The sequence below is a fragment of the Cherax quadricarinatus genome, chromosome 19 (genome assembly GCF_038502225.1).
Source record: "Cherax quadricarinatus isolate ZL_2023a chromosome 19, ASM3850222v1, whole genome shotgun sequence".
Classification (NCBI taxonomy): domain Eukaryota; kingdom Metazoa; phylum Arthropoda; class Malacostraca; order Decapoda; family Parastacidae; genus Cherax; species Cherax quadricarinatus.
In genome coordinates, this window is record NC_091310.1 from 41,344,911 (window position 1) to 41,416,999 (window position 72,089).

Sequence of the window (72,089 nt, forward strand, 5' to 3'; positions counted from 1 at the left end):
AAGCCTACTGTGTAGGCGAAACGTTTCATAATAAAGATACCTAACTGTTGCATATGTGTCTTACCTAACAACCTGTCGGTATTTTATACCATTTTAATGTTCTAGCTTTAATTAATCATTATTACTGTCTTCAGACACTAGAAAGTAGAACTCAGTAAGGCTGGGGCTTGGTGAGGGGGATGTCCATCTGCTCTATTTGGAAACTTCTATTTTTTTTTTCTATTTACAAAGGGATTCTTGTTCTCGCTTTCATTGCTCAGTTTCGGGCAGTATCTCTTACATCGGAAAACCCCTCGGGGAAGGTTCCTTGATGTTGGTGAGGGGCTCTTGATTTAGGGAATTGGATCTGTGCTCCAGTTCCCCGAATTAAGCCTGAATGCCTTCCGCATCCCCCCCCCCAGGCGCTGTATAATCCTACAGGTTTAGCGCTTCCCCCTTGATTATAATAATAATTACATAGGAAAGCAGGGCGCGATACGTTGTAAGCCGTCCATGGCCCTTACAAACTCGAGAAGTGTGGACTGCGCCAACCTTCATTTATTTTTATTTATTTTATTATTATTTGGACATGATACATAGTTGCACAAAAGAAATACAGTGGTTGAGTGTACATGCCAAAAGCCCCTTGTATGCAGAGCATTGTGGGCAGGCTTAAAATTAACTTAAGATTAACTAAGCAATGATACATTCAGTAAAATTACATGAAGTACAAATGAGTATTTCAAATAAGAAGCTTTATAGTTGTAAAAATTTGTAGCACAATTTATAATATGTGGACGTATTTCTCTTTCGCCTGATAAAGATTTATTTCTGCACGAATGATAAATTTTCCCTTTCCCTCTCTGGGACGCTTGTTCTCATTTAACTCTGCTTGTTGGGCACGTTACAGGTGGGGCACTTTTTCAAAGGACTCCGATGGAAGTAAGTCACTTTGACTTTTTTGGGGGTTGTCCTAGGTTCTCTACACATATGCTGCTATGTATGATAATCTATGTAACTTTATTTGTGTATACCTAAATAAACTTACTTATCGGCTAAATTTTAGCCAGCTACAATTTTCCCCTCTGGATAATTCTTCAACGGCTTTGATGGGAAGCTGGTTGCTGAACTCAGGTGCGGGTGTGGGCGTCCAGCTTTGTTGGAGCTTGGCTCTGGTCTATTTAGGAACTTCTAGTTGCATTTTCTATATTCAAAGGTACCTCTGTTCTCTTTTCTTTCATTGCCCAGGTTCGAGCAACATTTCTTCTCCGGACACCGGGAAGCAGAGCTCAACACGACGTAACCTGTCAGTGGCCCTTACAAACCCAACAAGAAGACCAACATGTCTGACATACGACGCTCTTTACTCAAGAGCAACTTGCCACCCATGGGTCCTCCTGGGGTGCCTGGGTAAGCCAGTCTTATTCTCCTGCTTTATTAACAACTATATAAAATAATATGGGAAAGCTCTAGTCTGGCAGTAGAGTTGATCACCAGAACACTTGCAAGCAGTGTCATTGGGGAGAACACTCGAGTAGCTTTGAAAATATGGCACTCAAATATGAGTGAAAGTAGCTGGGTGTTAGTAGGGCCTGTTTAGTATTGGCTTGTAGGACTACTTGCAGTGTGCTCTTATCTTATGTTTTTATGCTAAGAAGTTTAGCTGTGTGGAATAAGAGGGAATATTGCCACCTACAATTTTAACTTAATCCAAACGATTTAGGATGTAAATCCTTCTTTGTAGTATGAAGCGAGGTGGCCGAGGACGTGCAGGCATGAGTGGACGGAAGGACTACACTCCAGCATCTTGGAAGAAATATTGGGACAGCAGTGAAGACGTAACCCTGGAAGGTGGTGATGTTTTTCGCATATACAAACGTGGCTCAGCTGGCCCTCTGTTGCTCCTCTTGCATGGTGGAGGCTACTCAGCCCTCACTTGGTCTCTCTTTGCTGTGAGTTAAAACTGTTTATAGTACACCATGGTCAGTAGCTTTAATTAAACATAAGCGTGACGGGTTTATTTGTAGTACCCGTGGCTCAGTGGACAATGTTCTCACCTCACACACACTGTCCACGGTTCAGTTCCTGGTACAGGTAGAAACATTGGGCAAGCTTCCTTACACCTACTGGCCCTGTTCACCTAGCAGTAAGTAGGAACCTGGGTGTTAGTTGAGTGGTGTGGGTCGTACCCTGGGGGACCCCAATGGAAATAAGACAGACATTTCTTATTGATGTGCTGACTTTCTTGGGTTATCCTGGGTGGCTAACCTTCTGGGTTAAAAATCTAATTAACTTATATGATGAGTGAGTGAGAGTTGGACCTGAACAGCATGGACAGGTAGACCTCCTGCAGTAATTCTTCTTTCTTATGCTCTATACTAGATACAGCATTTCAAGATTATAAGAGGAATGAGTGCAGAATTAATTTATTTAAGTTAACATAGTATACATATACACTGTTAAATGATAATTGAATGATTCTTGAAAAAGATTAACAGAAAGAAAAATTAGCTTCACATGCAGAATGGGGTGCTAATGGCTCATTTGGTACTAGCCTGAGCTCACAACTGAAGGGCTGGGGTTTGGTTCCTGGGTGAGTGGAAATGGGCACATTTCTTGCACTTGTTACCCCTGTTCATCTTAGTAAGTAGGTACCTGGGTTTTAGTCCATTTTTATGGGAGTTGCATCCTGGGAGAGAGTTTGAAAAACAGTGGAAATAAGCTTAGACAGTCTGATGATAGTGACATTGTTGGGTTATTCTAGATTAAAAATCCTTTGGGTTAATAATCTGAATAAAATCTTATTCTACATTTTGGTGGAACAGATTTAGTGATATTTACAAGTTGTAGCTTGATAAAGGCAGTTGCCACAAGTAGCTTCTTCAATCCTAAGAAAAATCCACATGTGATGGAATGCTTCCTCAATAAATGTCTTGATCAATCATTGCTGATATATATTTTTTTTACTTCCTACTTCAACTGTCTTACTAAAGTACTGTATGCCAGCAATATTTTTGTTTTCCAATTTATTTTTCCAAGATTATGATTGCTTTTCAGATTTTTATTGTTTTTAATGTTTAACACTGTGTACAGTAGTTTCTTATTATATTAGATGCATTTCAAGGTGCTTTAGTATGTACTTCAAACATGTGGAAATGTTTTAGCCCAACATTGGTTCACTTGAAATGTCAATATAAACTGTCATGACTTGTTAGCCATGCTTTTGCAGAAGTGTTATTTTGTTATTATAAAGAAAGTACTACTGGTATGTATTGTTACCACCAAAAATACCAATTGTCAATAACTCAGAGTCTTCTCTTGACCCTGACCTTCAGCATAGAAGTTGCAGGGTGATTTTCTAAGACTTTTTGGGGGGGAAAAGTGTGCCTTTTATGGTGAAAAATATGGTAAATATATTTGAAAATGTGAATAGAAAAATGTAATGGTACAATGTAAATACAGTGGACCCCCAAGTTTCGTGATTAATCTGTTCCATAGAGCCCGCCGAAGGTCGAAATTCACGAAACTCGAAACCATTTTCCCCATAAGAAATATTTTTTTATTATCACACTGGCCGATTCCCACCAAGGCAGGGCGGCCCGAAAAAGAAAAACTTTCACCATCATTCATTCCATCACTGTCTTGCCAGAAGGGTGCTTTACACTACAGTTGCAACATTAACACCCCTCCTTCAGAGTGCAGGCACTGTACTTCCCATCTCCAGGACTCAAGTCCGGCCTGCCAGTTTCCCTGAACCCCTTCATAAATGTTACTTTGCTCACACTCCAACAGCACGTCAAGTATTAAAAACCACTTGTCTCCATTCACTCCTATCAAACACGCTCACGCATGCCTGCTGGAAGTCCAAGCCCCTCGCACACAAAACCTCATTTACCCCCTCCCTCCAACCTTTCCTAGGCCGACCCCTACCCCGCCTTCCTTCCACTACAGACTGATACACTCTTGAAGTCATTCTGTTTCGCTCCATTCTCTCTACATGTCCGAACCACCTCAACAACCCTTCCTCAGGGAAATGAAATTAATCCGTTCCAGACACCCAAAAAGATTAAAATAAAATATTTTTTTTTCAAATTAAATAAAGATTTACATAATGAAAACAATCAGAAATCAAGTACATGCATTTAAAATAAATAATAACAACATTACACTTACCTTTACTGAAGACTCCTGGGTGGATGGAAGATGGGAGGAGGTGATAGGAGGAAGGTGTACACTATTGTTTGGAAGGAGAATCTCCTTCCATTAGGACTTTAGGTAGCAAGTCCTTATCTGGGGTTACTTCCCTTCTTCTTTTAATGCCACTGGGAACAACTTGAGAGTCACTGGACCCCTGGCGCACAAAATATCTGTCCAGAGAGGTCTTTTTCTGGCGTTTCTTTAAGATTTCCCTGAAGTGGGACACAACACTGTCACTGTACATGTTGCACATATGGCTTGTTTCAGCTTGGTCAGGGTGATACTTTTCAACAAAATTTTGCAACTCATTCCACATTCCACACATGTCCTTAATCACTGAAGAAGGCACCTCATCCACTCCCTCTTCCTCCTCCTCTGAAGCAAGTTCCTCGGCTGTGGTCTGATGCTGTTCCAGTTGAAGCTCCTGCAGTTCGTCAGTGGTTAGCTCTTCCCTGTGGTCCTCCACCAACTCTTCCACGTCCCTGTCACTCACTTTATTTACCAAAGGGCTTGCACTAGCTTTCTTTGGGCCCATGATGACTTATTTAGCAGTTGCAAGCACAAAAAACAATGGATTATTGTGAAATGTATTGTATGAACCCACGGGGTGATGGTCACGTGTTGGTAAACAATGTTACACTGAGCGAGAATGGCGTGGGAGACTGGCTTTGTGTGCACGGTGATGGGCGGACGGGTACCGGACGGTCACCGAAACACGAGTTTTTTCACGAGACTCGAGGCCATATTTTTCCAAAGAAACTCGCTGAAGGTCGAATTTCACGAAAGTTGAGGCTGCCGAAACTTGAGGGTCCACTGTACTGTGTTCTAGATGCATATACAACTGAAAATAAAGAATTATGGTATGTCAGAAATGTTGTCTTTATGTGCTTATGTTGAGTACTTGATTCTGCCTCCTGATTTCACGTATTTCATTACCTCTTCGACTTCCTGTATCATTTTTTTTTATTTATGACCAAAAACCACATGTGTGCTTATTTATCCAGTGTTTCAAAGAACTCTGAATACTTTGCACTTTGTTGTAACAACTACATTTAAATATAAAGTAATCTATTTTATTTTTTTTTATTATCACACTGGCCGATTCCCACCAAGGCAGGGTAGCCCGAAAAAGAAAAACTTTCACCATCATTCACTCCATCACTGTCTTGCCAGAAGGGTGCTTTACTCTACAGTTTTTAAACTGCAACATTAACACCCCTCCTTCAGAGTGCAGGCACTGTACTTCCCATCTCCAGGACTCAAGTCCGGCCTGCCGGTTTCCCTGAACCCCTTCATAAATGTTACTTTGCTCACACTCCAACAGCACGTCAAGTATTGAAAACCATTTGTCTCCATTCACTCCTATCAAACACGCTCACGCATGCCTGCTGGAAGTCCAAGCCCCTCGCACACTAAACCTCCTTTACCCCCTCCCTCCAACCTTTCCTAGGCCGACCCCTACCCCGCCTTCCTTCCACTACAGACTGATACACTCTTGAAGTCACTCTGTTTTGCTCCATTCTCTCTACATGTCCAAACCACTTCAACAACCCTTCCTCAACCCTCTGGACAACAGTTTTGGTAATCCCGCACCTCCTCCTAACTTCCAAACTACGAATTCTCTGCATTATATTCACACCACACATTGCCCTCAGACATGACATCTCCACTGCCTCCAGCCTTCTCCTCGCTGCAACATTCATCACCCATGCTTCACACCCATATAAGAGCGCTGGTAAAACTATACTCTCATACATTCCCCTCTTTGCCTCCAAGGACTCCTAAGTGCACCACTCACCCTTTTCCCCTCATCAGTTCTATGATTCACCTCATCTTTCATAGACCCATCCGCTGACACGTCCACTCCCAAATATATGAATACATTCACCTCCTCCATACTCTCTCCCTCCAATCTGATATCCAATCTTTCATCACCTAATCTTTTTGTTATCCTCATAACCTTACTCTTTCCTGTATTCACTTTTAATTTTCTTCTTTTGCACACCCTACCAAATTCATCCACCAATCTCTGCAACTTCTCTTCAGAATCTCCCAAGAGCACAGTGTCATCAGCAAAGAGCAGCTGTGACAACTCCCACTTTGTGTGATTCTTTATCTTTTAACTCCACGCCTCTTGCCAAGACCCTTGCATTTACTTCTCTTACAACCCCATCTATAAATATATTAAAAAACCACGGTGACATCACACATCCTTGTCTAAGGCCTACTTTTACTGGGAAATAATTTCCCTCTTTCCTACATACTCTAACTTGAGCCTCACTATCCTTGTAAAAACTCTTCACTGCTTTCAGTAACCTACCTCCTACACCATACACTTGCAACATCTGCCACATTACCCCCCTATCCACCCTGTCATACACCTTTTCCAAATCCATAAATGCCACAAAGACCTCTTTAGCCTTATCTAAATACTGTTCACTTATATGTTTCACTGTAAACACCTGGTCCACACACCCTCTACCTTTCCTAAAGCCTCCTTGTTCATCTGCTATCCTATTCTCTGTCTTACTCTTAATTCTTTCAATAATAACTCTACCATACACTTTACCAGGTATACTCAACAGACTTATCCCCCTATAATTTTTGCACTCTCTTTTGTCCCCTCTGCCTTTATACAAAGGAACTATGCATGCTCTCTGCCAATCCCTAGGTACCTTACCCTCTTCCATACATTTATTAAATAATTGCACCAACCACTCCAAAACTATATCCCCACCTGCTTTTAACATTTCTATCTTTATCCCATCAATCCTGGCTGCCTTACCCCCTTTCATTTTACCTACTGCCTCACGAACTTCCCCCACACTCACAACTGGCTCTTCCTCACTCCTTCAAGATGTTATTCCTCCTTGCCCTATACACGAAATCACAGCTTCCCTGTCTTCATCAACATTTAACAATCCTCAAAATATTCCCTCCATCTTCCCAATACCTCTAACTCTCATTTAATAACTCTCCTCTCCTATTTTTAACTGACAAATCCATTTGTTCTCTAGGCTTCCTTAACTTGTTAATCTCACTCCAAAACTTTTTCTTATTTTCAAAAAAATTTGTTGATAACATCTCACCCACTCTCTCATTTGCTCTCTTTTTACATTGCTTCACCACTCTCTTAACCTCTCTCTTTTTCTCCATATACTCTTCCCTCCTTGCATCACTTCTACTTTGTAATAAATTCTTTGAAATTGCATGTTATGCATTGCAGGAAAATGTCAGTGAGATGGTAGAGTGCCAGCTGATAGCCATTGATCAACGAGGACATGGGGACACTCAGACCTCAGATAATGTGGATCTTTCTGCTGAAACTCTTGCTAGGTGTGTGTACTTGTATACTCTTCTCTTTAATAGAGAACAGTTAGTTGGTAATTACATATTTGAATGTATTGTAGTCACGTGAGTTTTATTGTCTTTAACCTTTTCACTGTTGTGACCCCTGAAATTAATAGCACTGTCAGTGTTGTGATTTTTAGGAAAAAAAAATCATAAAAAAGACCATAGTTTTCTGTGTTTAATGAAACCCCAAAAATATTCCCATCAGTACTTACTGATATATCAAGACATGAAGTTGAAGGCTGTTAACCAGTTGACAATAAACATTGGAGATTGACATTTTGTAATGTTTAATATGTTTTCAATTTCCTTGCATTTTCTAGTTTTTAACACTACATATACACATGTTATGGCTAAGTTCCCTGTTAATTGAGGGTAGGTATGCAATATCTCACAAACTATAGCCAGTTTGAAAAACCTACTGCCATTTTTGAATTCAACAATCCCCAAAATACTTTAAATGTCTTCAAACATCTTTGACAATAATTTTTTATTGTACTTATTTATTCTTTAACCCTTTCAGGGTTTTGGACGTACTAGTACGGCTTACGCACCAGGGTTTTTGACGTCCTAGTACGCCAAAATTCTAGCGCCCTCAACTCTAGTGAGAGAAAGCTGGTATGCCTACATATGAAAGAATGGGTCTGTGGTCAGTTGTGCAGTATAAAAAAAATCCTGCAGCACACAATACGTAATGAGAAAAAAATAACTTTGACAGTGTTTTTGGTTTAAAACAGCGAATTTGCACTGTATTTTCGTATGGTATTTATGATGGTATTCTAGTTTTCCTGGTCTCATTTTATAGAATGGAAGACATATTACAGAAATTGAGACGATTTTGATTGGTTTTACAATGAAAAGTACCTTGAAATTGAGCTCAGATTAGCAGAAATGTTTGATTTTTGCCAAAGTTCAAAAGTAAACAAATCATGCTATGCATCCAATACACGTCAACTGGTGAGTCTGATATTCTTTCACAAGTGCGCTGATATTATTTATACCATTTCTATACTAATGCAGTAGTCTGCATAACAGTAAATCTTCTATTTTTTGTGAGAATAAAAATTCAAAGTGGAAAGCAAAACAATGTAAGAGGGGCGTGGGGACGTGACTAATGAACAGAGGAAATGTTATTTTAGTGCCAGGAATGTCTTTCTTGTTTATTCTGGACCCTGTTTGGAAATTGGCATCTTTTGAAATTTGTGTGAAATTGGCAAAATTGCTAAATTCTGACCACTTTATTGGATAGTTGAAATTGGTAAATGGGTGGTTTCTTGTACTCATTCAATAGAAAAAATGGAGTTCTCGAGAAATAGTTATGATTTTTGTTGACTAGTACACTGGAATTGGCCAAAAATAGGGCTCAAAGTGGGCAAAATCGCCGATGCGTAAACATCGTCGAGACCACTAACTTCGCGAGAGCATAATTCCGTAAGTTTAACATCAAATGTCATACTTTTGGTGTCATTATGATCGGGAAAAGATTCTCTATCTTTTCATAATAAATTTTTTTTTTTTTTTTTTTTTTTAAAAATTTGGCGACCCTGAGAACAAGTCTCGGAGAGGGCCTGGCGACCCTGAAAGGGTTAATCATCACTATAGTTTCCTGTACTATCAAAGTTTTTTAGATAATCATTTTACAATTAATGTTTTTCTTTCATTATGTTAATGACTTTAATGTACATAATATTTTCTTATTGGCAGTGACATTGGTCGTGTAGTGGATGCTGTATATGGGTCCCAGCAGCCACCATGTGTGCTCATTGGCCACAGTATGGGTGGAGCAATTGCTGTCCACACTGCATACTACGGTTATGTTGCTGGTTGGTTTGAATTATAGCTTATAGTGTACATGTTCACTATTAATGTTTTTCTTTCAATAAAACTGACTTTAGGTACAAAAATTTTTATAGTAAAGTTCATTATTCTTTACTAAACTAGCAGAAGGCATTGAGAATATTTTAGCAGTAATGTGCCATACTGTATTACATACATCTTGTGTTGAATCAAAATGCAGTATTACAGTATAGTACTATTTTTTTTTTTTACACTTTAATCCTTTCACTGTCCAAATCCCCAAGATTAAAAGTGCCCGGTGTCCATGTTATTCCAGAAATAAAATATTTTCTCTTTTGAAATGATAGAGAATAATTTTTGAAGGTAATGACACCAAAATTATAAAATTTGATGGAAAACGTATGGAATTATGCAGGCAGAAAGTTAGTAGTCAAGGTGCAAATTTTGCATTGGCAATATTGCTGACATCGAGTCCTAGTTTAAGCCAATTCTGTTATGCAGTTTGATCAGATTCTTAGCTATTTCTCTTGTATGCCTTCCATTCTGTCAAATGAACACAGGCAACTGCCCAGTCAACTATCAAAACTGCCCTATGCAGTGCCTAGAAGTTGGGAATTTGGCCAGTTTTATGTGAAATTAAAAATTTAAATTTAAAGACTCTCCAAAATCAGCAATAAAAATAAGGCACTAAAACAAGTTCCTTTGTTTGTTAATCACATCCCCAGGCCTCTCCTATATAACATGTGCCTACCTTTTTTAATTCATCATCATTCAAAAGATCAAAAATTTATCTTATTTCTTGGATAATAAAATTATAACCAGCAATGACCAGTTATAGTTTATGATATCTCAATAATTGAATTAGACATAGTAAAATCTCGTAATACAGACCAAGGAGTGTGGGGGGGGGAGCCCTTACCCATCATGAATATTGACAAAACTAATATATGTTACTATGAGGCCAATTTCAAGCTACTTCTGGTCCTGGAACTAACTATGATGATCTCTTTCAGTAGTATGTCTTTCATTCTATCAAGTAATACCAAGAAACACCCAATAAAATTATAACAACCCTAGAAAACACCTCAAATTTGCTATATAAAAACGAACACAAGGTCAGAGTTATGCTTTTCTCATCATGCACTGTGCGAGGCAGAAATTTTTTATACACTGTGCAGATTCACCGCACAGACACATTTTCTCATATCTAGGCCAAACTTGACCACTCACAACTTATATACAAATGAGCTGAGCTTATGACGCAGATCTGCGTAATGAACTCTGGTGTCAATAATATAGTTTTACTTGATGGACAGTGAAAGGGGTTAACAGTGTTGATATCAATACAGTAGCAAATTCAAGGTATAATTGTTCATGTGATTGGAGAAGAGGATACAGTAATGCAGTAAAGGTTGGATAATAATGCTATACAGTTGAATTCTGCATTAGAGACCTATGGATTCTCTTTTACTGTTTTATATTCTCAGGATTTTAACTGTAATTATCTGGTGGTCATGCTTGATCCAGCACCTAAACAGACAATGGACAAAAAGGATGTGAAAAATGAAGTGATTGGATAATTGATGATTTGTATTGTAGTACTTAGGAATTTTCTGCATTACTTGTTTAAATATTGTGCTCTGAGGCAGTGGGAATACATGCAGCTCTATCTAGCAGCCCAGCAGTCGACTCCTGGCAAAACTGGAATGTTGGAGAACTGTGATTCTTTTGTCACAGTTTATAGAGGGTACATCATTCTTTTTCTAACCTGCATCACCCTGATTTTCTTAAGGTGTTTGAGTCAAGAGCATGTTTCTAGTGCCACTGCACTAATCCTTTCAAGGCACTGGTTTAAATTCAACTTATCCTCATGTTACCTTCGATATATTTTTGCAGGTCTTGCAGGTTTGGTGGTTATAGATGTTGTGGAAGGCACAGCCATGGATGCTCTCAGCTCCATGCAGAGTTTCCTGCGAGGCCGCCCACAGAATTTCAATTCACTTCAGAATGCCATTGAGTGGAGGTTTGTATTTTTTAAATTTCTTTTACCTTTTTATTTTTTTTTATACTTTTTACTTCTCCAAGTACAGCATCTCCTCACTTAACGACAGAGTTCTGTTTCTAAGACCACATCGGTAAACTAATTCATCGTTTAGCAAGGAGCCTACTATAATGGTAGTGGGTTTGTGTCAGCCATCTTTCATGTTGTTTTAATGTCACATTTGCACAATTTATAACATTTTCAGTATATTTTTAAATGTTTATACAGTAGTGTACTGTATATTGTAATAAACAGAATAGAGGAAATCAGCTCTAATATACATTATTTGGGTATGCATACTGGTCAGAGAGCCCATCATAAGTCTGAGTCGTTGGTAAATGAGTATGTCACTAAGTGAGGAGAGGCTGTACTAGAAACAAGTGCACACGTACATAAATTTACAGCCAATATTTAATAGCCAGGATAAACAATCGTATGAAAGAAAGGTTGGAGTATTGTTATTCACCTGTAGTATAGTGCTAGGGTTGGACTGGTAATCTGAGACCTTGGGTTTCAGGCCTGGCACCCCATTGAATTACTGTTAAGTTATTTTACCATGCAGACGAGCCTTGCCCATGGCCGGGCTCCAGGAGTAGACTCTTGAAACTCATCAAAGGTATAAGTATATCAAAGAAAAGAAAGAAGGAATGTTGCAGTACCACAATTGCTAAATGTATGTTTCTTCTGAATATTTCTAATTAAGAAGTCACCAGGGAAGCCTGGCCTTAAGTTAAGGTGGAAGAGCAGAACTGGTACAGTTACCTGTAGGTTTGTATTAGTACTGAATTCAGATATAGGGGGTGGTATGATAAATAACTAACCTTATTTCTAGCAAGTACGTACATTGGAACCTCGGTTTTTGTTTGCCCTGGTTTTCATTGAATTTGGTTTTCGATGACTCTTTTCATCAAAATTTTACCCCAGTTTTCGTTCATCACCTCAGTTTATCACTGCCGTACCGAACGTGTCTGCCCACCTGCGCCCACACACAGTATCCCACGTATGCGTTCTGAGTCAGTCTGGTCTTGTTTCTCATCAAGTGAACACTGCCCTGCGCGTTCATTGTTTTTTGTGCTTGTTTATTGAGTGCGACTGCTAAATAAGCCACCATGGAGCCAAAGAAAATTTCAAGTGCCAGCCCTTTGATAAAGAAGGCGAGAAACACGATAGAATTCAAAACACTTAGCAAAGTACAGTGGTCCCCCGCTTTTTGTAGTTCCCGGCAATCGTAAATTTCGCCAATCATAGGGGTATTTTCGTATAAACATGGACTCGCTTTTCGTAGGTTGACTCGCGAGTCGTAGTTCGTCCGGGACGCGTACCCACAGCGTGAGTCGGGGCGGCAGCCAGTCTGGCATTGTTTACCAGTGAGTGAAGGTCCCCTCACGTGCTCCAGCGAAATATTTCATAATATTCCATTTATTTTAGTGCTTGCAAGTACTAAATAAGCTACCATGGCTCCAAAGAAAGCTCCTAGTGCCAAGCCTGTGGTAAAGAAGGTGAGAAATACAATTGAATTTAAGAAAACCATCATTGAACAATATGAAAGTGGTACAAGTGTGGCCGAACTGTCCAGGATGTATAAGAAACCCTACACAACCTTACGTTCCATAGTGGCCAAGAAAAATGAAATAAAGGATGCTGTTGTTGCAAAGGGAGTAACTATGCTGACAAAAATGAGATCACCAGTACTGGAAGAGGTTGAGAAGTTATTATTGGTGTGGATAAATGAGAAACAATTAGCAGGAGATACTCTTATGACTTCGATTATTTGTGAAAAGGCTAGGCAGTTGCATGAAGATTTGGTAAAGAAATTGCCTGCAAAAAGTGGTGATGTGAGTGAATTTAAGGCCAACAAAGGCTGGTTTGAGAGATTTAAGAACCGTACTGGCATACACAGTGTGGTAAGGCATGATGAGGCTGCCAGTTCGGACCACAAGGCGGCTGAAAAATATGTGCATGAATTCCAGGAGTACATAGAGGCTGAAGGACTGAAACCTGAACAAGTGTTCAATTGTAATGAAACAGGCCTCTTTTGGAAGAAAATGCCAAAGAGGACCTTCATTACACAAGAGGAAAAGGCAATGCCAGGACACAAGCCTATGAAAGACAGGCTGATGCTAATGTTCTGTGCTAATGGTAGTGGGGATTTCAAAGTGAAGCCATTACTAATGTACCATTCTGAAAATCCCAGAGTGTTCAGGAAAAAAATGTTATGAAGAGTAAATTGTGTGTGTTTTGGAAATCTAATAGTAAGGCATGGGTCACGAGGGAAATTTTCGTCGAGTGGTTCAATGAAGTGTTTGGCCCTAGTGTGAAGGAGTATCTCCTGGAAAAGAAATTGGATCTCAAGTGCCTGCTTGTAATGGACAATGCACCTGCTCATCCTCCAAACTTGGATGACCTAATTTTCGAGGAGTTTGGGTTCATCACAGTGAAGTTCTTGCCCCCGAATACCACTCCTCTCCTCCAACCCATGGACCAGCAGGTTATTGCAAACTTTAAAAAACTCTACACAAAAGCAATGTTTCACAGGTGCTTGATTGTGACTACAGACACTCACTTGACCCTAAGGGAATTTTGGAGAGAACACTTCAGCATCCTCCATTGCATAACCCTTATAGGTATGGCTTGGGAGGGAGTGACTACCTGGACTTTGAACTCTGCCTGGAGAAAATTGTGGCCAGATTGTGTCGACAAGAGGGATTTTGAAGGATTTGGGACTGACCCTAATGAGCCTATGTCTGTTGTAAAATCAATTGTGGCACTGGGGAGTTCCATGGGGTTGGATGCGAGTTTGGAGGATGTGGAAGAATTGGTGCAAGACCACAATGAAGAGCTCACCACTGAGGAGCTGCAAGAGCTTCAGCAGGAAGAGCAACACATCGCAGCTCAGAATCTTGCTGCAGAGGAGGAGGAAGAGAGATGGAAGAAGGTGCCTTCTTCAGAAATTAAAGAGATTTTTACTATGTGGGGTAAGATGGAAAGCTTTATGGAGAAACATCACCCTAACAAGGTTGTTGCAAGCCAGGTTGGCAACATTTACAGTGACAAAGTCTTGGGCCATTTTAGGGAAGTATTAAAGAGACGCCAGAAACAGAGCTCTCTCCACAGTTATTTTGTGAGACAGAACTCCAGTGACTCTCAAGGTGGTCCTAGTGGCATTAAGAAACAGAGAAGAGAAGCAACCCCAGAAAAACAAATGGTACCTGAGGTGTTGATGGAAGGGGATTCCCCTTCCAAACTATAAACAATCCACTCTCTCTCTCCTCCTCCAGTCTCCCATACACTAAGAAGAATCTCCAATAAAGGTAAGTGTTATGCTGTTAATGTTTCATTCATCATTTCCCATTGTATTGTTTATCTACTACATGTATATTTCATGTTAAAAAATTTTTTGTTTTAATACTTCTGGGTGTCAGGAACGGATTAATTGTATTTACATTATTTCTTATGGGGAAAATTGATTCGTAAATCGTGAATTTTGTTTATAGTAACGGCTCCGGGAACGGATTAATTACGAAAAACGAGGGACCACTGTACTGGGTTGGATGTGAGTGACTGGGATGTGGAAGAGTTGGTGGATGACCACAGGGAAGACCTAACCACTGAAGAGCTGCAACACCTTCATCTGGAACAGCAATAGATCACAGCTGAGGAAATTGCTTCAGAGAAGGAGGAAGAGAGAGGGGAGAATGTGCTTTCTTCAGTGATTAAGGACATGTGTGCAAAGTGAAGCGAGTTGCAAAGTTTTGTGGAGAAATATCACCTTAACAAAGCTGTTGCAAGCGATGTCTACAACACGTTCAATGACAATGCCGTGTCCCATTTTAGGCAAATCTTAAAGAGACACCAGACACAGACCTCTTTGGACAGATTTTTTGTGACAGGGGTCCAGTGACTCTCAAGCTGCTCCTAGTGGCAGTAAAACACAAAGAAGGTAAGTTACCCTGGATAGGGATTTGATACCTGAAGTCCTTATGGAAGGGGATTCCCCCTTTCAAACAATACCCTCTCCTCCCTCTCCTCTCCTCGCTGTCTTCCAATGCCAACAAGAGTTGCCAGTAAAGGTAAAAGTTATATTAAATGTTCATTTATCCATTTTATTAGTCCTTTATATTTATTTCTCATTGTTTTCTGTATGTAAAACTATAGTTATTGCCTACAAAATGTATTTTTTGTTAATACTTTTGGGTGTGTGGAACGGATTAATTAGATTTACATTATTTCTCATGGGAAATATTGCCTCAGTTTTCGTCAAATTCGGTTTTCGTCAGACTTTCTGGAACGAATTGAAGATGAAAACTGAGCTTCTACTGTATAATTTACTGTTGATTCAGGAATAGAAAGCACCTGGTTATGCAAAGTATTTCAGGTAGCCTTAAAATAAAATTACAACTTCTGGACTTTTTTGCAAAACAGTTTATTAGAAGTTTTAGTAAAATAATTTGTTATAACATTCATAGCAGTTATTGCAATAGTTGGGAAAATACAAATATTAATTTATAGTTCAGTATTACAGCCCAGGACATACAATAACCAGAAAGAACATAGAATGCATAGCATCAAAGGTAAAAGTCAGACTATACTGTTCTGAAAAAATTTACTCAGTTTTATGTTGTACAGTAGGGCTCTACTTACATCACAGGTTAGGTTCCAGGTTACTGCCGGAAAGTGGACCTCACCAGGAAAGCAGAACACCATTTTGTCCACTTATAAATGCATACAGAAGCCAGATAACAAGTTTATACCAACATATATTAAACTAACAGTAGAACTAGGCATTAAAAACAATAAAGCGTTGAATACATACACAGTACATTCATTACTTACCTTAAAATATTTGTAATCTTAATGTAGGGTGAGAGATGAGTAGTACAGTGGAACCTCGGTTAACGATATTTTTTCATTCCAGAAGTTAGGAGGAGGTGCGGGATTACCAAAACTGTTGTCCAGAGGGCTGAGGAAGGGTTGTTGAGGTGGTTCGGACATGTAGAGAGAATGGAGTGAAACAGAATGACTTCAAGAGTGTATCAGTCTGTAGTGGAAGGAAGGCGGGGTAGGGGTCGGCCTAGGAAAGGTTGGAGAGAGGGGGTAAAGGAGGTTTTGTGTGCGAGGGGCTTGGACTTCCAGCAGGCATGCGTGAGCGTGTTTGATAGGAGTGAATGGAGACAAATGGTTTTTAATACTTGACGTGCTGTTGGAGTGTGAGCAAAGTAACATTTATGAAGGGGTTCAGGGAAACCAGCAGGCCGGACTTGAGTCCTGGAGATGGGAAGTACAGTGCCTGCACTCTGAAGGAGGGGTGTTAATGTTGCAGTTTAAAAACTGTAGTGTAAAGCACCCTTCTGGCAAGACAGTGATGGAGTGAATGATGGTGAAAGTTTTTCTTTTTCGGGCCACCCTGCCTTGGTGGGAATCGGCCACTGTGATAATAAATATAATAAAAAAATATAAAATACGTACGCAATAACTAACCCTTTCACTGTCAGTCCCATAATATTACGGTTTTGAAGCCAGTGTCGGTCTCATAATACTACGCCAAAATTCTAGTGGCTTCCAATCTTGCAGGAGAAAGCTGCTAGGCCTACATATGAGAGAATGGGTCTGAGTGGTCAGTATGCACAGTATGAAAAAAGTCCTGCAGCACACAGTGCATAATGAGAAAAGAAAAAACTGTGACCATGGTTTTGGTTTAAAACAGTGACTCTGTGGTGTATTTTTGTGTGGTATTTATGGGTGTATTCTCGTTTTCTTGGTCTCAATTGATAGAATGGGAGATATACTACAGAAATAGAGATAATTTTGAATGGTTTACAGAGTAAAAGTAGCTGAAATGTTCAATTTTTGACAGTGTTCAAGAGTAAACAAAGGACGTCACACATCCAATACACATTAACTGGTGGGTCAGATATGCTTTCAAAAATGCAATGATAATACTTATACCATTTTTACAATAATGCAGTAGTCTGCATAACAGTAAATCTTCTATTTTTTTGTGTATGCCTGGAGTATACCTGAAGAGGGTTTCAGGGGTCAATGTCCCCCGTGGCCTGGTCTGACCAGGCATTATGGTGGATCAGGGCCTGATCAACCAGGCTGTGACTGTTGGCCTCACGCAAACCGACGTATGAACCACAGCCTGGCTGGTCGGGTACTGACTTTAGGTGCCTGTCCAAAGCCTTCTTGAAAACAGCCAGGGGTCTATTTTTAATCCCCCTTATGTATGCTGGAAGGCAATTGAGCAGTCTTGGGCTCCTGACACTTATTGTGTTGTCTCTTATCATGCTAGAGGCACCCCTGCTTTTCATTGGGGGATGTTCCATCGTCTGCCGAGTCTTTTGCTTTCATAGGGAGTGATTTTCGTGTGCAAATTTGGTACTAATCCCTCTAGGATTTTCCAAGTGTATGAATAAAAATTCAAATGGAAAGCAAGCATAATATAAGAGGGGCCTAGAGATGTGACTAATGAACAGAGAAAATGTTAGTGCTAGGAATGTTTGCATTATTTATTCTGGACCATATTTTGAAATTGGCCTGTCTTGAATTTTGTATGAAATTGGCCTGTCTTGAATTTTGTACGAAATTGGCCAAATTACGAATTTCTGATCACTTTATCGGGTAGTTGAAATAGGGAAATAGGCTGTTTCTTGTACTCACTTGATAGAACAAAAGGAGTGCTAGAGAAATAGCTATGAATGTAGTTGACTGTATCAATGGAATTGGCCCAAAATAGGGCTCAAAATGGACAAAATCGCCTATGCGTAAATATCGCTGAAACCTCAAAATTTGTGAGAGTGTAATTCCGTAAGTTTTCCATTAAATTTCGTGCTTTTGGTTTCATTATCTATGGAAAAGTATTCTCAATCATTTCATGAGATTTTTTTTTTTTTTTTTTTTTTTTTTGAAAAATTGTTCGACAATGAAAGCAAGTTTGTTAGCAAGGGTCTCGACAGTGCAAGGGTTAAAACACTTGAAATTTTGGAAAATTTCCAGACATAATGGAGAGATGGGTGGTGCACGGTGACCATATTAGAGTCAGGTTGAGGGGAGCAGTATAGCGAGTTTTGATTATAATTTGAAATGTCCATATTAGTGAAACACCATAAAGCTGGGCCCTACTGTATTTAATTTTTCATTAATATTTTTTCTCTAAGGGCCTAATGCACAGTATTAGTATGAACTTAAATACTGGTACAAGTTACAAGCTAATTCATAAAAGAATCACATTATGAAAATATAATTGTTAGTTTAACAGGGTGAGTGGTACTAGTTACTTGAATTACAGTCCAAAATATGAGATAGAATATGCCTATCTAACAATATATGAGTGTTGAAGGAAAATTTAAAGAAAGAACAAGGATAAGATTGGATAAAAACAGGTTGTTTCAGGATTTGGTTGAGTAAGTGTATTGCTGACAACATCACATTATGGCAAGGAAGTTTTTTTTAAGCTTTGTAGCAGTTGGCAGATAAGAAACTTTTGGAGTCTGCAAGGAGAGAGTTTCAGATTTTAGGACCTTTCACAGAAGGGAAAGAAAACACTTCAACTACTCCGGGAAGAAATCTTCAGTTTTTTTTTTTTTTAACCTGAAGTATGTTTGTTCTCCAATCCCTAGGGGTCCCAGGTTAGCACTAGGGGTGATATACTTCCAGTATGATTAAAGTTTGAAGATTAAATGAAACTAGATATATATATTTTTAGTATTTTATAAAAATATATTTGCATTTTCAGTGTGCGTTCTGGACAGACTAGAAACACTGAAGCAGCCAGGGTTTCCATGCCAGGACAGGTGAAGAAGTAAGTGGCAGGGTACCATTTTGTCTAGAATTAATTAAATGTAAACTGTTAAAAGTACCAGTACTTACATAATTACCATATATTACCAGCCATAATTTGCAGTTTTTACAAAATAAATATGCCCAGTTATACTTCCTGTCTTATAAGCACTTGGTACCCAATTTATTTATTTTTTAACATAATGGCTATCTCCCACAGAGGCCTACCAGGCCTCTTTCACTAAATTTAAAGTTACTAAACATCTAGGTGTAGATCTTTGTCAGAAACCATGATTTCAGTGACCTATTTCTATGCATCAGCCACTGAAAGGGTTAAGAGTGGGAGGAAAGGAAGGCAGTACCCACGTGAAAACAAAGTGATGGGCCGCTTCTCTCCCTGCATCCCTCCCTGCATCTCTCCCTGCATCCATCTCGGCCTGCTTGCCTCTCTGCCTCCCTCCTTGCCTATATCCTGCCTTCCCTTGGAATGTATTACATACCATGAAATCATGTATTTGGGGTTTGAGTTATGATGTTTTGGAGATGCGATGCATCTTTTGGAACAGATTAATATCACAACACAAGGGACTACTGCAATAATAATAACTGAACTTGAATCCTGGAAGTGTGAATGATAGTGCCTACTGTATGAAGGAGGGTTTGGGATGTTACAGTCAGAGGGTAATCTGAATATTGATGCAGCACATTTTTAGCAAGATTGCAGTCGAATGTATGATGGTTAAAAATGTTTCCTTTTTGGGTCATCCTGATTTAGTGGGAGATGGCCATTGAAGTAAATAAATTTTAAAAATAATAATTCCTTCACACTTCATCCACTGCTATCAGCTCTTATTCAAAATTCAAATTTAAATTTTTATTTTTTTTATGTGGTACAAAAATAATGTAATTTACATATTAAACATTGTTGGGTACATAAGCAAGCCACGAGTATGCAGTGCACTTCTAGTAAACTGATCCTAATGTATAAAGACTACTTAAGAATTAGACACAGACTATTAAGTATTTCTCATGCAATTACCCACAATTATATGCACAATAAGAAAGGTCGTTAATGAACAAATGGTACAATTTTAAAATTATGACTTATTTTTTCAAATTGATTCATTAATCTTAAGTTTTGTAGAGTGATTAAATAGAGATGAAGAACTGGGAAGTTAATAAGTTACAGTAGAAATATTGTATAATGGGACAAGTTGAGTAATCAACATTTGTGTGATGATAACTTTTTTTCTTTCTGTACATAAATAATTTGGTACATATGGTACATACATATTTCTTATAAATGGTTTCAGGACCTAATTTTATTGTTTTTGAGGCTTTGGTGGTACATGACAATTTTCAGAGTAACAAGATATGACTAGCAGAATTTTTTACTGACACGTTTTATTTGACAACCAATTTAACATTTTCAAGTGCTGGAGATTCAGAACTTTGTTCAAAATACAATACTTGAATAAGAAGTTAGTGTGATCATATCAGTACTAGATAAAGTGGGGTACATCTTATTTCACTTTCACTATGGAAATACATGTATTGGTTTGTGACAAGAATATAAAGAAACTTGTGTAGTAATAAGGTGAATTGGTACATAGGGTTCATTTGCCATTTGTTTTTATTTTTTTATAGATGACTCTTTTTGTGTATTATAGCACAGAGACAGGTTCCTGTGGAACTGCTGATGTTGAATCATCAGCAAACATTAATCAAAACCAGGAAAGTGGAGTCCCCCTTCGGGCTGATGTAATCCCTGAGGAAGATGGTGACTCAGGAACTTCTCAAGTTGCAGAGCATTCGTCAACACAAACATCGACTGAAATCAAATTACCGGTAGTGTTATGAGCATCATTTAGTGTTGCTTGAGGTCAGAAATTTATGTAAAGTTATTTTCAAATGCCATGTACAGTATATGTATTTATAGGGATATATGGGAGACTGCCGACTTGTTGAAAAAAAAAAAAATATGTATACATGTGTGGATATTTGTATTTTTTTTTAACACATTGGCCATCTCCCATCAAGGCAGTGGGACCCAGAAAGGAAACACTTTCACCTTCATTCAACACTTTCACCATCATTCACACATAATCACTGTCTTTGCAGAGATGCACAGATACAACAATTCAGATGTCACTCCAAACATCAAATATCCTAAACTCCTCCTTTAAAGTGCAGGCATTGTATTTCCCACCTCTAGGGCTCAAGTCTGGCTAACTGATTTCCCTGAATCACTTCACAAAATATTACCCTGCTCATACTCCAACAACTCGTCAGGTCCCAAAAACCATTCATCTCCACTCATTCCTATCTAACACACTGACACATGCCTGCTGAATGTCCAAGCCCCTTTCACACGAAACCTCTTTTACCTCCTCCATCCGTCTTTTTCTAGGACGACCCTTACCCCTCCTTCCCTCCACTACAGATTTATATGCTCTCCAAGTCATCCTGTTTTGCTCCATTCTCTCTAAATGACCAAACCACCTCAACAGCACCTCTTAGGCCTTTTGACTAATACTTTTAGTAACTCCACACCACCACCTAATTTCCACACTACAAATTCTCTGCATAATATTGACACCACACATGCCCTTAAACATGACATCTCCACTGCCTCCAGCCTACTTCTCACTGCAGCATATACAACCCATGCGTCACACCCGTTTAAGAGTGTTGGTACCACTATACTCCCTTACATTCCCTTCTTAGCCTCTATGGATAGTGTGCTTTGCCTCCAGAGATACCTCAATGCACCACCCACCTTTTTTCCTTCAGTTCTGTGGTTTACCTCGTTCTTCATAAACCCATCTGCTGACAAGTCTGCTCCTAAATATCTGAATGCATTTACTTCTTCCATGCTCCCTCTCTTCAATGTGATATCCCGTACCTGTTCTAAAGCCTTGTTCATCTGCAATCCTGCTCTCTATCTTTCAATAATAATCCTACCGTACACTTTACCTGGTATATTCAGTAAAGTACTACTACTATCAACAAATTGGCCATATCCCTCTGAGGCAGGGTGGCCCAAAAGGAAAAACGAAAGTTTTTCCATTATATATATATATGTATATTTTTTTTTTTCAACAAGTTGGCTGCCTCCCACCAAGGCAGAGTGACCTAAAAAAGAAAGAAAATCCCAAAAAAGAAAATACTTTCATCATCATTCAACACTTTCACCTCATTCACACATAATCACTGTTTTTGCAGAGGCGCTCAGAATACAACAGCTTAGAAGCATGTACGTATAAAGATACACAACATGTCCTTCCAAACTGCCAATATCTCAAACCCCTCCTTTAAAGTGCAGGCATTGTACTTACCATTTCCGGGACTCAAGTCCAGTTATGTAAAATAACCGGTTTCCCTGAATCCCTTCATTAAATATTACCCTGCTCTCACTCCAACAGCTCGTCAGGTCTCAAATACCATTCTTCTCCATTCACACTCATGCACACTTGCTGGAAGTCCAAGCCCCAAGCCCACAAAACCTCCTTTACCCCCTCCCTCCAACCTTTTTGAGGACGATCCCTACCCTGCCTTCCTTCCTTTACAGATTTATACACTCCATGTCATTCTGCTTTGATCCATTCTCTCCGAATGACCAAACCACCTCAACAACCACTCTTCAGCCCTCTGACTAATACTTTTATTAACTCCACACCTTCTCCTAATTTCCACACTCCGAATTTTCTGTCTGATATTCACACCACACTTTGGCCTGAGACAGGACATCTCCACTGCCTCCAACCGCCTCCTCACTGCGGCATTTACAACTCCAGCTTCACAACCATATAAAAGTGTTGTACTACAGTGGACCCCCGACATTCGATATAAATCCGTTCCTGAGAGCCATCAAATGTCGAAAATATCGAAAGTTGAATTAATTTTCCCCTTAAGAAATAATGGAAATCAAATTAATCCGTGCAAGACGCCCAAAAGTATGGAAAAAAAAATTGTACCACATGAAATATTAAGTTTAATGCAATAGAATAATTACAATAACAATAGAATAATTGACACTTACCTTTAATGAAGATCTGGTGATGATTGATGGGATGGGAGGAGGGGAGAGTGTGGATGGTGTTAGTGTTCAGAAAGGGAATCCCCTTCCATTAGGACTTGAACTGGCAGCCTCACCATGCCTTACCACACTGTGTATGCCACTACAATTCTTAAATCTTTCAAACCAACCTTTGCTGGCCTTAAATTCACTCACATCACCACTAGTTGCAGGCAATTTCTTTACCAAATCATCATGCACTCCGACACACGCACTCCAGTTTCGTACTTTGCAATTATCTCTTTCTTCATTTCAATAGTCATTAGCACCTTTTTTCTTGAATGGTTGGCACTAGAAGCTTTCTTGGGGCCCATGGTTACTTATTTTGCAGAAACAAGCTCCAAAAACAGTGATAATATGGATAATATGGAATGTACCAAATGTATCCTTAGATGTGCGCACACTGGCTGACTTGTAAACACTGGCACACACGGTGCAGTTCAGGCCACACGTGGACACATCTTGTATGAATCATATCGAATGTTGGGTTTTCCATCGAATGTCGAGGTGAAATTTTTGCATTAAAATGCATCGAATGTTGGATTTATCGAATGTCGATGCCATCGAATGTCGGGGGTCCACTGTACTATACTTTTATATATTCCCTTCTTTGCTTCCACAGATAATGTTTTTTTTTGTCTCCACGTATACCTCAACGCACCACTCAAATTTTTTTCCTTCAACAATTCTATGATTAACCTCATCCTTCATAAATCCATCCGCTGATATGTCAACTCCCAAATATCTGAAAACATTCACTTCTTCCATGCTCCTCCTCCCCAATTTGATATCCAACTTTTCTTTATCTAAATCATTTGATACGGTGTTTCACTAATACAGCAGTTTTCAGTTATACACATTCTTCATTTATTCAGACTTCCTACAATAAATACATTCACACTCACTATAAGCTAAGTTCAAAAATATTTTAAATAATGTGTGTATTGTGTACAGAGGTGGACTCACGATACAGGTGGGCCACTGGGCTGAAAAAATGTCATGAGAAACTGAAGTCATAGCTGCTACATATTCACTTTACAGCAGTAGCCTGGAACCTAACTTGCTGTATAAGTGGGGCCCTCCTTCATAAAAAAACTAGAAAAGGGGCTACTAGAAGTTTTAAAAAATATTTTACACACACATTCAAAGCATTTATTAATTTTTAATTATGATTTGCAGGTAAAGAAATATACATGGCGAATAAACTTAGGAGAAACAGAAAAGTTTTGGTCAGGCTGGTTTCAAGGATTATCAGCCAAGTTCTTGGCTTGTTCTCCAGCTAAAATGTTATTGCTGGCTGGTATAGACAGACTTGACACTGACCTCACTGTTGGACAGATGCAAGGTATATATGTTTTTATTATAATTTTAGAGAATTTGGATGAGATTTCATTGCAGTGTTATTTGATGTACAGTAGTACGTATTTTAACTGTAATTTTTTTTTACAGAATCCAAAAGACTCCCAAATTCAGAAAATAATTATTGCATTCTGAATGATTATTGAAATTATGAATTTTTTCAAGATCAAGAAATGTCTATTTTAATTTGACTTGAAAAATTTATGTAGTTTTTTAAGAATTGGGGAAAATACAATTTTAAATTTTAAATTATCAGTACTGTGTGATATTTCAGAACATGGGCAAAAATTTTCATTAAAACTAAATTTTAAATTCTAAAAAATTTTAGAAATGTTTTATGCTGTTCAGTGTTTTGGAACATGAGCAGAAATTACCATTTAAAAATCTCAAATTAGGAATTATTCATCTGACTATAAGAAGGATTTTAAATTTCTGTATATCTATACAGTATAGTACTGTGTTCTCTCATTATCCATCAGGAATGTATTTTCAGATAAATTTTAGATTGGTTAATTTGTAGATGTGCAATTTGTTTCAAGACATGTTACTATACTGCATTAGTCTAACATTTCTTGCTATTTTGGGTCATTTGTATAAATGGGTCATCTGATAGAGTTATGTGCAGAGATGATTATTTTAAATAGAGATGTTACAAGTATTGGAGCCAAGTTTGCGAAGTCATAATATTGTGGAAGAAAGGACACATGCATACACCTAGGACAACTTTATTGGTTATGGTTCAGTCCTTGGAGTGTTAATATACTCATCCTTCATAATATTGTATAAGTTATGATGGATCCATGAGCCCCAGCTGTGTATAACAGACAGTAGAACATAAAACACAACCCATTAATTGACAAATTAATAAATGCAAAACTTGTGGATACTGAGGAAGTGCAGTCCATTAATGCTGTTATAGAGGAGACATCCTTGCACTTCCATTATTCCAAATAATGAGAGATATTGCTTTAATATATTTGACTTAATTAGCACTTGCCATTTTATTTTATGTTGTACTTCGGTAATTGTTTATGTGAGATACAGGTCCTCGACTTGTACTTATCTTCCTTATGAATAATCGCACTTGCAATTAGGGCATCTTGGGATGACCATATTTTCTGGCAGATAAGACATGCTTGTTCCTCCCCCACTCAGAAAAAAAAAAAAAAAACTCAGAAAATCATTCTGTGCTTAGTATACTCAAGGTCAGGAACAAGAGTTACGAGCAAGTAGTAGTTGCAGTACTGGCAAGTTGAACCCCAATCAACTACCCCTGCAGAACTATTTCCCAGATTACTTTAGAATGGTCAGTAACTATTATAAATTATAATTTAGATATTGCTGGTATCTGTAAATAACAGGTAGCCATGTTTGTTTTGGTGATTGGTGACAATGGAGTAGACAACAGGCTGCATAAGCTGGAGCTTGTTGAAGTAACAGATTTTCTCCATAAAACTGTTTAACTTACAGTGGAATATTTGTTTCATTGAGAGGGGCATGCAATAGAAGATCCTCATTTTTTGAGATGAATAAAAGTAGCTTCAGTATCCTCACTTGTAAGATGAATAAATTTTTCTTAATTTCCTCATGTTTTAGAAATTTAATAAAAACTCCCTAAGCTATAGTGTGTTTGTAATAAAATGTCCTAACTAAAATTTTATCTTGAATATTTTGATGTTTACATATGACCCTTACCCCTCTGATGTCACAGTTTGTGCCATCACATTTGTTTACATCAGTGATGATGGCATCCAGAGGGGTATCTATAGAAAATAGCACCTATGGCAAGGACTGAAATTGTGCCCCATTTTCAAACATCTAACACCCATCTTTTAGATAACTTTACCATAAAATCAGCTCAAAAATGCAAGTCGAGCTCGTTAATCTTTTAACCCTTTGAGGGTCGAGAGACCCTCTTTCAAACTCCTTCTCATTTTTGAAAATTTTTCAAAAAAAAAAAAAAAAATATAAATGATATCAGCGCACTTGTGAAAGAATATTAGAATCGCCAGTTGATGTGTACTGGATGCGTGGCGTGATTTGTTTACTTTTGAACATCGGCAAAAATCGATCATTTTTGCTACTTGGACTCAATTTCCAGGTGCTTGTCAAAGTGAAACCAATTAAAATCATGTCCGTTTTTGTAATATATTTTCCATTCTATCAAATGGGACCAAAGAAATGAGAATACAACCATAAGTACCATACAAAAATACACTAGAAAGTCACTGTTTTAAACCAAAAACACGGTCGGAGTTTTTTTTTTCTCATTATGCACTGCGTGCTTCAGAATTTTTTTTATACTGTGCACACAGACCCATTCTTTCATATGTAGGCCTACCAGCTTTTTATCCACCAGATTTGAAGGCGCTAGAATTTAGGCGCAAAAGTACGTGACCAACCCTGGCTGCAATGACGTACTTGTACATGACCAACCCTTGAAGGGTTAATTAACAAATTATGGCACTACATGAAAAGGTAGTAGGTTGGTAGATAGCAACCACCCAGGGAAGTACTACCGTCCTGCCAGATGACTGTGAAACAGAAACCTGTAACTGTTTTGCATGATGGTAGGATTGCTGGTGTCTTTTTCTGTCTCATAAACACGCTAGATAACAGGGATATCTTGCTACTCCAACTTACACTTTGGTCACACTTCACAGACATGCACATGCATATACATGTATATATACATACATCTAGGTTTTTCTCCTTTTTCTACATAGCTCTTGTTCTTCTTTATTTCTTCTATTGTCCATGGGGATGTGGAAAAGAATCTTTGCTCCGTAAGCCATGTGTGTCGTATGAGGCGACTAAAATGCCGGGAGCAATGGGCTAGTAACCCCTTCTCCTGTAGACATTTACTAAAAAAGAGAAGAAGAAAAACTTTATAAAACTGGGATGCTTGAATGTGCGTGGATGTAGTGCAGATGACAAGAAACAGATGATTGCTGATGTTATGAATGAAAAGAAGTTGGATGTCCTGGCCCTAAGCGAAACAAAGTTGAAGGGGGTAGGGGAGTTTCGGTGGGGGGAAATAAATGGGATTAAATCTGGAGTATCTGAGAGAGTTAGAGCAAAGGAAGGGGTAGCAGTAATGTTGAATGATCAGTTATGGAAGGAGAAAAGAGAATATGAATGTGTAAATGCAAGAATTATGTGGATTAAAGTAAAGGTTGGATGCGAGAAGTGGGTCATAATAAGCGTGTATGCACCTGGAGAAGAGAGGAATGCAGAGGAGAGAGATTTTGGGAGATGTTAAGTGAATATATAGGAGCCTTTGAACCAAGTGAGAGAGTAATTGTGGGACCTGAATGCTAAAGTAGGAGAAACTTTTAGAGAGGGTGTGGTAGGTAAGTTTGGGGTGCCAGGTGTAAATGATAATGGGAGCCCTTTGATTGAACTTTGTATAGAAAGGGGTTTAGTTATAGGTAATACATATTTTAAGAAAAAGAGGATAAATAAGTATACAAGATATGATGTAGGGTGAAATGACAGTAGTTTGTTGGATTATGTATTGGTAGATAAAAGACTGTTGAGTAGACTTCAGGATGTACATGTTTATAGAGGGGCCACAGATATATCAGATCACTTTCTAGTTGTAGCTACACTGAGAGTAAAAGGTAGATGGGATACAAGGAGAATAGAAGCATCAGGGAAGAGAGGGGTGAAGGTTTATAAACTAAAAGTGGAGGCAGTTAGGGAAAGATATAAACAGCTATTGGAGGATAGATGGGCTAATGAGAGCATAGGCAATGGGGTCGAAGAGGTATGGGGTAGGTTTAAAAATGTAGTGTTAGAGTGTTCAGCAGAAGTTTGTGGTTACAGGAAAGTGGGTGCGGGAGGGAAGAGGAGCAATTGGTGGAATGATGATGTAAAGAGAGTAGTAAGGGAGAAAAAGTTAGCATATGAGAAGTTTTTACAAAGTAGAAGTGATGCAAGGAGGGAAGAGTATATGGAGAAAAAGAGAGAGGTTAAGAGAGTGGTGAAGCAATGTAAAAAGAGAGCAAATGAGAGAGTGGGTGAGATGTTATCAACAAATTTTGTTGAAAATAAGAAAAAGTTTTGGAGTGAGATTAACAAGTTAAGGAAGCCTAGAGAACAAATGGATTTGTCAGTTAAAAATAGGAGAGGAGAGTTATTAAATGGAGAATTAGAGGTATTGGGAAGATGGAGTGAATATTTTGAGGAATTGTTAAATGTTGATGAAGATAGGGAAGCTGTGATTTCGTGTATAGGGCAAGGAGGAATAACATCTTGTAGGAGTGAGGAAGAGCCAGTTGTGAGTGTGGGGGAAGTTCGTGAGGCAGTAGGTAAAATGAAAGGGGGTAAGGCAGCCGGGATTGATGAGATAAAGATAGAAATGTTAAAAGCAGGTGGGGATATAGTTTTGGAGTGGTTGGTGCAATTATTTAATAAATGTATGGAAGAGGGTAAGGTACCTAGGGATTGGCAGAGAGCATGCATAGTTCCTTTGTATAAAGGCAAAGGGGACAAAAGAGAGTGCAAAAATTATAGGGGGATAAGTCTGTTGAGTATACCTGGTAAAGTGTATGGTAGAGTTATTATTGAAAGAATTAAAAGTAAGACTGAGAATAGGATAGCAGATGAACAAGGAGGCTTTAGGAAAGGTAAGGGGTGTGTGGACCAGGTGTTTACAGTGAAACATATAAGTGAACAGTATTTAGATAAGGCTAAAGAGGTCTTTGTGGCATTTATGGATTTGGAAAAGGCGTATGACAGGGTGGATAGGGGGGGCAATGTGGCAGATGTTGCAGGTGTATGGTGTAGGAGGTAGGTTACTGAAAGCAGTGAAGAGTTTTTACGAGGATAGTGAGGCTCAAGTTAGAGTACATAGGAAAGAGGGAAATTATTTCCCAGTAAAAGTAGGCCTTAGACAAGGATGTGTGATGTCACCATGGTTGTTTTATATATTTATAGATGGGGTTGTAAGAGAAGTAAATGCGAGGGTCTTGACAAGAGGCGTGGAGTTAAAAGATAAAGAATCACACATAAAGTGGGTGTTGTCACAGTTGCTCTTTGCTGATGACACTGTGCTCTTGGGAGATTCTGAAGAGAAGTTGCAGAGATTGGTGGATGAATTTGGTAGGGTGTGCAAAAGAAGAAAATTAAAAGTGAATACAGGAAAGAGTAAGGTTATGAGGATAAAAATATTAGGTGATGAAAGATTGGATATCAGATTGGAGGGAGAGAGTATGGAGGAAGTGAATGTATTCAGATATTTGGGAGTGGACGTGTCAGCGGATGGGTCTATGAAGGATGAGGTGAATCATAGAATTGATGAGGGGAAAAGGGTGAGTGGTGCACTTAGGAGTCTGTGGAGACAAAGAACTTTGTCCTTGGAGGCAAAGAGGGGAATGTATGAGAGTATAGTTTTACCAACACTCTTATATGAGTGTGAAGCATGGGTGATGAATGTTGCAGCGAGGAGAAGGCTGGAGGCAGTGGAGATGTCATGTCTGAGGGCAATGTGTGGTGTGAATATAATGCAGAGAATTCGTAGTTTGGAAGTTAGGAGGAGGTGCGGGATTACCAAAACTGTTATCCAGAGGGCTGAGGAAGGGTTGTTGAGGTGGTTCGGACATGTAGAGAGAATGGAGTGAAACAGAATAACTTCAAGAGTGTATCAGTCTGTAGTGGAAGGAAGGCAGGGTAGGGGTCGGCCTAGGAAAGGTTGGAGGGAGGGGGTAAAGGAGGTTTTGTGTGCGAGGGGCTTGGACTTCCAGCAGGCGTGCGTGAGCGTGTTTGATAGGAGTGAATGGAGACGAATGGTTTTTAATACTTGACGTGCTGTTGGAGTGTGAGCAAAGTAACATTTATGAAGGGGTTCAGGGAAACCGGCAGGCCGGACTTGAGTCCTGGAGATGGGAAGTACAGTGCCTGCACTCTGAAGGAGGGGTGTTAATGTTGCAGTTTAAAAACTGTAGTGTAAAGCACCCTTCTGGCAAGACAGTGATGGAGTGAATGATGGTGAAAGTTTTTCTTTTTCGGGCCACCCTGCCTAGGTGGGAATCGGCCAGTGTGATAATAAAAATAAAAATGAAAATTACAACTGCATCTTCAGTGCTTTCATGGATGCAAGATGGTCTATTTTGTGCTCAAATGTAGTTTTTTCAGTTTCTTCTCTTTCTATACTCAGCAGAACAAATCACAGTTTTTCCTTCACCTAAGGAGGCTCTCAAATACAAAAGCAAGTTTTAACTTGTTGAATGATCTCTCACGGTTGGCGATGGAAACTACAATGGTTAGCATTATCTGAATAGCAGTGCGATTGTTGGGAAGACGCTCTCATCTCCATTTTGAGCAATAAATTCGAGAGGCTCTTCCAGTAGTAATATTTCCATGTTATCCCGACGTGATAGCAACATTATGCAATCCAAAATTTCTTCATATAGCTGCTGTCCATCAACATCAGAGCTGTACAGTTCACCCAAATTTTTGCACTTCTTCTATTGGTCTTTACTGTCAGTGCCATAACAGTCCCTTGACATCGATAAACTCAAACTTGATGTCAATGTCATGCAAATGAGCGAATCTTTCATCCTTTTCTCTGAAAACACTCGAGTGTTCCCTTTGTGACTATTTCCCTTACCTCCTTGGCTGTTAACCCAGCATCTCAAGTTCCTCATCAGCGATTTGTTTCTTTCATCTCTGATGTCTTTCAACTTCAGTATTCCATTCTTGACAGAGACCGATTCCTTCTTCAAGTGACTCGCTAACCAACACTTCTCTTTCAAAATCAAAATGATCTCAGATGGCTTTGAAATCCATAGCAGCATTGTGGAAGTTTGTGCTAGGATCCTGCAGCATCTTTTGAATAGTCAATGGAAATGAGTGCTTTGTTTAAATGTCCTAACAAAATCAGAAAACCATAACTCAGCGTGCAGTTATACAGCTGCCGTGTGTCACTTCTTGTTTCACTGGTCTTGTTTTCAATGTTTGTCATGTCCTGGAGAACTTGAAGTAGCTCCTCAAGGTACTTGTTGATGGGTTTCACTGCTTCTGTCCTTGCACTCCACCTGGTTTTGGACTCTAGCTTAACAACCACAGGCATGACATTTTTGAGATTTTTTCCCATTATTGTGTTGAACAAGAGTAGAACACACAGAGAGCTTCAATGGTTTCAAAAAAAATGTAACCATCATTGTATCCTGCGTTGCTACATGTACACCCACCAAGTTGAATGAGGGATTGCCGCAATTCACAAACACTGCCAGGTTGTTGTTTTTCACTTATTCTTTGATGAACACCACTTCTGTGTCCAGCCATCACAGCAGCATTGTCGTAACACTGTGATTGACAATATTGTAGCTCCATTTCGTCCTTCTCAAGCTGTTTCAAGATGTCTTCATCCAAGCTCTCAGCATCCTTTGGCTTATCTGGATAAAACAAAGGACTCTCTAATACGGACCATTTTCCTCTCAAAATCAACTTCCATGTACCACACTACTTCTCACATCTGCTCACAGTATGCCTGATCATGAGTTAAGTCTGACATGAGACCATAGTATTTGGCTTCATGAATACTTCTCAGTAAACTCTGGCAAACAGTGGATGAATTTTTTCTGGACACCCAGTGAAAGATAAGATTTGGATCCAGGATTAATTTTCCACACAAGTGAGGTATTGTTTCATGACAGGGTTAAAGATGGCCAGTAGTTTCAGTAAGCCAAGGAACTTTCCCACATTGGAGTCATTGTCCAGCTGAAGTGACCCCTTGTCCTCATAAAGCCAGGTTCTGAATTGCAAGGAATTTTATGCAGTGAAGGATTCTCATCAGGATATCACGCCACTTTGGCTTCTCCTTATCAGTCTGTGACTGAATTTCAGTAGCAGTAACTCCTCAGTTTTCAGCTAAATTTCTTTTCAATTCTTTCCACTTTTCACTCCTAGTGATTTGTAGCATTTTCATGAACACTAATCCTTTCAGGTGCTTTCTACTGGTTGAATCCACTGATTGATGGTCTGACTGGAAATATAAAAGACAACAGATACAAAATTCAGACTTTTTAGAAGGGGAACAGAGCAGCCGTGAGCGAGTCACTTCCTTACTATGACCATTTCCTAATTTCCTCTTGAACCAAGTTATGTTTATTGAGAGGTTATTTGATGGTAGGAAAGGCTCCTCACTGTTTTGGAAATACTTCGAACCCAGCTTTATTACGTAGTTCCATTCTCATTGCATCAGGCGGAATTGCTTTTCCAGGATCCTTGTTGAACTTCAGAAGTCCAATGTCACGCTGTTCAATCACTTCTTGTATGCCAGTTCAAGGCTCTTGAACACCATCCAGTTCACTAGGTTCAGTGTTATCAGGCTCAGTCTTCTCAGGTAAAATCTCGTCAATAAACTCAAACATCACCACCACCATCTTTCCCTCTTGTCATGTCCATGTTCTCTCTGGCAACCTCACTTTTAAACTCGTCTAACTCGGATTTATTTGACTTGATTTTCTCCTCAGCTTGTGACACGTTTATACCTGGTCTCCCTTCAGATTCTAACAAACATGTAGCAGGTGACTCGATGGAATGTGTCGAACAACTTGTTCCAGGCTTTTCAAAGAAGGGCATGAAAAACTTCCTCAACATTTTGGCTTCTACCTCCAATTTTTCTCTCTTCTGTCCTTCAGCTCCACTTTCCTTCTTCATGAAAAAAAGTTTCATGGTTTTCTTACACATTCTTACACAGTGCTCTGAAATATGGAACTGGCACTTTTAATAACAACATTAAATTTCACAAATTTTGCACAGAATTCTAGACTACCTCTCTAATTTGTGCAGGAGAATGGTCTTACTGCCAGTTGGCACTGAGCAGTGGTTCTGTGAGGTATGTGGTCATGTAGCTCCCAGCACTATTTTTACCTAATAATTTATGTAAGTAGTTTAACAAAATACCCATCCTAGTACTTCTCACTCATGATAATCAACGACAGATGATACATCTGAAGAAAATTCTTTTTTCATTATCCAAGGATGGCTTGTCTGACTTTAATAGAAATTGCTCACTGGCATTCCCCTTCAAGAGGCATACCTAAGGTATGCCATACCTGCCATACCTTAAGTATGCCACTGATGGCATCTAGTGTTAGTAGTGATAGTTTACCAACATCTACTTACTGCTCACTTACACAATACACAAATAACCCGCACATAAAAGAGAGAAGCTTACGACGACGTTTCGGTCCGACTTGGACCATTGACAAAGTCACACTAACAGAGGTGGAGCAGGACGGCTATATATAGGCAGGAAGAGGTGGAGGTAGTAGTAGTACAAGAATTGTATATAATACCGACAGGATGAAATGACACATGCACAACACCCGGGCATCCCCACCGTAGACGTTTCGCCATCCAGCCAGCCACTGGATGGCGAAACGTCCACAACAAAGACAACCAGACGCCGCACATGTGTCATAATTTCATCAGTAGTTGTAGTAGAAGAAGAAGAGGTAGTAGTAGTGGTAGTGGTAGAAGTGGGAAATAAGGAAGACGAGCCAGTCAAATATAGCCGTCCTGCTCCACCTCTGTTAGTGTGACTTTGTCAATGGTCCAAGTCGGACCGAAACGTCGTCGTAAGCTTCTCTCTTTTATGTGCGGGTTATTTGTGTATCGTTCCAGTCACGGTATTGTGCCTTTTTGTTATTTATTTACTGCTCACTTTCACCTCACTAGACCTAGCAAGTGCATTTTTTTTTAATTTCCTAGAATATGCTTGCCAAAATTCAGGTGTGCCTTATATGCCAGAAAATACAGTAGTTACACTAGACCCTTGACTCATACAGGGATGGGAAATAATCTTACAGAAAATCACTGCCTTATATAAATTAGCATTATTCAATGAGAAGAACACATTGGAAAAATAGGTTGCATGTCATTGACTATATAAAAAAAAAATTTAAAATAGGCTTAAAAATAAAAAAAACTTTATCTTACTTTAAATTCTGGTTACTCTTTCACTGGATGTCCTGTATTTCTAATCCTAGCCAATCAAAATTCGTACACCTCTATAATGTTCTATTCATTCTTTCCACATGATCAAACTATTTTAAAAACCCCTTTTCCCTCTGAATTGTATTACGTATTCATGCCACTATTCTGTTGTTTGCTTTCTTCGTTTATTGTTTATCTTAGAGATAACATTATCATGCTGCAGAATTCTATACTAATACTAATGTAATAATTTCCAGGAAAGTTTCAGATGCAGGTGTTACCACAGTGTGGCCATGCAGTACAAGAAGACACCCCTGATCGTGTAGCTGAAGTGCTGGCCACCTTCCTGGTCAGACACAGGCTCACCACAAACAAGGCTGATTTCCATCAGTAAGAAGGGTATTGTTCATATTTTCATAGTGTTTATAGTTGGTTTTTTAATCTTTACTCCAAGGGGCCTATTTTAACGTTCCACCCATTCTACCAGACACCTGCACATCCCAGGTGCTGTGATGTCTCACACAGAGAGTTTAATACTGTATCCCCCAGCCAGAATCGCCCAGATCACCCGAGTATAGACATAAATACAGCCTCTCCTCACTTAATGACGGGGTTCCATGCCTCAGAGTAGGTTGGTAAGTAAATTGGTCATTAAGTGAGGAGCATACTATGCTAGTATGTAGTGGGTTTGTGTCATCCACCTTTAGATATTTTTTTAATGTCACCTTTGCACCATTTATAACATATCTAGTATATTTTTAAATGTTTATACTGTAGTGTACTGTATACTGTAATAAATGGAATAGAGGAAATCAGCTCTAATATACAGTAAGGCCCCGCTTTACGGCGTTTCGCCGTATGGCGTTCCGCTAATACGGCGATGTCAAATTATGACCAAAATTTGCTATACGGCAAGCGGTCTTTCAAATACGGCGCCCCCCCCACCCGGTTTGTTTACATTTTCCGTGACCTCATCTATTATGTCAGGAAACTTTCCAAAATTTCAAGTGGTTTAAAGTTGCTGCATATTTTATACGTACTCTGATAATTATACTTAAGTGTACCTGTACCTAAATATACTTACACACTGTGCTGGTGTGCAGGTACACATTAAAATCGCTAAGTCTCTCTCTACTCATGACGCCAATACTACGTAATAATAATCACTCTTGGGCACACTAAATGTCTTATTTTACATCATTATAGGCATTTTCATTAATCCATCTATGATATTTTCCTCAAAATTATATATGAAACCCATTACATAACATATAAACATGATACATACACTCACAGAATAAAAATTGATATAAATATGAGATTTGTTTACAAAGCAGCTGTGTAGGTAGTGTCGGAAGAATTACGTTTTCTCTAGTCAAACTGGGGGATACCTGTAGAAAAATATCTTTTCGTATGCCTTTACTCTATATATAGCAATTCATGACCCTTGTGTGAGCAGGGTAATATTTAGTGAAGGGATTCGGGGAAACCGGTTAATTTCATATAGTCGGACTTGAGTCTTGGAAATGGGAAGTACAATGCCTGCACTTTAAAGGAGGGGTTTGGGATATTGGCAGTTTGGAGGGATATGTTGTGTATCTTTATACGTATATGCTTCTAAACTGTTGTATTCTGAGCACCTCTGCAAAAACAGTGATAATGTGTGAGTGTGGTGAAAGTGTTGAATGATGATGAAAGTATTTTCTTTTTGGGGATTTTCTTTCTATTTTTGGGTCACCCTGCCTCGGTAGGAGACGGCCGACTTGTTGAAAAAAAAAAAAATTAATATTGATAATAATAATAATATTATTTTTATTAATATTATTATCTTCATTCACTCTAAAAATGTGTGTTGCTATTTGTTTATTCTGAACTAACTTGTACACAATGTAAGAGTATTTGTATTGCGAGATAATTATTATTATAAATGGACGTGAATGAACTAAAAGTAGACACATATTAATACGCATTTACATGTATTTCGCCTGACCAAGTGATCGTCCACTACCTGTTCAGTTTGTGTTCTTACATTGTCTCAACTCTGTGTCTCGTTCTCTCTCTCGTTTACTCTTTTGTTAACTAGTTGGCTCTCATTGACGATGGCGTCTAAGGTTAGCTGTGATAAAAAGAGAAGTCGTAAGCCTCTTGCTTTAAGTGCCAAGTTAGAGGATAATGGTGTGCCATTCTGATTTTATTCAATAAACACCCTGCCACTCACCTCTCACACATTAATATTAATATTTTAAGGTAATAAGTGTACTCTGTGTGTATCTTACCTTTTATTGTGTTTTTAATGCCTATTTCTATTGCTAACTTAATATAAGTTAGTGTAAACTTGTTGTCTGGCATTTATTGCATATTTTATGTGTGCTCTGATAATAATACAGTGGACCCCCGCATACCGTTGGCATCACATAACGATTAATCCGCATACCGCTTGCTTTAATCGCAAAAATTTTGCCTCGCATACCGCTTAAAAACCCGCTCACCAATTTTTGTCCGAGACGCTTCCAATGTGCGCCCTCAGCCAGCCTCACATGTGCCGCCAGTGGCATTGTTTACCAGCCAGCCTCCGCGGTAACATCCAAGCATACAATCGGAATATTTCGTATTATTACAGTGTTTTCGGTGCTTTTTCTAGAAAATAAATGACCATGAGCCCCAAGAAAGCTTCTAGTGCCAACCCTACAGCAATAAGGGTGAGAATTACAATAGAGATGAAGAAAAAGATCATTGATAAGTATGAAAGTGGAGTGCGTGTCTCCGAGCTGGCCAGGTTGTATAATAAACCCCAATCAACCATCGCTACTATTGGTGGTACAGCTGCTGCTGCTGCTGCACTGTCAGCTGCTGCTGCTGCTGTAGCATCGTCTGCTGCTGCTGTAGCATCGTCTGCTGCTGCTGTAGCATCGTCTGCTGCTGCTGTAGCATCATCTGCTGCTGCTGTAGCATCATCTGCTGCTGCTGTAGCATCGTCTGCTGCTGCTGTAGCATCGTCTGCTGCTGCTGTAGCATCGTCTGCTGCTGTTGTAACATCGTCTGTTGCTGCTGTAGCATCGTCTGCTGCTGCTGTAGCATCGTCTGCTGCTGCTGTAGCATCGTCTGCTGCTGCTGTAGCATCGTCTGCTGCTGCTGTAGCACTGTCAGCTGCTGCTGCTGCTGTAGCATCGTCTGCTGCTGCTGTAGCATCGTCTGCTGCTGCTGCTGCTGTAGCATCGTCTGCTGCTGCTGTAACATCGTTTGTTGCTGCTGTAGCATCGTCTGCTGCTGCTGTAGCATCGTCTGCTGCTGCTGCTGCTGTAGCATCGTCTGCTGCTGCTGTAACATCGTCTGTTGCTGCTGTAGCATCGTTTGCTGCTGCTGTAGCATCGTCTGCTGCTGCTGTAGCATCATCTGCTGCTGCTGCTGCTGTAGCATCGTCTGCTGCTGCTGTAACATCGTCTGTTGCTGCTGTAGCATCGTCTGCTGCTGCTGTAGCATCGTCTGTTGCTGCTGTACCACCGTCAGCTGCTGCTGCTGCTGTAGCACCGTTGTTGGTGTGGCTTATTGAGAATACCAAGAAACAATTAACCCCAGAGGATTTGCCACCCAGGATAACCCAAAAGAGTCAGTGTCATCGAAGACTGTCTAACTTATTTCCATTGGGGTCCTTAATCTTGTCTCCCAGGATGCAACCCACACAAGTCGACTAACACCCAGGTGAACAGGGAAAAATGCCTGGAACTAGTGCTCATATTGGTGAATTTAAAGCCAGCAAAGGTTGGTTTGAGAGATTTAAGAATCGTAGTGGCATACACAGTGTGATAAGGCCTGTTCTGGAAGAAAATGCCAAACAGGACCTACAGTACTCAGGAGGAAAAGGCACTCCCAGGACACAGTGTCTCATCAGTCATTGCTGCATCTTCAATAAAGGTAAGTGTCATTTATTCTTCATTTAGTAGATTAGTACATGCACAATATATACTGTGCATGTACTACTCTACTATTGTGCATGTATCATTCTCTTTGTGTGTAGGAAAATGTATATTTCATGTGGTAAAAATTTTTTTTTCATACTTTTGGGTGTCTTGCACGGATTAATTTGATTTCCATTATTTCTTATGGGGAAAATTCATTCGCATACCGATTATTTCGCATAACAATGAGCCCTCTTGCACGGATTAAAATCGTTATGCGGGGGTCCACTGTACTTGTGGACCTGGATGGTAGCCGGGTGGAGGGACAACATTACGCTTTCTCTGCTCAGCCATCAGAGAAAACGTGTATGAATCTGCCTTTTTCCCAGCCACTCCCTCACTCCGCTTTTGTTTACAATTTTCGGCATGAATTATTCATTACTTCTACCTTCGTTTATGATGGCATCTGAAGGTAGTTGTTAGAAATGATTAAATTCAGTGAACAAGGCATGTCAATGTTAATAATATGGCTCTGGGCCACAGTGTAGGTAGCCGGTAGGTGTAACCCGCCTGGGCTACACCTACCAGCTACCTACACTGACTTTCTACAAATAAATACTACTCGCCTCTCTTCCAATATTAATACTACACATATTTTAAGGTAAATAATGAGTGTACTGTATGTGTATTTTACCTCTCTGGGATGTTTTAAATATTGCATATTAAGTATGAGACGGGGAGCCAGGGCTACCTACACCTGGGCTACCTGCACCTGACTTCCTACAAATAAGCACTACTCACCTCTCTCCCTACATTAAGATTACAAATACTTTAAGATAAGTAATGAATTTACTGTGAATGTATTTTACTTTGTGTGTTTTTAATGCCTGGTTCTATTACTAACTTAATATAATTTAGTGTAAACTTGTTGTCTGGCATTTATATGCATTTATAAATGGAAAAAAATGGCGTTCTGCCTTCCGGCGATGTCTGCTTTCCAGCGACAGCCTGGAACCTAACCCGCCGCATAAGTGGGGCCCTACTGTACATTACTTAGGTTTGCATACTGGTTGGAGAGCTGGTCATAAATCTGAGCAGTTGGTAAATGAGTACATCGCTAAGTGAGGGGAGGTTGTATTCTTTATTCCTGTTTTAGGCATTATATATCTAGATAAGTGATTTTATGTTAGGTAAAAGGACACAGGTGGTACTAATGTGACATTTTATTGTGGCAATGTTTTGCTCTCCTGGAGCTTTGTTAAGCCATTTTGTTTATAATTCTACCAACATTAATACAGCCTCTCTTCACTTAACGACAGTTCCGTTCCTAAGACCAAGTCGGTAAACGAATTCGTCGCTAAGTGAGGAGTATACTATAATGATAGTGAGTTTGTGTCAGTCATCTTTGATATTGTTTAAATGTCTTTTTTGCACCATTTTTAACATTTCTGGTATTTTTTTAAATGTTTTTACATTAGTGTACTGTATATTGTAATAAACAGAATGTACATTATTTAGGTATGAGTACTGGTCAGAGAAGCCGTTGTAAGTCCAAGGCGTCAGTAAACAAGTACGTTGCTAAGTGAGGAGAGGCTGTACAAGTGATTTCATGTCTGTTGTATGTACAGGCAGATCTCATGTTGCACGGGAGATACAGCCCTGAAATTTTGAGCTTATGTTATTTTGTGCTATGAAATAAATATCACCGAGGTCGCTAACTTAGCGAGAGCGTAATTCCCTCATTTTCCATCAAATTTCGTTCTTTTGGTGTCATTACAATTGGGAAAAGATTCTCTATCATTTCGTAAGTTTTTTTTTTTTTTTTTTTTTTTTTTTTTTTTTTTTGCGACACCAGGAGACACCTCAGGATTTGGAGTTGCGACAGTCAAGGGGTTAAGGATTCCTAGCTTTGTTGACAAGCTATTTACAGGTTAAGGATTCCTAACCTTATTGACAAGCTAAGAGCTGTTACCTACATCAGTGAAACATCTTTCTGTCTCTCCTTTCTCCTCTCTCTCACCTCTTTCTTCTCTCTCACCTCTCTCTTCTCTCTCACCTCTCTCCTCTCTCTCACCTCTCTCTTCTCTCTCACCTCTCTCTTCTCTCTTTTCTTTCTCTTTTTTATTCTTTTTGTCTCATTTTTTCTTTCTCTTTCTTTTTCTCTCTCTCATTTTTTTTTATTTTGTGTATTTATGAGGGGTAGTAATAAATAACTTTTCTACAAGTTCAAAGCTGACATGTACTTTTCACCTCTTTTAAAAAAATTATATTCTAGAGCAGGTAACATTTTTACATATTATAATAGCTTGTATTTCAAGGATAGCTGGTAATAACTTGTTAAAAATAATGATAAGTTGATTCTTGAATAGGTATTATATGATATTTATTTTGTAGAGCAAGGGGCTAGTAACCTCTTCTCCTGTATATATTACTAAATGTAATAGGAGAAACTTTTGTTTTTCCTCTTGGGCCACCCCGCCTCAGTGGGATACAGCCAGTGTGTTGAAAGAAGATTTATTTTGTAGTTTTGGCAAGAAAAGCCATTTATAATGATTGGATAATTTTTCTCAACAGGAGTTTTCCTGCATGCTGAAAAGTGTTTGATGCTTGTGAAGATTCTTCCTGCATATGTGTTAATCAAGTAACCAACTTACAAGTTATACTGGTGCAATGTAAGACATACCTTACTACATGCAAGATAAACTTCGATAGCATGTGCCTCTTTGGCCATTCTGTATGTGGTGCATTTTGCTTTTTATTGGATATGGTTTGATGTCTGCATATCTGTTGCAATGGTAAGTTTGGATCACTTAAAAAAACTAGTCCTTCAAAATGTTTGTCTTTATATTTACTGATATGAATATTAAGTTTTAGGGAGGTCTGTGAATTACATAAAATTGTACTCCAAGTTTTGCAGCTGACATACTTAACCCTTTCACTGTCTCCCATGTAGATTTTTCATTGACACCAGTGTCATTTACATAAATCTACATTTTAAGCACAGCTTCCTCAGATACACTGTTATTGGCAAACATAGGCCTAGACATTAGAGAATGGGTCTGTGCAATGAGGGTGAATGTGCAGAGTATAAAAATATCCTACCCCACACAGTACATGAAGTGATTTCTAGAGAGGGTTTTTATGATTTTATTGTCTATTTCATAGTATCGCTTCATAAAATGGAAGACACATTAGTGCTATAAAGATGATTTTAGTTGGTTTCTGACGGGAATAGCTTGAAATGGGACTTAAAGTGGCAGGAATATTCACTTAGTGATGTCTTTCCTGAGGAAGGATAGGGCATACCCTTCATCCCCCCCTTGTCTCTCTTATGGGTTTTTACTGTGTTTCAATTATTGGGATGGCCTAAACCATGACCAATCTTCCTTTGTTCTATTTGTTAATCTGAAAAATAGGGTGAAACTTCAATTTTTTGTGGCGATGGATTCAAAATGGAGGAAAAGTGTTACACCTACCATCCGACTTACGACCAAGTTCGGTTCCGAGAAACCAGTCGTAAGTCAAAATGGACGTAAGCCGAACTTTACTACTGAATATCAACATGGGACTTAAAGTGGCAGGAATATTCACTTAGTGATGTCTTTCCTGAGGAAGGATAGGGCATACCCTTCATCCCCCCCTTGTCTCTCTTATGGGTTTTTACTGTTTCAATTATTGGGATGGCCTAAACCATGACTAATCTTCCTTTGTTCTATTTGTTAATCTGAAAAATAGGGTGAAACTTCAATTTTTTGTGGCGATGGATTCAAAACGGAGGAAAAGTGTTACACCTACCATCCGACTTACGACCAAGTTCGGTTCCGAGAAACCAGTCGTAAGTCAAAATGGACGTAAGTCGAACTTTACTACTGAATATCAACATAACATTTTTGTAATGACTTTATTTTATTGTTTTATTTTTATTGTTTTATTTTGGTATTTCATGTTTTACTTTACTTTTTATGCTGTTAGTACTGTATTTTATGCTGTAAGGTTTAGGATAAACACTGTACAACACAAACACTTGTTTATTTCCCAGAAATTTGGCATAAAAAACACGGTTGTAAGTTGAGTCGTCGTATGTCGAGCAGGTCGTAAGTCGGACGGTAGGTGTATATAGGAGAGGCCTAGGGACATGATTATATTAAAAAAAAATTTAATTTTATGCAAAATTGGCCAAATAACTGAGTTCTTCATGCATTGAAGGGTAGTTCTGATAGTTGATTGGGCAATATTTTGTACTCATTCAATAGAATGAAAAGCACACTAGAGAAATTGAGCATTGGAATTGGCTTAAAATGGGACTCAAATTAGGTAAAATTCGGCAGTGCATAAATTGCATCCAGACCAATTTGCTTCTGCAAATTTTCCATCAAATTTTGCATTTTTGGCATCATTGCCCCCCCCCCCCTCCCCCTCCGAAAAACTGTCAGCACTTTATTTTTGGTCGCAACAGTGAAAAGGTTAAATATTATATTGTAGGTTGGGGTAAGTGATGTTTTAGGTGCTCGGGCTTGGGAGCAAGTGTTAGATCAGAGTGAGTAAAGATAAAGTTTTTTCAGACTTGACTCGCTGTCGAAGAGTGAGCAGGGTAATATGTATGAAGGGATTCAGGAAAAACTGGTAAGCCAGACTTGAGTTTCCCTGCCTTAATAGGAGACAATAGACTCAAGTATATATTGGTAAAGTGTATTTATCTTTTCCATAAGAATGTTGATGTTAAATTTTAGCACTTGTTTTTGTTAAGTATAGCTCAACTATTGGCAATAATTTTAATCTCATCTCTGTAGTTAAATATTGTCAGATGACTTACTATATTAATGCCTTTGCAAGAGGTTATAAACATAGTCTTATTTCTGAAACAATGTTATTGAAGTATTGTACTCTACTGTATATTCATTGGGATTGTAGCTTTATTACTTTATATTTTATAAACTTTAATGTTCTTAATGGTGATAGTCCCAATCAGTTGTATAAACAAGTACTATAGCTAATTTTATATTGGTAAATCATGTACAAGTAGTCACTAAAAGCACTCTTGTGTAGTATATGTTTAAATCCATTAACAGTAGGACTCTTTATTACAAAGGTTGAGAAAACAGTTAATATTTTTTTAATTAACCAAAGCTGGAGATTGGCTCTATTTTTGGTGCTTACCTCCTGGATAAGATTAACTCTGATGGACTAAAATGCACAATATATTTAAATAAATACTTAGTAGAAGGAAATTAGAAAGCATTTTCAGGTACATGGTACTGTATTTTTATTTCTCTTCTTGTGTTATTAGAGTAAAATTATAGAGGAATAAAAGTTTTAGTTAATGCTTTTTCAAATTTTTAATAAAACAGCTGAAAAATTTACTCTGCATTACAGGTCAGCCATCACTAACCTGGCACTCACTAATCTGGTTCCATCAGTAATCCAGCACTAATTTGGTTAGAGTAATTTCAAATTTCCCGGGTTGCCACACCAACCTGCCACTACTGTTTGGTGGCGCTCTTTGCTGCATAAGTCATTCCAATTTGTTTTTCTTCATTTATTGTTATAACCTGCTCAGTTTTAGCCCTAGCCATGGTTACAACGAATAAAGGAAATTCTTCTTCTTGTCCATAAAAGATAAAGTGGCTTTGAAGCCACTGTTGGTCCTATAGTATGACACCATGAGCTCAGCTTACTGAGATAAGCTGTGACCATTAAATTTGGGCCTACATACGAGAGAATAGGTCTGTATGGTAAGTGTGCACTATATAAAAAAAAACTGCAGCACGCAGTGCACAATGAGGAAAAAACTGCGACTGTGTTTTTGGTGTAAAACAGCAACTTTGTGTTGTATTTTTGTATGGTTTTTATGGTTGTATTCTCAGTTTTTTGGCCTCATTTGATAGAATGGAAGATATATTATGGAAATAGAGGTGATTTTTGATTGGTTTCAGGACAGAAAGTACCTTGAAGTTGAACTCAAAGTAGCAGAAATGTTCGATTTTTGCCAGTGTTCAAGAGTAAACAGATAATGTCACACATCCAGTATGTGTCCGTCTAATATGTGTTCACGAATGGGTTGATATTATTTATGCAATTATTACAGTAATGCAGTAGTCTACATAACAGTAAATCTTCTGTTTTTTGTATGAATAAAAATTCAAAATGGAAAGCAAGCGTAATATAAGAGGGTCCTGGAGATATGACTAATGAACAAAGAAAATGTTATTTTAGTGCCAGGAATGTCTGCATTGTTTATTCTGGACCCTATTTTGAAACTGGCATCTCTTGAAATTTTGTGAAATTGGTCAAATTACTGACTTCTGATCACTTTATTGGTTAGTTGAAATAGGTAAATGGGCAGTTTCTTGTACTCAATCGATAGAATAGAAGGAATACTAGCGAAATAGGCATGACTTTGGCTGACTGGAACAATGTAATGAGCCAAAAATAGAGTGTAAAGTGAGTAAAATTGCCAGTGTGTAAATATCGCCATTGGGTTAAGTGTATTCTAACCTAACCACTCTATAATCTGGCAAAATCACTAATCCGACACCTACAGGTCCCGATGATGCCAGATTAGTGATGGTCAACCTGTATAATATAATACAAAAGCCAATTAAAATAAAGATAATTATGACATCTATTCTTGCCAGATTTAATGTTAAAACAACATCTTTTAAATAATGTTACTTTGTAGTAAAAGTAACCCAAAGCATTCACTCACAATAGAATGTTTTCAAACCTGGAGATAATACAGCAAGTGATTCATTAGTCAACATACAGGCCATGATGAGGATGGAATTCTGATTCAAAAAGTTAATTTTTAAATGAGATGGTTTAACCATTGTGTATTGTCTTGTATAGGCCTAAATCCTCTGATAATGACTGATAGTAAAGGTGTTTTTGAGTTACAGTTCTTCAGTCATATGTTAAGCTAATTATTAAAAATTTACAGGTGTTTCAATTTGCATAGTAATTATTAGTTAGGAAAATGCCATTCTTCGTAACAGTAGTGCTTTCTGATTAGCTTGGCTCTGATATTTGTTGCATAAATATGTTTGACATGCAGTACATATTCAAGTTGTTGGAAAATACAAATGATCAACACTAGATATTGCTAACTTTAGAAACAAGTATACAGTAATTTAATTCATAGCCTGTGTACAATACATCAAACTTACCCTTCATGTAAAATTTGTTTTTGTGCAGAAGTTTCCAGATTTCATTTCATTATATAACTTTTTCAGTACATGGAGAACTCTCGCAGTATAACACTTGAAATAGCACTTACCAATGCATACATCAGGTTTCATGAAATGTGAATTTAATTTGTCTTTAAAGACACAGTCACATTACTAAAGTGTTAAAGTGAAGAAATATATGTATAGTAGCTAAGTGATTGTAATCTGATCTTGAGAGCTTTATGCTGATTAGACATTTATTTTTTATTTATATATTATTATTATTATATACCAGAAAGCACTAAAATTTAATGTTTTAATAAATAAAAGTACAGGTTGTATGTTGGTTTAAAATGAATTATGTTAATTTTGTGACTGCTCTAAATATTTGATAAACTTGGCTTCCACTATTAAGCTTGACAATTACAATAAGAGCATTATTATAATTGGGCTTATCCCAGAGTATATTTTACAATTAAAACTTGTACTTTTTTACATATCAAGGCTTTCATGAAGTGGACTTTGCTTATAGTAGTGATTAGTTTTTAGTTTATTCATTTTAATCCAGTTGTATCATGTTTTTTTTCTCTCACCATCAATTGTCTGTACATACATCACATGATAAACAACATATGTATATAAACAAACGAAACTCCACTGACCAAGGTATTCCTAGATAGACTCAAATGTAGTATGTGTATCCTAGTCATATACTTACAAAAATGCCTATTGTAATTGTATTTATCCAGATAGTTATACACTGTTTACCCTTTGCACAGTGAATAACAGTGGTATGTTTTTCAATTGCTACAGTATTTATAATTTTATTTGCTTGGTATAGGCTGTTAATTTTTTAGCAGAACTTTCACTGTGTCTCGCTACACCTTATCTGTCTATCATACACCATTACAAGAAACCCTGGAATAAAATAGGTTAAGAATGGGGTAATAGAAAATAGTTAATTCTGTTTCTCCTTAAAATATATGCAGCATAATTTTCATCATCTAAATAAATAATAACAAATTGAGTACTAAACCCAAGAGGGTCATACAATGCTACAAGTAGGGATGTGCCAAAAGAGGAATGTGCAAAGGTGATGAGAGAGTGAAGGGCAAAAGTGTGCAAGGGCAGAGGTTTATGGGCATAGGGGAGAGTGCAAGAGGAAAATTAAAATCATAGTTACTGCAGTTAGTTTCTATTAAAAGTCAAAGAATCTATTTAAAGGGTGGGATTCTCTAAAAAGGGAAAAAATATCTAATGCTGTTATAATAAAGCTACTCATTATTTTAGCATTAAGTAAAATTGAATAAAAGAATTTGAATTATTTGTGGGTTGTGACATAGAAGTTAAAAACAAATAAGCAGTATTCAGGTTTATATTAGATGTATAGGTTAGAGCATTATTTTAATTTGAAAACAAATGGGCTCATGCATTATTTCTGTAATATGTTCATATGGAAGTGCTAAACCCATGTGGGTCAAACAGCAGCTGAGGAATGGGTGGTTATCAAGTTTGATCTAAGGAGAAAAGGAATTACAATTTCTTGTTACAAGACTCAGCATCAGTTCGCCACCCTTGAAGGTACTATGAGTGTACAGTGCCTATGGGTCAGGATAGTTTGGATTTCAAGAAAAAAAAGATGTAGATGTAGAGTGGATCAAAATTTGCACTGTTATGTTCTAGAAAACTGCACTACTAATGATTTATGGACTAAAAAACATTTGGGAAAAATAGGGTTGCATTCCTAATACCTCCAAGAGATATAACAAGTTTTTTAATGTAATAAAAATAAAGATTTTTCTTACCTAACATTGTTGATGATGATGCTTTGTAAAATACCTGAACTCTAGTGAGGTTCGTACAGTTAAAAGAAAGAGTAGTATGTTACCTAAAAAACAGTTACATTACTACTGTACTTTGTTACTTACCTTCGTGTCGAGTTCAGGATGCTGAACATGTTGAAGTGAGCCAAAGTTGAAGGTTGGGGATTTTTTGACGTTGGTTAGGATTCTTGTGATGTTGATGCAGGTTCATCAGTTGATTACTGCTCAGGTACTCTTTTCATATGCATCTGGTTTGTTCTTCCCTGCAGTTCTTTATACAGCAGATAAGGAAAAATTTGCTCCATCTGATTATGACTCATCTTGAAGCAATGCTTCAAGACAAATCATGATCCTTTTCAATATACAAGTCTGCAACTTAAACAATATGCAGTGACTCTCATATCAGGTTCTTCATCCTCGTCATGTTCTATGCAGCTGGGAATTTAATTCCTGCAAGACTTCCTCTGTAATTGAGTTATCATCATCATCCAAGAATTAATTGATGTCATATGCCTGTACATCTTCAAATCCCTCTCCTTGCAAGATCATTTTCATGAACTTGACTTTCCACTGGTGAAAAACCAGCAAAATCATTCACCACACTAGGCCATATTTTTCTCCATCCAGCATTGGTACATGATCCCATGCTTTTTTTTTTTTCACATAGGGGCATGTATCTAGTGTTGAATTTGCACCAAAACTCTGCCACTAGTTTATAGATCACACTTCTTGTGTGTGTAGTGGCATTTAGTTTTGATAACTCTTCAATCCAATGTTTTTTTCAAGGATGTTGCATTTGGTGGCACGAAGACAATCTTGACACCTGGCCCCACTTCCTCCAGAAATTGAGGACAACAATTATAAAGGATGAAGAGAACCCTAAATGCAAGATTTTTCAGTGACAGCTACATTGTCACTTCAGGAATAAAGTGATGTTGGAACTACTCAGCAAAGAAGGCCTGTCACCTGTGCCATGGCAGTGGACTTCCAAATAACAGGCTAAATGTTTTTGTCTTACCCACTAAAGCACAGGGATTCATGGAGCAACAAACAAACAAGGGTTTACGTTTAAAGTCACCTGGTGCATTCCCCTGCACAGAAGCAAATTGAAATGGTATTTTTCAGCCATTAATCCAAGAGTAGTTTTCTTTTGTTTGCTATGTATGCTTTAGATGGCATCTTTCAGAACACATCTGTCTCATCAGCATTAAACATATCTTCAGGTTTGAAGCTACTCTGAAATAATGCTAGCTAACTTGACCAGGAGCTTTTCTGCAGCAGCAAATAAGTTCCTGTATCCCATCAGCTGTAATATCTTCACCAATCTTTCAAAGCGTGGACATCATACTTTCCACCTGCAATTAGTCCTGAATTCCTTTATATGAATTCAGAACTGGTTGAGGGAGGTTTTTTGATATTGGTGAAAGGCTTTTGACCCAAGGAATTAGATTTGCCTTCCCCTTCCTTGGATAGATCCTGATTTCCTCCAGTTTTTCCCAGGTATGGTATGATACCTATGCATTTAGTGCTTCCACCTCAGTATAATAATTCAATATTCTCATATTCCAACAGTGCTTAGTTAGGATTATAATAATTATTTGTATTAAAGGTCTTCCACCAGTTCTCCCTCATCCTCTCAAAAAGAGTTCTACAAGGAAACAACACATTAGAGGTAATGATTGATAATAAGAGAAATTGGGAAGATTCATATGCCATTTGTTTTTAACAAGGAAAAAATGGATGGTGTAATGTGAGGTTTATAACTATTGTGTAGATTGCAAGCTAATGTGTTTGAATGTTATAATAGAATTTTACCTTAGCATTTTTTTTTAATGTATTAAGTTACAAAAGTATACTTCACATGCACAGTCATAGCTGCAGATAATTCTGGGAGTTCCTGCTCTCATGCCCAGGTCCTAAATCATATGTGCATTCTTTGTGTAATGTGCCATTGGTTTAAGTGGTTACCAGGAAGGCTGTATTATAATTTTTTGTTATGCAAGTACTATAGCTATATGGACAATACATATTATTATTATTTAGGAGGGGAGTGCTAAACCCATAGGGGTCATACAGCACCTGGGGGTGGGATGCAGTCAGGTTTGATCTAAAGAAGAGGAGAGCATGTCCCATACCTTCGATAAAGAGCCCTTCACCAGTTTTATGGACAGTATATTGTAATGCATCGTGTAAAAGATTGATTGTCATCATAATAGCCTATTAAAATGCTTTAATAATCTTCACCATATCTGTGCTCGAGATGAATAATTCCTTGATTGATGAGAATTCATGTAAAATGTCTATAAAATGTAAATAAACAGCGCCTTGGTTTTCAATCCTTATTTTTCTTAAGATATACTGGCACATTTCCCAAATTGCAGTAAAACTTAAGGTTTTTGCTTTCAGCTTTTTGCTTAAAAATCTCTTCAAACTGCAATTCACAAGAGAAATGGAGAGGAGTGGTAGGGAGAAGACATAAGGTCTAATTTCTCAGATTAAGAGCCCCTTTGTCATGCCAAGAGACCCCTTTCCCTACCTTGAAGGGAACAGTATTTATTATTTCTGTTCCTCTTCAAGGGGGGCTCCTTGGCGTGGTGAAGAGGCTCTTGGTCTGAGGAATTAGACCTGTCAATCTCCTTCCTCAGACCGAACCTAATTACCCCCCAATCCCCCCTTCCCTATCCCATCCTCCCCTTTTCCCTTTCCTCCTCCCCCTCCCCACCCCTCCCTTTTGCCCTTCCTCTTTTTGGCCTTTGGGATTTTTCCCACAGGCGCGCTAGTTCCTAGGTAGGGGAAAGGGTACCAGGGTCCATCCCATTCTGCTGAGGTTCTTGGCAGTGGCGTAGTTTGGCGTGGAATCTGGATCGCCTGGGGATGTCCCGATCCCTCTCCGGTATCCCGGAGAGTGGCTTTGGGTGTCTTTCGGGCGACGGGTGTATCTCTGGAAGCCACCTTTCGGATTCCGGGGGTGGTGGCCGAAGGAGGTATGCTTTGTGGCGGATATCCGGCTGCCCTCTCTCTTGTCCACCAAGGTAGCTCGGCAGATGTGAGGTTGCTATCCCGGATTGCTGGTTTACTGGCATGATGGGTAGGGTATGGCACGGGTTCCATGCTGCATCTATGCTACTTGCGGTGCTGAGGTCCTCTTGGGCGCGGAGGGAGATTTCTGGCCCTTTCATTCCTCCTAGGAACTATCCCTCCCCAGTCCCCCCTTTTTTTATTCTTTTTTTTTATTTTTATTTTGTTTTCTTTCTTTTTTTTTTCTTAAAAACAGAAAGAAGTAACCTAACCATGGCAGCCCTAGTCCATAAACCTGATTCCCCCGGGGCCCTTCTTGATACCGCATCCCGTTCTGACCCCGCCTCGTCTTTGGACCACTCTTCGGACACTCCTCATACCTCTGTACCTCTTGCCGGTGCTGTTTCCTCACCCGCTTCAGGTATTGAGGTCTCGACCGACTCCTTTGATTTATCTGACCTCCGCTCTCCTTTGACTATGCTTCCGGCCTCTCCCTCTATGGTGCGGCAATTTTCGAATCGCCGGCCCGTTCGGCGTCAGACCAATTCTGGTCCCACGCCTAAACGCCAACAACAGTTACCTGCTGATGATACTTCTCCACCTTCTCGTTCTTCTCGGAGATCAACACGTCCTGCACTACCTTTCCACGCTCAGTTTCAGACTGCACAATGGACTAAATTCTTCACTTTACGACCGACTTCCTCTACTGCCTATCTCTCTGACCACAGTATTGGCAAGGCACTCTACGCCATGTTGGTAAAGATATTTCTTTTCATGCTCTTAAGAGCGGTACGTGCATCATCACCGTACAGATTGCTACCCAGGCTCATGAGCTTTCTCGTCTTTCCCATATCGATTTTGTTCCTGTCACTATTGAAAAACATCATTCCCTCAATTTTTGTAGTGGTACTGTCATTCTGCCCCATACCATAGTTCAACAAAATTTCCAGACATGTGGCACTGACATTCTTGAACAGCTGGAACTCCAAGATCTCCCAATCCTCAAGGTAGACACGTTCTTCCTGCCCGCGGGCGGAGACGATACCCTAGCAATGTGGCTCGTTTAACTTTTGACAGCCGTGAACTCCCATCCTCAGTTTATGTAGCAGGACATCGGTTACAAGTTTGAAAGGTGATCCCTACACCGCAACAGTGTAGAAATTGCTGGCGATTTGGCCATCCAGCAAAATATTGCAGATCTATCGCCGAATGCCCAGTCTATGGTGCCGATGACCATTCTAATACGTCTTGCAATCGACCTCCCTCTTGCCTTAATTGTCATGAGGCTCACCCTTCGTACTCTCGCCGTTGTCAAGTCTACTTAAATGAGCGGGAAATCCGTTACCTCAAAGAGGCAGAAGGTCTCCCTTAGGTCTCCCTTATGCCATGGCAGTTTCTCATCTCCACCTCCAAGGTAGACTACCTCGTGTTTCAAAACGTCCCCCCACTTCTGGGATCCCATCTTCTGCAACCACCTCTGTGGTTACCTCTCCCATAGTCACTCCTGTATCTAATTCTTTTGCTGTCCTAGGCTCAGACGTCCCTACTTCAACGCCTCAGTCTGATCTCGCTTCTTCATGTTCTCTCTCACAAGCCTCAGTAGCGACGAGATCTCGTATGACACTTCCTCTCAATCGTCCCTCTACTTCTCAAAAGTCAAAAAAAGGTCCGTTAACACCTCCTACCCATCTTCCACCTCCTCATTTTACCTTCCCTGTCTCTGTACCTGGTTCTCCCCCTCTCACTGGCTGTGTTACAAGTGTAGAGGTTCACCCTCCTCCTCGTACTGTACCTTCCTCCCCTGTTCCCTCCCAAGTTTCTTCCTCTTCTGCCACCTCCCAGGTTTCTACCTCGTCTGTCCCCTTCCATGCTTCTCCAGTTCCCTCCACCCTTTCGCTTCCCCCTACCTTGGTACAGTCCAATACAGTTCCAATCTTTACTCATCCTCCCCCTACCATTTCCAATATTGTCTCCCATACGACGTCTCTGAATTCTGAAACACTTGAAGCAATCTCTGAATATATTGCAGAGACCAAACCATCAATGGACACAAACCCACCCTCCGTTCCTTCTCTCTCCTCTGCTCCATCTGCGCAACTCCTTTCTTCACAGCGCACCGTTCCTTCGCTGCTTGAACGTTTTCCACTGCCTCCGCATGTGGACTTTTCTAACCCCTCTAGTCCGTAGGAACCCTTACCTGCGGATTTCAGGTATCTTTATCATTGCCAGTCATGGCCTATTTACAGTGGAATATACGCGGCCTCAGGGGTAATCGGGGTGAGCTTCAGATGTTACTCTCCCAGTTTTCCCCTGTTGGTGTTTGCTTACAGGAACCAAAATTACACTCTGCTGTTATCTCTCCCATCTCAGGCTATAATTTATTGTATCAGATCCTTTTCCTGATGGGACCTTTAATGAAAGTGCCCTTCTTCTACGCACTGATATTCCGTACCATCAGCTATTTGTTCGTACTTCGCTGCATTACAAAGCAGCCCGTATCCACTTGCATAGGTGGTTTACGCTCTGTTCTTTATATCTCTCTCCTTCTCGGGCATTATCCATTCCGGATATTGCCTTTCTTGTTTCGTCATTACCGCCACCGATTCTGTTACTTGGCGATTTTAATGCCCATCATTTCCTCTGGGGGGGGGGGATCTCTCTGTGATTCCCATGGCATTCAGTTAGAGGCTTTTCTTGCCACTCACCCCCTTCATGTTTTAAATACAGGTACTCACACCCATTTTGATCCTCGGACTCGCACTCTCTCTCTTGCATCGATCTCTCGGTCTGCTCTTCCTCCGCCGCATTAGACTTCACTTGGTCTGTTCTCCCGGACTTACATGACCGATCATTTCCCAATCATTCTTACTTCCCCTTCATATTCACCACCTCTTCGCATCCCACGCTGGCAATTTGATCAGGCAAATTGGAACCTTTACTCACACCTAACTGGTTTTAGAGAGGTTCCTTCTTTGTCCTCCATCGATGAGCTTTTACACCTCTTCTCGTCCTCCGTTTTAACCACAGCTTCTAAATGTATACCCCAAACATCGGGCAGGCATTCTCAGAAATGCGTGCCTTGGTGGTCTCCTGCTTGTGCTCGTGCAGTACATTTGAAACGCGCTGCATGGGGCATGTACCGGTACAATAGAACCACGGAGAGACTTCTTGATTTTAAGCAGAAGTGTGCGATCGCTCGCCGTGTCATCCGTGACGCTGAACGCACTTGCTGGTGAGATTGTCTCCACCATCACCTCTGCTTCCTCTATGAGTGCAGTCTGGAAAAAAGTACGAAAACTGAGTGGTAAATACAGTGGACCCCCGGTTAACGATATTTTTTCACTCCAGAAGTATGTTCAGGTGCCAGTACTGACTGAATTTGTTCCCATAAGAAATATTGTGAAATAGATTAGTCCATTTCAGACCCCCAAACATACACGTACAAATGCATTTACATAAATACACTTACATAATTGGTCGCATTCGGAGGTAATCGTTATGCGGGGGTCCACTGTTTTCTCCTGACCCGGCTCCTGTTCTGCAGGTTGCCGGTGTTGATATAGCAAACCCGCTAGATGTTGCCAATGAAATTGGCAATCATCTGGTCCGTATTTCTCAGGGGCTCTATCTATGCCCCTCGTTTCTTTCCTCAAAGTCTGCTAGAGAGTTAGCACCCTTGAACTTTTCTTCTCCCAGAGAAGAACAGTATAATGTGCCTTTTACACTTCAAGAACTGGAGGCAACACTCACAGCTTGCCGATCATCGGCAGCTGAGCCCGACGACATTCATATTCGTATGCTACAACATTTACATCAGTCAGCCCTTGCAGTCCTATTATGCCTTTTCAATCTTATTTGGCCAAAAGGAGTTCTTCCACAGCTGTAGAAATCTGCCATTGTTCTCCCTTTCTGCAAACCAGGCACTATGGGACATGAAGCCTCCCACTATCGTCCCATTGCTCTTACCAGTGCAGTTTGCAAAGTGATGGAACGCCTGGTAAATAGACATTTAGTGTGGTATTTAGAGACACAACAGCCTCTCCACTTGTCAATATGGCTTTCGTAAGGGACGTTCTACCATAGACCCCTTACTACGCTTGGATACGTATGTTCATGATGCCTTTACGAATAACCACTCAGTCATTGCCATATTTTTTGACCTTGAGAAGGCATATGACACAACTTGGAGGTATAATATTTTGGCCCAAGCTCACTCCTTAGGCCTCCAAGGCAATCCACCATCCTTCCTTAAGAACTTTTTAACTGATAGACATTTCCGTGTTCGGGTTAATAATGTGCTTTCCCCAGACTTTGTCCAAGCTGAAGGTGTCCCCCAGGGATGTGTTCTGAGGACAACACTTTTTCTCCTTGCTATTAATGATTTGGCCTCTAGTCTTCCATCAAATATTTGGTCATCACTCTATGTTGATGACTTCGCTATTGCCTGTGCAGGCGCTGACTGTCACCTCATTACAGTTTCTCTCCAGCATGCAGTCAACCGTGTTTCCAATTGGGCCACCACACATGGGTTTAAATTTTCCAGCACTAAAACCCACCAAATTACTTTCACTAGATGCTCTGTCATCTCCAATCATCCTTTGTACCTCTGTGGCTCCCGTATCCCTGAATGTGATACAGTCAAGTTTCTGGGCCTCCTCTTTGACCGTAGGTTATCCTGGAAACCTCACATTACCTCTCTGAAGGCAACTTGTCACAGCTGGCTGAACCTTCTTAAAATCCTTGCTCATCTTTCATGGGGAGCTGATCGTCGAACCCTCCTTCGCCTACATTCCACCCTCATTTTATTGAAACTTGATTATGGTGACCAGATCTATTCAGTGGCATCTCCTGCTACTCTCTCTAGCCTTAACCCCATTCATCACCAAGGATTACGTTTATGCCTTGGTGCTTTTCGCTCTTCCCCTGTTGAGAGCCTCTATGCAGAAGCGAACGTTCCATCCTTATCCGATCGCCATGATGCCTATTGCCTTCGCTACTATGTACGCTCTCATGATCTCCGCAATCCTTCCATTTATAGAATGGTCACTGATATTAGTAGAAATTTATTATTTGTTCACCGCCCCTGTTTACTCCGTCCCTTCTCTCATCGCCTTCATTCGCTTGTCTTCTCTTCAATTACCACCTTTCTATGTTCATGTAGCATCTCGCTTTTCCCTACCTCCCTGGGAAGTTCCAGCTGTTCGAGTCTGTTCTTTCTCTCTCCCTTGCTCGAAAGCCCAACTGTCTATGGTCGCTTCCCGCTCTCTTTTTCTTGACCACTTCCACTCTCATTCTCATGCCATTGCTGTGTACACAGATGGCTCCAAGTCTTCTGACGGCGTAGGATTCGCAGCAGTTTTTCCAGACAGCGTCATACGAGGGCATTTACTATCTTCGGCTAGTATTTTTACTGCTGAATTGTATGCCATTCTTGCAGCACTTATCCGTATTGCATCTATGCCTGTGTCATCATTTGTGGTTGTCTCAGACTCCCTTAGCGCTTTACAGGCTATACAGAAATTTGATACACCTCACCCCTTAGTCCTCCGTATCCAACTTTGGCTACGCCGCATCTTTACCAAGCATAAAGATATTGTTTTTTGTTGGTCATGTTGATGTACAGGGCAATGAACAGGCAGACACTGCTGCGCGGTCAGCAGTACATACATGACCTACCAGTTTCACGTAGAGGTATTCCATTTACGGACTATTTTGCTGCAATATCTTCCCACCTTCACACCCGTTGGCAACAACGCTGGTCTACTATGCTCGGTAACAAACTTTAATCCATTAAACCGAGTATAGGTTACTGGCCGTCTTCTTATCACCAGTGTCGAGGTTGGGAGACTACTCTCTCCCGTCTTCGCATTGGCCATACTCGTCTTGCTCATGGATATCTCATGGAGAGGCGCCCTGCTCCTCTCTCTCAGAATTGCCAGGCTCCATTATCAGTCAGCCACATTCTGTTGGACTGCCCACTTTATCAACGAGCACGCAGAATTTACCTCCGTCGTCGTCTTCGCTCCGCTGCTCTCTCTTTACCTTCCCTTCTCGCTGATGGACCCACCTTTCAACTGGACTCTCTCATTGACTTTTTGACAACAACTGACTTACTTCACAAATTCTGATACCTTCAGCCCTTTCTACCTCAATCTTATGCTACCCTCTACCCCCGTACTATCCCCTGCCCCGCTGTTTTCTGTAACCTGCTGATCATCCCTCCTCCCTTCTGCCGCCCAATACCCTCGCTTTCTTCCCTCCCCTGCAGCGCTGTATAGCCCTTGTGGCTTAGCGCTTCTTTTTGATTATAATAATATTATTTCTGTTAATTTTTCACTCTATTACGTATGCAGAAATGACCAACAATCACCAGTAATTTACTCTTCAGTGTTTACCCCTCAAGGGAGGTTCCTTGATGTTGGTGAGGGGCTCTTGATTTAGGGAATTGGATCTGTGCTCCAGTTCCCCGAATTAAGCCTGAATGCCTTCCACATTCCCCCCTCCCCCCAGGCGCTGTATAATCCTCTGGGTTTAGCGCTTCCCCCTTGATTATAATAATAATAATCTTCAGTGTTTCTTTTTGATTATAATAATAATAATTCAGTGCTATATTATATTTAGGGAAAAGTGCTAAATCTGTAAGGGCCATACAATACCTAGGGAATGGGAGGCAATTAGGTTCATTAAAAAAAAGAAGAGGTTAGATTCCATGCATTAAGACCCACCCCCCTTTACTAGAATCAAGGAACCTTCCTTGAGGAGTCAAAGCTGGTATACTGGTATAACCACTTCATCTACATTCGAGTTTTCAAGTCCAAAGATTTTAATACCTTCGTTAGCTTTTTACTTGCTTAAATATTACATCATTATATTTAAGGGAAGCGCTAAACCTGTAGGGGTCATACAGCGCTTGAGAAATGGGAGGCAATCAGGTTCAATCCAAGAAAGTGCAAAACAAATCCAATTCCTTGGATCAAAAGCCCCTTACCAACATCAAGGGACATCCCTCCAGGAAATAAATACAATAATAGTAGTAATTAGGGATTAATAAAAATAACATTTGTATTACATAACAAAACTTAAATCATAAACTGTACATATATTGCAAAAATTAACAACTTTAGAATAACTTCTACTAGGATTCTCTATATTGCAATTATTCAATGTAGTAACAAATCAAGTACAAAATAGTGTTACAGTTGTAACATATGTACAAGATGACAATATTAACAATGAAATTCTTTAAGAGAATTCATGAGAAATAAGTTTTAAGAGAGATTGCTCTCAAACATCTAGCTACAACTAAGTTGTTCCTGTATGACTGGTACAACATTGTATTGCATAGCTATGGGGTTTGCTCAATACACAGTAACATGAGCTACAAATTGAAAATAATGATTTGGGTTTAGTTTCCTAAGTAAATTATCTAGATGATAAATACAGTATGAGAGCTAAAGAATTACAAAACTTATATATATATATATATACTAAAAAGTTCCTTAACAATAAATGCTATGGGATAAAAAAAAATTCAGAGTTATATAACAAAAAGCAAGTGACACCTTACATGCCATGATAACTTGATTTCTTAAACTACACTACAGTTCAATCACTATTGTTTCTCTTAATGAAGCATTTATATTCTTTGTTATCAGCTATCAAGAGACATTATTAATCCCCCAAAATTTTATTTTTGGCTTAATTGCTGAACTTGAATTTTTTCAATTACAAAAAATATCAATTAAGTAATACTGTGCTTTGTTTTCCTGGAATTTTTCATCTTGAGATGAAAAAGCATAACTGGTAGATTAAATCTACCAGTTATGCTTTTAACATAGATGTTTAGTCAAGTAGAATTTTTTTTGTGAAGCACTAAGCCCACAGTGACAGAAGTTCAGTCCTTTGTTCACTAATTGAACCCCATTATGCGATCACTCGTGCTGTTGGTGACAGACCCTAAGCTGAGTGGAAAGAAAATGGAGGTGAGGTGGTTAGTGGGAGATGGCATCAATGTTTTTTTCATGCTGTGGGCTACCCATGGAGGGACAATTCATCCATGTCAAGCCCAAGTCTAAAAATTCCTTGAGAAATTCAACACTGATTTTTATCCCATTTTTAAATAGAAGTTCAACTTACAAAGGTGATATGTTGACTTGGATCCTAATTCTACATCAGTTCTGCATGTTGATGACTACAATATGGACAATACTGACAAAATAATTTAATGCTGAATGCTGTTATTGTCACTTGCAATGTATGAGAAATCTGTTAAGGGTAAAAACAAATATCCAAAGATGACTAGAAAAATATTCTTAATGTGCTGTACTGTACATTAAAACCCATAACTTAACCATAACTACAAGAATAAATGAAAACCAAGCAAAAGCAGAAACTCTGATAATAAAATGAATGGAAAATACTCTTGGAATAAATTAGGAAGTTGAATACTGTACCTCACTTGCATTCTTTAAAACACAGTTGTTTTTACAGAAGTTGAATAGCAACAGAAGAAATTTCTGTTAATGGTAACCTATAAAATAATCAGTTATATGTATTTCTTAACTTTAAGACAGAAAGACTAGTTCTATATTGAACATTCGAGTTAAATTATATTCTAGCCTTTTCCAATTTCTGTACTAAAGTACTTGCAGGAACCAAATTCCACAATGGCATTTTCCAAGGCTTCTATTGAGGTTTTGCAGTCATGTAACAAAAGTCAGCTAAAGTACACTTATCAGTCATATTGGATGTGACTGCCTGACTTTGTATTGTTAAACTATATGATAAACTCATGAATTATATCATTATATAGTAAAAAATCTCTCCCAACACAGGATATGATGTGAAAACCCACAAAAACTTTATACCAGTACACTGTACTGTGTTGAGATGGTTAAAAAAAAAAAAATACAGCAAAGGCAGACCTTTCATCAAATACGTATTACCTACAAGAGGTTTTCTTAAGTAATGTACTTAAGTTACTTGTAGTTGATTATTATTATAATCAAAACAAAGTGCTAAACCTACTAGGGTCACTTGATTATAAAAAAAGAAGTGCTAAACCCACTATTTAATAAAAGATCTGTGGTTGCTATGTCTTTTTTCCAACACTTCTGGGTTCACCACTTCACTATAACCAACTTCCAAGAGCTAAACCATGCCATCTCATAATTGTAAATATTTTTCAAGTTAATTATCCACCAGTTGGTCTATATAAGCCATAAACAGTTAACCATTCATCTATAAACTCATGATGCTCCAAATACATAACATAATCAATGTTACTTAACAATCAAACTTCACCGTTTTAATAGAATTCATAAAATATAAATATAAAATGTTTGGTATACAGATGACTGTATTATCATCAATTCATGGGGAGGTGCAAAACCTGCAGGGAAGTCATGCAGCTCCTGGAATAATGAACAGTAAATAGATTCAATTTGAAGAAAGGACAAGTAGCTCCAATAGTATAATCAAACTACTCGCTAAACCTGAAAGGTCACACTGCTGAAGGAAGGAATGTGCTAATGGAGAAATACAAGGAGGTTAGGAATGAAACTATGAAAAGGAGACCAGGAGTGTGTGAGGGTAAGAGTTAGTGGGGAAGTAGTGTGCAAAAAATAAAATTAAGTTGGTGCAATAAGTAGATTCTATTCACAAGTCTAGAGTTACACAAATAGCCTGCACATGGAAGAGAGAAGATTACGACAATGTTTCAGTCCGACTTGGACCATTTACAAAGTCACACTGTCAGACCGAAACATCGTCATAATCTCCTCTCTTTTATGTACAGGTTATTTGTGTATTGTTCCAGTCACGACATTGCGCCTTTTTTTGTTATTTAAGTCTAGAGAGTGTCCGCATCAAAGGTAGGACTTTCAGCGAGGTTAGTTAGAGTGACTATGTTGGGGTGTTGGAGACATTGGGAAATGATTTAAGCAAGCCCACTGACAAACAGGACAATCTATTAAGATATGGTGAACTGACCATACCACGGGCGGGGATAGAACCCGCAATCAGAGTCTCAAAACTCCAGACCGACTCTCTGATCGTGGGTTCTATCCCTGCCCGTGGTATGGTTTGTTTGCAATCGTGTCATTACGATTTCGTAAGTCATATGGTGAACTGATAACACAACCTGGCAATCCTCACAGAGCAGTGCTGGGTGTTTTTCCATGAGGTGTCTATGAGTTTAGCCAATATGTAGGCAGGAGAATGTAGATTCCCAAATATGACAGTGGTGGGAAGATGGCCAAAAACCCAGATGTGGTTTGACAAAATAATTTACTGTGGGCCAACTCAAACCATCATTATTGACAGCAGTTGCAAAGTTGTGCGATTCCTTAAAAAATAGTCCAAGAAATGAATATCCCCACATGAAATTGGGTCTGAACCACCAACTGAGTCTGCCTGTTCGCTAAGGTTAACTCCAAATCTTGGAATCATAACATGTCGCATTTTTTATATCTCTAATCCCTGGAGGGATTAGAGGTATAAAAAATGTGACATGTTATGATGACAACCTAGAATAGTCCTATTTAACATAGACTGATCATTTTTTACCCCTCAGTGCCCCACCAGAGGGTTCCTGATCTAAAAAATTAAGAGCCACTTTCCATAGCCCTAGATTAAATTTGACTGCCTCTCATTCCCCAGGTGCTGTATGACCCCTACAAGTTTACTAATCTTCCCCATGAATGCATTAACAATAATAATATAATCAGACAAAGCACTAAACCTGGCCATGAATGCATTACTATTACTATAATTACTATTAAAAAAATGTTAAACTCATATGGGTCGAACAGGGTTGTGCAATAATAATAGTCTTCACTTAATAACATAAGCTTATTACTTACACTATTATTATTATTATTTATTATTCTTATACAATCAAGGGCAAGCACTAAATCTATAGGATCAAAGCAGCTCCAAATCCTTAGATCAAGACCCGTTCACCAGTATTTAGTGCCTCCCTTCAAGGGACTCTTTCTGCTGACTTCTAGCCTTTCTGCCTCATGGCAGAACTCCTTCATTTTAATTTTTAAATCAATGCAACTCCATGTCTAATATGCCTGACAAGTAACTAGTGATGTCTCATGCAAAAACGTTAATACTGATCTTTGTATCATGATCAGATAAGAAAAACTAGATGCAGTAGACAGGCTTGAAACCTAATACTCTACCAATCAGAACCAGAAAACAGTATGGCTCCAATAGGACTAAGGAATATCATTTCAATGCTGGTACACTGTACTTTCTTGTTTACTATCTCTAATACTCAAATACCTACACCATGATTAACCTATCCCAAACACTTTCGTGGGTATGAAATTCATAAGTAATCTGAACCTGGGTCTGGGAGCTTACCACTCTCATACTAATAAGAAGGGTTAAGAGAATTAAAACCCAAGAACCAAGAGGTTCAATGAGGTTTGCCAGAAATGCTGTCATAAACCAATACAAGCCTACTGTATAAATCCTATGTAATAAAGGTGTATCCTCTGTACACACTAATTATTTACATGATTAAGAATAAATTACTTGTTTAGCTCTAGAAGAACACATCCAATATCACTTCATCTAATTTTCCTATAGGACTCAATGTACAGTGTACACTAGTCACTCTTGGCCATGACTGAAGTTTGTTTTCAATGGCATAAAACAAAAATCTGAAATTTAGAGTAAATGAAGAAATCAAATTGAGGTCTTAGTGAGTTTCAAGGTCTACCATGTTGCAACCACATTAAAAAATTAGAACTAGATAACCACAATGTTTCAACTGTGCTGTGGAGGATGGCAAACACAATCTTCTATACCTTCATATGAATGAAGTAAAGAATGAATTAGGGGTCTCCCACAGTTCAGGTGGAGCTTCACAGTTTATGGTAGTTCAGTGGTTAGTAAGCAGATCTGGAAAATTTTCAGACACCAGAACATCTGAAAATAAAATCCTGAGTGTTGAAGTTGAATCTAAAATTAAAGATGAGACTGTCACCAGGCCATCACCTAGATGCTGTCTTGCAAAAATGCATGCTCACTGGCAAACTTTTAAACAGGTTTCACATGCCAAAACACTATTCAACATGTAAATATTCAACAATTGTGTAGTGTCTCCATCAGGAAAAGCATGTCAAAGTATGAACAGTGGGATATTTACAAATGTGGCCTCTTTATTTCTAAAGAAACAGAAAAACAAGGAAGTCTACAAATACCACAAAATGGCTTCCAGAGGTAAGAAATATAAGTCATGAAGAGTGAAAACACAGAAAATACCCTAAATGGTTGATAGGAGGATAATAAGTAACATATAAAATATGATAAAATAGATGAAGATCTCTTTATCAATATCAACAAGGAGAATGAGATGCCACAGTTGTACATAAAGGAAAAAGCAGTGCCCAAAAAAGAACACTATTTCTTCATAGGCAAGACACCTGATGCTAGTGAAGGGCTGTCAATCTAAGAAATTTGAGCTATCTTTTTCATTTTTGTATTAAATCTGATAATATCTTATTCCCAAGATACTGATAAGCCTCACTGGTTTAGTACTTTCCTATGAATATAATATATAGTATTTACAAAGTGTGATGGACTACATGACTGGGATCCAAGAAGAGACAGTATGTGCTACAACTACTAGAAACCTGAAAGTTATACAGTGTAACAAACTAAACACTAAAGACAGGACACCACATGATTAACTGCACCTGTAATTACAAATAGGTACAGATGTTGCAATCATCTAATTAGCATGCAAGCCCGGCTATTTGCGTTTATCCCAGCAGGAGTGCATGGCCTTAGCCAAGCTACAAACACATTTGTTTTTAAATACTGAGAAGACTGTTATATCATTTGTTCCTTAATGTATCTAATGTTTTCATACAAAATTACATTACACAAAATTTAATTAAATGGGTAATGACTGTTGTATATAAAATTATCATCTTACTACTTCAGAAATGGCAGCTTAAAACATGATAAAACTAAATTAGAAAATCAGCAATAAGATATATTTATCAAGCCACCAATATTCAATGAGCCCATCCTACCTCAAAGAATGAATGAAGCAAGCTTGGTACATTTCTGATTACTTATTGTCCATCTGTGAACTACAGTGCCCCATTTCAATCAAAGCCTGAAGAGGTAGGCTCCAAACATCATTCAAGCTTCATTACTAAATAATTGTATAATTAAAATCACTATATGGCCTCTTTCTCTGAAATGTGGTCACTGATTATCATACCATAAAAAAAGGTGGCTGGACATTTTGAATATAATCTACAGAAACATCCATCCTAGCTTATAAAGGAAATATTGACAATGAGTGATAAGAGAATCTTTACCAAACTCACCACAAACATTCTCTGAAATTGGGAAATATGCTGAATATTGCAAGCTGTAAATGTCATTATAGAAGTTTTTTGAAAATGAAATTATAAATTTTTTTTTACAGGGGTTTAAAATCTTGGTGCAATGGAGTAACAACAAATAAGCTTCTTTACTAAATTCACTATACTGTACATATTCCTTCAGGATAGGGGATGTGCAGAATAGTCTCAGTTACAAAAAAAAATTGTGAAATCAAAATTTAGCCAATTTTAATGTTCTCTTTATTTAAAAAAATAAATAAATTTTTGAAATACCATAAAGCCTCATATACCATGACCTCCCATGGGGTGAATTTTGTGTAAACACAACTGAATAAATATAATTATACAACTGCACATTTTCTCAAATCTGTTCACAGGATCACAAACAGAACCTCAAGCCCAAGCCTCCCACCATTCTTGCTAAGTGAGAGCAAGTCATATTCACTACACAGCATTTTTCTTACCTAGCAAATGGCTTCCAAAATTTATATAACTAATGAGTTTAATTAAATATGAACATAAATAAAAATTTTAAAGAGAATATTCAGTGAAACATAAAATATCCACAAAGAGTTCAATACTGACCATACCCCGGCCGGGATTGAACCCGCGGTCATAGAGTCTCAAAACTCCAGCCCGTCGCATTAGCCACTAGACCAGCTAGCCACAATAAGATTCGTCCAACTAGGTATATTTCTACACCATAGGAAGTAGAAATAATAATGGTGTAGAAATATACCTAGTTGGACGAATCTTATTGTGGCTAGCTGGTCTAGTGGCTAACGCGACGGGCTGGAGTTTTGAGACTCTATGACTGCGGGTTCAATCCCGGCCGGGGTATGGTTTGTTTGCAATCGTGTCATTACGGGTTCAATACTGTATATGTATAATCATAATTACACTGTTCCTTTAACACTGATATATCTACTCGATCTATATTTCTATTTGTTCAATATGGTGACTGATAATAAAGGGTGAACAAGTATTCAAACAAGATGAATATGAAGCTGTATGGGACAAGTGTCATGCCAGTATCTGCCCTTGTAATATTTTGAGTACGGAGGTGAGGCGTACGATTTCCCTTCTAACTCTGACTTGAGTTTGGCCCATGAGTGTGGTGTTATTTTCTCTTTCACTAAACAAAACATTATTCACTACTGATGTATTGACCATACAAAACAAAAATTATGCATACAATTCAGATATGTACTGAAGAGTTATAGAAATATGCAGTCTCACCAAGATACAATACTACGTGCTGCAAACTGCCCTTCTCACACTATACCATTCACTTACATATCCATACCTCACCTATGCTATCTGTGCTTGGGGTTCAACTGCAGCAACATACCTAAAGCCAATAATAACCCAACAAAAAGCCGCAGTAAGAATAATCACTAAATCCCATCCCTGGCAACACCCCCCCCCCCCCACTCTTCATAGATCTAAACTTACTCCCTGTTCAGAACATCCACACTTACTACTGTGCAATCTATATCTACAGGACCTTAAATTCCAATATTAACCTTGACCTAAAACGCTTTCTTGATAGTTGTGACAGGATCCACAGGCATAACACCAGACACAAACATCTCTATGACATTCCCCGTGTCCGACTAAACCTTTACAAAAATTCAATGTATTTCAAAGGACCTAAAATCTGGAACACCCTACCTGAAAACTCTAGAACTGCAGACACACTCATCACTTTCAAAACTACTGTTAGAAAACATCTTATCTCCCTGATCCACCCCGACAACTAACTACATGATAACTACCTGGTGGTTCACAATTACACTCACTCGTCCACTGACTATAAACACAGAAATACTAATCTTAATCTTAAAATAAAAAATCCTAACTAGTCATAAGTTTGCCTATGATACTCCAATATAGACACGTTGTATTGTGCCAAAACAAAAGCATTCACATTGCTAAACTCACAAATTATGATGTAGTCACTTAGCCTTAATACCATAATCTGTAAGGATTTAATGTTAAGAATTAATCTAAGTCTGCCCGAAATGCCTTGCTAGGTGGCCTAGTGGCTCCCTCTGTAATTAGTATTTTATAACATGTAAACCACACAATATCCAAATCCTGTAAACCCCACATTATAACCCTTATAGAGAATAAACTTGATTTGATTTGATTTGATTACTGGCAGACAAAGCCAGAGTCAGCAGCTCCCCCACATTTCCCAGACACAGTCTCCCACAACAATAAATGTTTTGTTTTTTCTTGGTTATTATTCAAAGGCATTCAGTTTCAGTTTTAGTTCAATAAATGTTTGTCTGTTATAAGTGTGATGAGTGTTAATATGTTTCTTACAGTTTGGTAAGGAAATGTGTTTTTGTGTGTTGTTGACATGTTGATAGGCCCAGCTAATGCTGCCTCCTATATTTTTGCATTAACATTTTTGTTTGTTTTGAGGTTCTTCAACTGCATTTATCTTTGGTATATGATATTTTGGTATAACTTTGGCAAGTTCTTATATGGTACATCTTATAAGAAAATGTGACTTATTTTTATCTTGCTGACATGTATAGTGTGTATCAACTGATTAACCTCACTAAATTCAACTTGGTCCAGTAAACCCACATTAAGCTTCCCTAAACTTTTCACATGCACTGATAATGACCCCTAGCAGAACAGCAAAACCAATTTAATTGACAAATCTGGAGGTGTCTGAAATGTAAGCCTATTTTACCCATTTGTTCTTCCCTTCATATGAAGCTACATGTTATAAGGTGCCAATTTTTCAGGGATGTAAGCCCCACATTAAAAAATAGTATATTACCAAATTTATTAAAAATTATCTTGCCACTGATTTAGGAAAATTTTCAGCTAACTGCCTAATCTGTGAATGCATATCCAGTATAAAAAAATATAAGAACAAAAATATAAAAATAAAGAGTTCAAGAGGATAAAAAAGATCTCACAGATTGGTCAGTTAGATATTGATACAGTGTAAGACAATATTATAAAAAATGGCATGTCAATAATATTAGATTTTTTAATAAAGTTTTTGAGATTTACAGTATTCATAAAAACTAACACTCGCCTGGAAATTACAATTAATTAAAACAAAATTGTCTCTGGTAAGAGGTTTTCTGAGCCCTGAATTTCAACTAAAACTACTGGAGATATATATACTGGGATCAAGGGAAAATATGTGCAACAAGATTGGTAAAGGTCTGCTTATATGATAATGCTGCATTGCCCTTCCTGTAACCAGCTTCAAGGATTCATACCACCAGTCTGGCCTGGAGCCAGACTTTCTTGTTAACTGCCAGGTTAACTGGACAGCCCTCCTTCAACCCTGAACAGATAATTAGCTATGAAATTGTCCACCAAGATGCTACACTACCAAATTACAATACAACCCTACACCTTAGGAAAATAATCAAGTACAGGAAATTTTAAATTAAAGAGAAAAGACATTCTAAACTTATTTAATGAAAGCTGAAGTAGTGGGGAGATAAAAAAAAAAAGTCATAAGATTCTTGCATGGTAGGGGATACATAATTAGAACTCACGAGCAATAAATTTCAGCCAATAACAATTGTTCTGTACAGATACTGAGATTCTAAAGTAAAACTAGGTGAGGCATGTCTGGCTGACAACTCTACTACACCAAGTTTCAGATGCTTAATACATTTCAAAACAGTTCATGATAATTTTAATTCTCTTATGTGAGACTTGGCTGCTGAGGTTGATCAGTATTCATGGCATCTTTCACACATGCCTTAAAACCCTCCCAACCTTCTCTTGATTGCTGTTGCTGAAAGAAATAATTTATCTAGAAATTTCATGAACACAATAATAATAAAAATATGAAACATTCACAAAATTTCTAAATAATTATTGTAAGATTAATATAAAAAAAGGATATGCTATCAAATGTACAATACGTTCACTAGGATTAAGCCATGATTCAAAATCCGCAGAGATCTTTATCATTAATACAAAATGGCAATAGATAACAGTACTTGATGTCATTATAAACAATAGTCATTATTAAAGACAGAAAGAAGGTAACGAAGTTATGCAAGTATTCAATGGCATATGCCAGGAAAGAACAGAAAAGTAATGAAGGCAAAAGAGAAAAAGATAATAGAATCATAACAATAAATGACATGAAAAAAACAATACATTAAGAAAAATAAGGAGGTTTTACTATGCAATTATTACTATATTTTGTTTATGAAAAGAAAAACCACCTCAATTTTTGATAAATTCCTCTTCAGACCACAGCCTTCATTTCACTCTTGACACACTGTTTGAACGCATCCCAACCCTCGCTGCGGGATGTGTGCTGAGGGATAATCATGGAAGCCACAATGTTAAGACATTTCATACTTCAAATATTAATACTGCACTCAGGTAAAAAAAAAAAAGGAACAAAACAACCCATCAATTGTCTTTTGATTAGTAAATATTAATTAAGCAAACATCTTAATATTCCAGGATATTACTACTATACATAATGAATTGGTTTCTGTTCCTCATTTGCATGGTGAACATGGTTTCTCAAAAATTAGAAGGGGTTTAATACATAGATTAGGAAAATAAAATAAATAACAAGGTGCTGACGAAGTGCACTGTCTACAGTTAATGACACCTCTGAAAATATAATACAGTTGTCCCAACACATTCACATATTATATTCCTATAGGTCCATTGAAACTCAAGACTGTAAATAATAAAAGAATTAAGTCTGCGTAACAAATTGCTTTCAGATTTGGATTCTTTTGTGTTTCTTAGGCCCTATCATTTTAATATATCACACTAATCTGATTAATATTGACAATCAAAAGAAATAATGTCAAAAATAGGAGATTTGGGAATGGGAAAGCCAATGAGTCAGAAAACTGTTGAATAACACGATATCCATGGGTCACACAGAAGCAAAAATACTGAATAACTATAATCTTTGAAAAAAGGAAGCCTATAAATTTTAGGGACAATTGTATGACCTTTTCACATTACTGTATTTATTTTTTCTAATATACAGTACTCTAGTGTATTTGATTACACATAAATTTTGTTTACGTTAAAAGTTATCTATAATTAAATCGATATAATGTGCATGTAACACTGACATTCACTCTTAAAAAAAAAAAAACACCGTATACAGATACCAAATAGTTTTAACCCTTAAACTGTCCAAATGTAGATCTACGTTCACTCGTGTGGTGCTCTGAATATTTTGAAAAATAAAATTTTTTTTTCTTTTAAAATGAAGAGCACATTTTTCTACATGTTATAGAAATAAAAAAAAAATTTAGGGTCAGTACTTACCGAGATATAAGACCGTGAAGTTGGCTCTGGATGCTCACCTGTCATCAACATCGACTCCTGCTGCTTGCAGAAGTGTTGCCGATATACCTTTTTTTCTCATTTTTATTTTAATTTATATATTTTTTATGTTCTGATAATTACAATTTATAATAGTTCTTGTAATTTCATAGCCAATCTTTGTTCTGACACTAATATTAGGTACAGAAATAGTGCTCAAATAGACACAATCACATTGACAGGTGAACATTTACACCTGCTTGAGTTATTTACTATTGTTTAGAAATATATACAAAGTATTTATAGGTCCCAGCAATGTATTAGATACCCTGGCATATACCTTGAAGCATGTTGTTATGAAAGGCATCCCTATACTGTTGACAGCCCAGTGACATTTGATAAATGCCCACTCCTCCAGCTAACCCTCGCTGTATTTGTTATCACTGTTACACACAAACATGTCTTGTCTCTCTGTCTGTCTGTCTATCTGCCTGCCTGTCTGTCTGTCTCTGCTTGTCTGTCTGTCTGTCTCTGCTTATCTGTCTTTCTGTCTGCCTGGAGTATAGGATATCAAACTCCTTGAAGAAGCATGTTATGACATTTGTTATCAGCTCGGTGACATCTGATAAATGAGTGCTTGAGGAAACCCTGGCTTTATTTGTTTTCACTGATACACACAAACATGTTTCTGTCTATCTACCTATCTGTCTGTCTATCTTTGCCTGGAATTTTTGGATTATCCTAGGTAATTTACACCATGTATAATAACTGTACTTATGTGTACATGTGAGACAGAGATATAGATAGAGATATAGACAGACAGACATATAGATAGACAGATATATAGACAGATAGATATACAGTGGACCCCCGCTTTACGATCAGCTCCCAATGCGACCAATTATGTAAGTGTATTTACGTAAGTGCGTTTGTACGTGTATGTTTGGGGGTCTGAAATGGACTAATCTAATTCACAATAATCCTTATGGGAACAAATTTGTTCAGTAATGTCACCTGAACATACTTCTGGAATGAAATAATATCGTAAGCCGGGGGTGCACACTATAGACAGAGAGACAGCCAAAGCAAGCCAGCTGGCCAGCCTGCTAAATACATAAGAAAGAAGGAACACTGCAGCAGGCCTACTGGCCCATGCAAGGGAGGTACATGTCACCCTCTTCCCCCTGGCTTAGACCAATGACCCACCTAGTCAGGTCACATCCACTGAAGGAAGGAGCATGACATCAGACCTAGCAGCACAAGCTAGTCAGGTTCATCTCACATGCACCCACACTCACTCATGTATTTATCTAACCTATTTTTACTTTCCTCTTAAAATGGGAGTGTTAATGCGACATGGCATCAGTGAATCCCTGGTGTTTGCCAAGCTATTTGCTCTAGCTGGTGCTCAATTGAACTGGTGCTCCCACAAGGTACTAGGTGCTCCCAGATTTTTTTAACAGTGCGTACACTGAGTGCACAGACCCATTCTTTCATGTCTAGGCAACTCAAGCCTATTGTGCCAAATTTGAAGAAATGAAAAATAAAACGTTGATCTATGTTTGGAGCGCTACACATGCAAACGTAGATCTATGTTTGGAAAGTTTAAGGGTTAAAAAATGCTTCAGTGAAAGCCAGAGGCAATAATCTTTGCCATGCACATTCACCAAGTACAAATGAGTCTCAGTATTTCTAGCTTATTAGCAACATTTGTGTTAAGAAAAGAAATGTAACAAAACACCTCAAGCAGAAGAAACTATCACAGATGAACACAGCTTCAGTATTTCAACTAAGTCTCATGCAATATTAAAAACAATTAATTAGTGTGACACAAATAAAAAAATACTTTTGAGTGCCTACTGATTTAAAAAAATGAAAGTTCCTACAACTTATGTACCAGAGAAATAATTACTCTTAAAGCATGTGTATTGGTGTGGGTGTGAGGGAGTGGTATGGGTGTGAGGGTGTGGGTGTGAGGGTGTGGGTGTGAGGGTGTGGGTGTGAGGGGGTATGGGTGTGAGGGTGTGGGTGTGAGGGTGTGGGTGTGAGGGTGTGGGTGTGAGGGTGTGCGGGTGTGGGTGTGGGTGTGAGGGTGTAGGTGTGTGGGTGTGAGGGGTGTGGGTGTGAGGGGTGTGGGTGTGAGGGGTGTGGGTGTGAGGGGTGTGGGTGTGAGGGGTGTGGGTGTGAGGGGTGTGGGTGTGTGGGGTGTAGGTGTGAGGGGTGTGGGTGTGAGGGGTGTGGGTGTGAGGGGTGTCGGTGTGAGGGGTGTAGGTGTGAGGGGTGTGGGTGTGAGGGGTGTGGGTGTAAGGGATGTGGGTGTGAGGGCATGGTGTAAGGGTGTGGTGTGGGTGTGAGGGAATGGTGTGAGGGTGTGGTGTGGTGTGAGGGAATGGTGTGAGGGTGTGGTGTGGGTGTGAGGGAATGGTGTGAGGGTGTGGTGTGGGTGTGAGGGAATGGTGTGAGGGTGTGGTGTGGGTGTGAGGGAGTGGTGTGGGTGTGAGGGAATGGTGTGAGGGTGTGGTGTGGGTGTGAGGGAATGGTGTGAGGGTGTGGTGTGGGTGTGAGGGAATGGTGTGAGGGTGTGGTGTGGGTGTGAGGGAATGGTGTGAGGGTGTGGTGTGGGTGTGAGGGAATGGTGTGAGGGTGTGGTGTGGGTGTGAGGGTGTGGTGAGGGTGTAGTGTGGGCATGAAGGTATGGTGTGGGTGTGAGGGCATGGTGTGGGTGTGAGGGGGGTAGTGTGGGTGTGAAGGGGTGGTGTGGGTGTGAAGGGGTGGTATGGGCATGAAGGGGTGGTATGGGTGTGAGGGGTGTGGTGTGAGTGTGAGGAGTGAGGGGTGTGGGAGTGAAAGGTGTGGTGTGGGTGTGAGGGGTGTAGTGTGGATATGAGGGGTGTGGTGCGGGTGCAAGGGGTGTGGTGTAAGTATGAGGGGTGTGGTGTAAGTATGAGGGGTGTGGTGTAAGTATGAGGGGTGTGGTGTGGGT

The 72,089-nt window shown here is 38.9% G+C and overlaps 2 protein-coding genes across 14 annotated transcripts in view; one reads left to right on the forward strand and one right to left on the reverse strand.

Annotated features, from left to right (window-relative positions):
* Positions 1–1,231: 1,231 nt before the first annotated feature.
* On the forward strand, positions 1,232–49,732 carry LOC128688334 (protein phosphatase methylesterase 1). Of its 4 annotated transcripts, XR_008406982.2 has the most exons (11): positions 1,232–1,389; positions 1,724–1,931; positions 7,403–7,512; positions 9,232–9,350; positions 11,221–11,347; positions 19,101–19,166; positions 20,815–20,992; positions 24,402–24,567; positions 34,787–34,919; positions 41,000–41,220; positions 48,198–49,732. XR_008406982.2 is itself a non-coding variant. In XM_053776109.2 (10 exons), exons 1-9 carry the CDS (start codon positions 1,322–1,324, stop codon positions 34,921–34,923), a joined length of 1,179 nt encoding a protein of 392 aa, XP_053632084.1. In that variant the 5' UTR covers positions 1,232–1,321; the 3' UTR covers positions 34,924–34,928; positions 41,000–49,732. The 4 variants fall into 4 exon arrangements, 3 of the variants coding, with proteins under 3 accessions (XP_053632084.1, XP_053632083.1, XP_053632085.1); XM_053776109.2 differs by having other exon boundaries at positions 34,787–34,928; positions 41,000–49,732; XM_053776108.2 differs by having other exon boundaries at positions 41,000–49,732.
* A 7,756-nt stretch (positions 49,733–57,488) lies between these two features.
* The window catches only part of MICU3 (Mitochondrial calcium uptake 3), an 80,431-nt gene continuing 65,830 nt past the window's right edge, over positions 57,489–72,089 (reverse strand). For 2 of the 10 annotated variants that reach the window (XM_070086731.1, XM_070086730.1), the window contains one exon: positions 64,604–67,589. In XM_070086731.1, the coding sequence (XP_069942832.1) occupies positions 67,497–67,589 (93 nt within the window). In that variant the 3' untranslated portion in view covers positions 64,604–67,496. Of the gene's footprint in view, positions 59,843–64,602; positions 67,590–68,028; positions 68,124–72,089 lie in introns of those variants that run through there. The other 8 variants (XM_070086726.1, XM_070086732.1, XM_070086728.1 and 5 more) reach the window with 7 other exon arrangements.

Bases quoted from the DNA above. Each gene is read 5' to 3' on its own strand.
- LOC128688334 (XM_053776108.2), top strand. From the start codon at position 1,322: ATGTCTGACATACGACGCTCTTTACTCAAGAGCAACTTGCCACCCATG. The intron at 19,167-20,814 runs GTAAGTGGCAGG...TGTGTATTATAG, and splicing joins ATGCCAGGACAGGTGAAGAA to CACAGAGACAGGTTCCTGTG. The intron at 20,993-24,401 runs GTAGTGTTATGA...TATGATTTGCAG, and splicing joins CGACTGAAATCAAATTACCG to GTAAAGAAATATACATGGCG.